This window comes from Thermobia domestica, chromosome 8 (genome assembly GCF_964235325.1).
Source record: "Thermobia domestica chromosome 8, izTheDome1.hap1.1, whole genome shotgun sequence".
In the NCBI taxonomy this organism is placed as follows: domain Eukaryota; kingdom Metazoa; phylum Arthropoda; class Insecta; order Zygentoma; family Lepismatidae; genus Thermobia; species Thermobia domestica.
In genome coordinates this window covers 230,071,199-230,143,287 of record NC_137461.1, presented here as the reverse complement: position 1 = coordinate 230,143,287, position 72,089 = coordinate 230,071,199, and the positions used below count along the sequence as shown (strand labels likewise).

The following is a 72,089-nucleotide window of genomic DNA, read 5'->3' as shown; positions in this document are numbered from 1 at the left end:
GAATCCATAGTTTTCAGGATTGCTAAGCTGATTGGTCGCAACCCGATAACATTTAAGCATAAGTTTAAGCAAGAAGGAACATATCATTTCTCTCGGGAATTGACAAGAGAAACGCTTATTTATTTCATTTACGTTGAGAAGGTATTCCCCAAAGCGTTGCTCTTCATTATTTATTTACTTCAGTCATATTGACAGTTAGTGCTGAAGCTGTTATTGTTATTTATTTATTTATTTATTTATTCCACTCATATTTATAATTTTAGAGCAGAAGATATCATTTTCGTTATTAATTTATTTTACTGACAGTTATTTATATATTTCACTCCTATCGATAGGGGCAACGAGAAAGGTGTTGCTGTATCATATTTATTAACTTCACTCGTATCTTTACTTTTAAATATAATATATTCCATAAATCTTATTCGAACTGTGGGAACAGTGGTCATTTCAGCTAGTTTCGGATTAGAAAGAAAAGAAAAAATCTTTATACCATGTGTTGCGGTATAGCGAATTTTACCACATTTTTTTATTTATTTTTACAGCTGTTTCAATTTGAATTCTTTGAGTTTATTTCATGCGAAAAAATGCATCATACAGCTCCCACGTTTTACATAAATAACATTCTTATTTGATATTTAAAGTGGTACTCACAGAATGGATTCAGGCAGGGGTAAAAGAGGAGGAACGTGGGAGGACGCCGTCCCCCGCTTCAAGAAAATATCAGGGGCGTCCCCCCACTTTCTAGAAAAATTACAATGGGCAAGGATAGGCACGGGGGACGGCGTGTCGTCATGCATCCCCCTACCTTTTCACATTCACTTTTACCCCTGGATTCAGGAAGAGTCACCATAATCTTTGCAAGAAAGAATTCCGATATCCAGACATCGTCTCTAAACTTCCTTGCACGAAACTTAAACATATTAGTGCACTCAGCTTGATGCATACCAGGGTATAGCATTTGCTATAAATTTTGACTCATTTTTGTTTTGGATTTCTCGAACAGTTTTAACTAAGTTTTACATCTTTGCTCTAAGGTATTTCTGTTTTATTTAATTATTTTCAGTCAGTCGTAGATTTGTGACCAGCTCTGAAAGTTAGATTGTAAAGAAATTACAAAGGAAAATTTAAAATAATAGAATAAAAAGTTAATAGAACTAAATATTAAAAGTATTTAGTGAAAATTGTGCATATATGGTAGAAGTTATGGTCTACACTGGAATTTTACGATATCTGATTGTGCAAATTCTAATTTTTATGAATGGAACCAGTTATATTGCTGTTAATAGATTGTCATTCATTTAAATACAACGAAAATAACGTAACAGTATCTATGAATATTAATTAATTTCTTTAATGTGTGGAAATTCGTACAGCCAATACTTTGTATACTTTCTGATCAAGTGTAACTGCAATAAAAAATCATTGACCAATGATTCATGAAATTAATATTTTATATTGCATTGTGTAGTAAGTTATCACCTGGCCTACTTAGAACCGAGCAGTCGTAACCGAAGTTGATGACTAATTGTATGTATTTATTTATTTTACTTTTGTCATCTCATTTTTTCTAGAAAGATGAATTTTCCACCAATACTTAATACAAAAGTTTCCTTCATTCTATAAATTCGGTTATGTTATTTTTCCTCATTCGATATACAATAGGATTCCTCTATTCTAGCAAAGAGAAAGAGTAACTGCATTATCTTGAACTCCTCAATAGCTTCGCTTTACCGATCTTATTAATTTATTTTCCCCATTTTTACGGTATTTCTATAGATCAAAATTCGTTATGATACTCTTTCGACGGTTACATCTATTAGCACGCAAATCTACTGTTCGATACGAATACTAATTTCATATCTAACTTTATATACATTGTGTCTCTTGGTAATGATGCAATGTAATCGTCATAAGAGTATTATACAATTCTTTAATAAAGAAAACATAATAGTTTAGATTGTTACCTACAAACATCATGTTAATTGAGTATCTAACGTGATCGTAGCAAATGAAGTTAACAAGACCAGCAATGTGAACATTTGGGCTTCCCAAAATGTTATGTAAAATATTAGAGTTCGAATGTAATTTATATACATCACAATGTAACTCAACACTGTATACATACGTAAATTTTTACATACTGTAAATAAGGAATGCAATATATAACCTTGTCAGTATGGTGATCTTTCAATTTGCATAAACATGAATGCAGAGAAAAGACTCGTGTAAAATTAGTAGAAGGAAGTACACACTTAATTGAATATTTGCTGGGAGACATTAACGTGAATGAGATGAACATCTTAATCATATTTATGCTTTCGTGGTCGCCAAAAGTATCCTTTCTTAGCAGGTATGTAGTTTTTAATGTGAACATACTGTTTTGCTCAGCAAATATTTTTTTGTGTTTAATTATATAGAAAGCAAAGCTTCTACTTATGAAAGAAGTTCAAATTTTAGTAGGCTATTTTTACTGTCCCATAAAATATATACCTAGTTATATAGCAGAACACATGTAAAATCAAAAGTAATGTAACGTGAATATTTGAAATTCACAAAGTGCAGTATTGTGTACAATTAGCGCTGAAACTTTATGTCTGAAATATATAAATTGGCTGTACAATGCAACGCATATGTTCAGTATACAATATGCAACTGAAATCGTATATCGCAGCGAAGTATAAACAAAAATAGACGTTGTGGACTAAAGTCCAATTTCACAGTCGAGGTCCAATTTCGCAGTGTCAATCTGTCTGGTAGAATTTCAAAATTCACTTGTTTGTCATACAAAATATTCCTCTAGTACCGATCTTACCTAATCTATAGAATTCATGTTTTGTCCATCCAAAGACTTTGAAGACTGCAGGATAAATAGTAAATGGATGGGAGCAATATTCGGTGAATATAAGAGTGAGGCATCATTTCCCATCGAAGTTCATGCAGCCTTTGTGATGTCATTTTTGCCGTATATGGCCCAGAGTTGCCCCGATAGAACAACACCTTTCATCTTGAAAGCAAATATGGTCAGTTTTTCTTCTAACGCTGATTTAAGAGGCCCCATCACGGCGAAATTAAAATACCCATAATTTTATAGTAAACTTGTAATATCTTCAAATAGATGAAAGATAATCGAAATGTCGAACAAGAGCGCCCTAGACAATATTACTTTACATGAGATACCGTTGTTACGACTCAATTATCTGCTTTCGATTTCCATCTATTTAGAAAATCGGCATTTATTTTCGCGTTTCTAAATGGTTGCAAACAAAAAGCTACGAAAAGACTCATGATAATGATACCTCATGCAAAATAATATTGCCGCTTGTTCCACATTTTGATTATCTTTTATCTATTTCAAGATATTACATATTTACTGTAAAATAAGTGGTATTTTAATTTCGCAATGATAAGGTCTCTTAAGGTTCTCAAATTGCTCGCAGTAGATCTCCTTAGTTATCATTTGGTTTGGATTTATTAGTTCAAGGTGAACCAAACCGTTCATATTCCACCAAACTGATAACATCTTGCGGGAAGATATTTTTTTAGCATGAGGTGTCAGTGATTCTCCTTCCCCTACCCGCTGTCTTCGGTACTTAACATTTTTGTAGAGAACTCATTCCTTCTAACCGGTCACTATTTCGTCCAAATAGGATCATTCCTGACACTTGGTCTCAGAAAAAATATATATATATACATCAGTTTCAGCGCGAGATTAAACTTGGAAAGTTTGTGAGAAATCCAATGGCCCAATATGCTGACCTTCCCAAAAAGAAGAAGAAAAAGATCAATGCTATTATACCAGGTTGGTGCAACTAAAATATTCCTTCCCACTTCGACTTTTTTTATACACTTAAAAAAGTATTATTTGTGGGATGGCTCAAACATTAATCAACATCCTGATAGAAATGTCTTTCTCCTGAATTTCCTTAACTTGAAAATACCTCCTAACTTCTTTAATATGATTTCAAAGTGTGAGCTTACATATTTCATTTTCTAAGGATATTTACAATGGCTTATAACAACTCATTCATCTTCTTCTTTTACAAAAGGATATGAAAATGTTATTGTTCAAACTCTTTTTTGACATTAATTCAACATTGCATCTAGTCGTCTGCAACCAACCACAAGTCTGTGAGGCTATTAGGTTCTAGAAACACGCAGGAGAAAAATAATTAGTTCAAAAAATTAATTATACAAAAAAACAATAAGCTAAAACGGTAAAATTACGTTAAATATTGTATTGGGAAAGGCTTACGTTTCTGTAAAAGTAAAAAGTTCAGAGCTCTTCTTGGTAAGCAAATGCGTTAAATATGAGTTGCAAGCAGTGGCGCAACCAGCTATGAGCTCTGGGTCCCAGACTCCTCTTCAAAACTAACCTGGTCTATCTTTACAGTAGCGCTGTGGAAAATTTCTTAGAAGTTTCCAAACGATCATTATTGCTTGTCATTTGTACAGTATCTTTAAAAAATATGCAAACTTACACACATACACGCACAGTGCGTGAAGAGTGCTTTTAATCTGTAGTAAGAGATTGAGGCATGAAACATCACATGCGAAATACCGTCTTCATAATTCTGAATTTGAATTTTTATTTTAAGGCATTTTAGCATGTTCATAATAGGGATTTCTTGTAATGGGCAGATTTCAAACTATCAATTTTGACCATACTCGATGGTGCAGCACGTCGTTTGCAGACTACTGTACTAGGTAGTCTTGGCCCCTACAGAAATAAAACCCTGGTTGCGCCACCGGTTGCAAAATTTGACTGTAAAAAACCAAATAGAAAAATAATTTGATAAAAGTATTATAATAGTCTGTATAACGTCCTCGGTTTTTTCTCTCTCAGAAATATTTAAATTTTTTCTTCACTGCTTCTCTTTTAGCTTCAGTATTTTGTACAGCAAGTGGTCGATCGGAAGGTAGAATTAACAGCGTGTGGCATGTTCAGATTGGATTTAAACCTTCTGCATTCTGTAAGTACTGTTAAGACTTTCAAATAAAATGTCGCTATTAAAGAACTTTGGAACCATATTCTATGTTTGAAAGTACGGGAACTATTCGTTATCACCAACTACCCTAACTACTCCAGTAGCAACGGTCGTATTAGTTGTTGGTTAAAACTAGTGATGATTTCAAGGTAATGGTCGGATGGAAATTTTCCCCCAGAATTATGCAATTTCCCAAGGGGCTATATCTTCGGTCAGGGCCGTCGGGTGGGCGGGACGACCGGTGCGATCGCCCCGGGCGCCGGGCAATTCAAGAAATTCAGATTATACTGTATTTTTTTTTAAATGTTGATTCAGATATTTTAATAATGATCAGGCCACGGCTAAGTAAAACTTTTTTTTATTTATTTCATAAGGGCAACACATCAGGCTTAATGCCCAGTTATAATAGTGTTGTGTACATACTTATCTAACATACACTATTATTAGTACAGACACAAATATACATCGTTCAATTATGGAGAAGTTATTGCCTGACAATTGTTTTGAACTTGTTTTCGGACATTACTAAATACATTTACTACACGAAATCTATCATTCGTTATATGAAGCACACATTCTTCACAGAGGAGACTTACGTAATATGTTAGTTCTAGGTTTTCTACAATAGAATATCCCAATGTTCGCTGTTCTAGTCTTACCCCTTGGGACATGTAATAACACTTCTGAAACTTATTCTGGACAGCCAAATTTACCGTTTAATAATTTATATAAGAACAGCATATCAAATACCCATCTTCTTTCTTCTAATCTTTGAAAACTAAAATGCGTTACTAAGTCTTCATAGGAAACATACTTTGGGTAGAAACCGGTTTTCTTGTATGCAAGCATTTTTTAAAAATTTAAACTGTATATTTTCTATTGCATCAGAGTATTTGGCGACATTTGGTGTCCAAACAGTACAACAGTATTGTGATTTTAATCTCAAGTAAGAAAAATATAATCTTATAAATGTTGATTCTTTGTAGAAATCCTGTCCTATCTTATAAATTAAACCTAGGTTTCTATATGCACTACCCGTTATTGCGTCAACATGTTGAGCAAAGGTTAATTTGCTAAGAAATATAATTTCTAGATGTTTTATAGTATTTTGGGTAGACAAAGAATTGCCACTTATTTTATAGGTAAATTGATTGGAATTTCTTTGCTCGTGAAAGATACAGATTTTTCATTAGGACACATTTAAGACTAATTTATTCTTATCACACTATATTTGAACTCTTTGTAGATCCTGTTGAAGTTTCACGCAGTCATCAATTGAACTTACTTTGGAGTTTAATTTGAGATCTTCGGCACAAAGATGAACTTGAGAAATTTTAATACACAGAAGGATATCATTAATAACAAGAAGAAACAACAGGGGACCTAGATTAGATTCTTGAGGGACTCCCGATAGAGAATTGAACTTGAAAATTACCAATAAAGTAAAAATCGTCTGGAATTATTCAACTGGGATTCTCTTGGAATTTAATAGTTATGTCGTTATTTGTATATTCTATGATATTACTATGTTGATGTGTATTAAGTTCGAAATAAGCAAGAATAGCACTCGATTTCAATAATTCAAAAACCATGTTCTTATAAACTTTTATGTTTTAACTACAAAATCCATTCACTTTAGAAAATAAAACTCAGAAATTACCAACTACTTTTGTCTTACATTATGATCTTACATTTCATATTTAAATCTAGGAGTACAGAATAAACTCTTTTTCTTTTTCATAACACACTGGATCATACTTTTCCAATTCTCGCTCCGGGTGCTTACAACCCACGCGACGGCCCTGTTTTCAGTCGTACTAAATATAAACTACAGTACTTTCGTAATGTTATTTATCACTTTCCTTTCGTTGAAAATCCTTCGGGGAAGATTTTCTGAAATCACCACTGGGCACAACAACATTTTGAGTTACAAGTCAATTGAAAACGATAAAATATGTGAGATAATAAGCCTAATCATAAATTTAATTTTAAAGCCTTAAGATTTCTGCCGGACCCTACATGTTCGGCATTTTGCAATACACCAAACTTTGGAAAAGTGGGTTATATTAAATGACCAAAATTAAGCTGTATGTTCGACCATCTGTAGGCATATTTTATTTCACGCCCCATCCTAGCCATATGAGCTAAATACACGTTTCTGATTGGTTGCAGTTTGCAATTGTAAAAACCTTCTGGCGCATGTATTGTGTATTATACTAACAAGAAAATTGTCACTTTGTTGAAATTAGGGGAGAAGAAGGAAAGCTGAAATTCAAGAAGCAGCTGAGATTAAATTTATATCATGGGGTCAAGGTGGAATAAAACGAGCCCTGCGGGGCTTCTATCCTGTGCCTGCTACTACTACTATTACTTATACTTTTGCTATGGATTCGTATAGCAAATTGCAAACGTTAACATAAATAAATCACTTTTTGAGTATATTATTTTCATCCTGTTTTAATGAAAAAAGTGTTATGATTTTTTTTAATTCTTGGATCGGGTTTGAACCCACGCCAAAAGTGTTATTACTAGCCCGTTGCACTAGGCTGCTCGGCCACGAGGACCGAAACCAGCAGGTGTTTGATTTCTGCTATATGTATGCTATGTGGCGAGAAACGGATAACTTCAACAACTCAGAATCTCGTATTTAGTTCCTATAGCTGGGGTCAAGCATGATTAAAAAATATGGCATCTGTTCTATGACCAAAACGAATTCAGAGTTTACAATGTATAACATTTACGTTTAGTGTCATTAGAGCGCCCTGAAAAGTGTCTCGTTCCCTCTAGACACACGAAGAGTAGTTCATTCCGTTAGAATATAGTGAGTGCAAAATACATTCACTCTAATCAATATACAAATAAACAAAAAATAACAACATTCGTCAAGATTGACGTTTAAATGATCACTTAACATTATAATGTCCTGAACATTTCTATCCCTCAAATGTTCGAAAGGATCAATTTACTCTACGTTGTTACCACATCTTAAAACTAACTACTAACTACTTGTATTGAATTTTGAATATTGTGAATAAGCTCATGCATTTTGCATATTTAAACAGCTCTATAGTGTTTCTTCCAAACAGTATCGGAGCCACAACAATGACCACATTAATTCAGGCTATGTATTTTTGGCATATTTCGACATCTATATCTAACTTCGTTACGCACTATTTTCTTGCAGATTTCACATAATTTCAAATTGAAGTGTAAGAACCAGGTAGGTTCATTATTTAGCGAATTTGAGATTTCCACATGTTTCATTAAGAAAAGATCACTCTACATTGTGTGCAAGAATAATGTGGATGAGATTATTATATTCAGTTTTATAATGCAAAGGAGGTACCTACATAAGAGTTTATCGTGAAGTTAGAACAAGAAACAGGCAGCTTCGGAAAAATTTCTAGAAGTGGGCATACCTGGTTCTTGCATCCAACCCTTCAATTGTTTTTCTTTACTATCTTTCCTAAATTTAAAAATTGTGAATTTGATGATACATTGAGTCAGTTAAAGAATCTGAACTTTCATTATCATGTTGTTATATTTTCTCCATGTATTCCAATCGGAGATCTGCTACTTTAAGAATAAATTACCTGCAAGAGAATGCAATGTGCCATTACAGTTTAGGTATTATAAAAAAATTTTCCGGGACTAATACTTTCCGAACATACCGTGTATTGTAAATGTTTAACACATAATTTTCGGTTTATGTATTAAATCCGTTTGTTCTTTATTGAAACCAAAATTAACACAGGAGCTTCAGAATAACTTAGGAAAAAATATAATTTAAGGAACTCTGATTTGTGAAAATTATGTATACCACTTTGATTTTTTTTCTTACTCAGCTGTGTGTTCGATCTCTATTGTGGAAATTCAGCTGTTGGATAAAGGTTATTCAATAGTCGGAAATAACAGACAAACGATTATATTAAAACTTCCTATCGCCTGGGCTGGGAACATGTGTCTCTTCAGGATCAATTCAGAATTGATTCTCAAATAATAAAATTACTCTCATTGAATCGCCTTTTTAATAACTATTCAAACTTCTTTACCATGTTTCCATCATTATCCAGTAATTCTTCATCTCTAGTTCCTTCTTCCTTTCTTCTTTTCTTCTCCTTTTCCTTCTTTTCTCCTACCTTCTTCTTCTTCCTCACTTTTCTATTTCCTATTTCTAATAAAACTGAAGAAGGGTCGTGACTAGAAGTTGTCGCTAGAAACACGTCATTAAAGTAATTCGATGTTTCACTTCGGAACTCCGATACTAAGTAACCAATAACAAAACATACGTATAAAGCAAAATACCGAAATTCACATTAATTTATTGACTAACTTATCAAATTAGAAGTTCAAGTCAGTTAGCGACAACGAAGAGAAGGGTCACAACTCTTCTCCATTCCCAACCACGACTATTACATCTTCAAGAAGCTGACACTGGTAACTGTTCTAAAATTATGATGCATTCAGTGCCATTAACCATAGTTCATTATGAAACATATGAACAGAATATTCTTTAAAAAAATGTTTTTTATTGAATATTCCCTAGTTATTTCGGTATAGTGCTCTTGTCTTTTACACTGTCACCGTGTGAAGTTTTGGAGAAGAAACGCATAGTAATTACTAAGCTAGAGCCAATGCTGTGTTATTATACGATTACTACAGGGTGCGGTACGTAAAACCGGCCCGTAAAGTGAACACAAAATGAAATGTAATGTATTGAATATGATTAACTACAACACATAAATGAAATGTAATGTATTGAATGTGACTACTCACCTTCACAGCAGCCTTCACAGCAGGTGCTGAAAGTGTTCTCCGCCCACTTCAACACACATGTGAGCACGATTGAGGAGATTTATATATACCCTTGTCACTTCTTGTGTTGTAATGCTATTGGTGACATCCTGGATCCTGGTCTTGAGTTCTTCAATTGTGTGTGGATTTGTTTCGTATACTCTTCCCTTTAACAGTCCCCACAAGTAAAAGTCACACGTGGACAAGTCTGGTGACCGGGGAGGCCACAAGCCTTTGCTGATTGTCCTCTCTGGTGTAAACATCTCATGCACAAGGGACAATGATGCAGCTGATGTGTGGCATGTTGCACCGTCCTGCTGAAAGTAACATAACTGACGCTCCTCTTGGGTCAAGTGTGTATAAAACTCCTCCAGGATTCCCATATACACGTCACTGTTCACTGTCGTCTCAAAGAATATGGGCCCAATAACGCGTGTGGCGGAAATGGCACACAAACACCAATCTTCAATCAATTCCTGAATGGTGCTTTTTGCTGGCACAGAACGTCCTAGAAATTTCTCCCGAAAGAAATTCTTTGTTTTCACAAAAGATCCATTGAGAATGAACCCTTCAACAATGGCAACACGTTCGGCTATCGAATACGGCATTATCACACACTGACACTCACCCGGCTTAACACAACGAGGCCTTTTTCTCAACTGGTTTCGACAAGTTTCACTGGCTGCGGCTGCACGTGACTGCTGCAGGTCACGTAAGTCGACCCGACCTCGACACGCCATCTCTTGGTAGGAAGGTAGATTATTTAAGTGTTGCCAAAAACACAATATACCAGAATATTACGACGGGCCGGTTTTACGTGCCGCACCCTGTAGAACTTAATACAGCACAAGAGAAGAGGCATTAAAGAAACCTTCTGTACGGATATGCCGCAAAATTCAGTACAGTCTAAACATAATCGAATAAATTGTTTGTTTTAAATTTTATTCCTGTAAGTACATCGCGATCGGAAGCGATTGCGTATATCGCGGGTGATTTCAATACAGTGCAAATCCTAACAGACAGTTTATAACCCAGTGGAATACACCACAAGTGATTCACACGGATTAAATGTTAACGTGTGTTCCCTTCTATTGTTAGTTCCGGTTTTAAATGTTTGAACTTGCATTAGTATATCAGAATTTAATGCATGGAATCGACATAATTATACGTAAGTTTACGCAATCATGGTATTCTTTCTCTTACTTTCAATGTTAAAATGCGGAAATTTCTTATTACTTCTTGACATACGATATATATGCAGGATATAGACTTGTTTCCTGTACATTTATAACCCCAAAACGCTTGCTATCGTTTTGCAGTTTTGTCTAGTTTTTATTCCTGCATGAAAGTTATTTTCCAAATAGTGTTAACACTAGAAGGACCAAGCCGTCATTTTGACGGCATCACCTAAAGCAATTTTCTATATCTTATATATTTCTTTGACTGACAGAATCATACGTCAGGACTTTTATTATTTTAAAGAGAGGTTTTATATAGAGTATAAACATTGTGTGTCTCTTTTAAATAAATACGTATTTTTGTTGTATACCCCTAGAAGGACCAAACCGTCAATTTGACTGCCTCATTTAAAAAACTATATTTTGTTGTTGATGTGGACTGTTTTATAGGTTGTACGCTATATAGTAATAATAAATGTAATATTTCTGTTAGAAACAATAAATTTTGAAATATTTTACATTATTTTTCCAACGAGTTTGCTATTTGATATATGTTTTATTTCTGGTTTTCATTGCTGTAAAGGTAAAATATTTGGTATTTCTTTGATTGGTTTCTTCTTGAATTATGTTCGTATCTTGTTGGTAACATTGTTCTCTGTAGAAATAAATGTTTTCTTGAAGGTACATATAAATAATTACAAAAGCAATATGAGACCTGATAAAATGTTACGTGCTTTCTAAGATTTGAGTGAAAATGAATTTCGCTTGGAAGAACAACACGGAGATTGCCAGCAGTAGTAGCTAGAATGCAGTGCCTGAAGAAGCACGATAAGAGGAAGAAAACAGATATAGAAGTTTCCAGAAGTAATCAATCAAATGTCTTTATAGCAAGTCATGGGACACGTTGGAGTAAAATGGACAGACAGAACAATGCTGGGTGTACTGCCTCACACGACATCCTTCGCGAAAAACCTGTTCGTTATATTATGCGTTACATAATATTGAAGATGGTGATTTTGGTAGTACTTTCCGCTTGTTCATAGTCGAGTCAATGTTGAGAAACATTCTGAAATGCACCGTTATTGAAGCTCAGACATCATCAAGATTGTCTTTGGCCACTGTCAATTGCAGAACACTTTCATTTTTAGCAATATTGATATTTCGTGTAGCTTCAGATATACCTGTAAAGGAACTATAGAACGTAAGCTGTGGACCAGTGTTTTACAGAAAGATTATGGAAAGAAAGATATTTCTTGAAATAATGAAGTATCTTCGATTTGATAAAAAGTGCCCTAGCTCTTGAAGGCTGAAACCAAACAAGCTTCCTTTGGTATCATCTGTGTAGAACTTATTCATTGAGAATTGCATCAAGCACTATAAAACCCACGACAATGTTTGTGTGGATGAACAGTTATTCTCTAGTAAGATGACATGCAAATACATATAATATATGACAAACAAGCCTGACAAATTTGGATTCAAATGTGGCTGCTTGCAGTTGTAAAGTCAAAGTATCAACTAAAAGGCATTCCCTACCTGGGAAACGACTTAGAACGACGTCGGGACTTAGAGTTAGGCGAATATATTGTTCTGAAGACGATGGATTCTTTTCTCAACAGAGGACTGAATGTTACATGCGATAACTTTTCTTACAAGTTAAAAGTTAGCCGAATCTTTGAAAAACAAACAGTTGTCCTTGATTGGTAGTATGCGTCCAAATAGAAGACAACTTCCCAACATGTGCTTGAATCAGAAAGAAAAGAATATGTTCACTACAAACGTTTATGGACATCAATCAGAAAACCCACTCACAGTACACAAGTGTAAACGCGAGAGAAGTGTTTCTCTTTTGAGTTCAGTGCACACAAGGTGAAATAAAAATGTATTGAAAACGTAAATTCACCTTCATATAATAAAAAAGTTTGAAATAAATAGAATAATTTTTTACATATGATACACTGGATCTGTACTAAAGAAAAATAGCCCAGCCAATGTCTACAGGGCAGGTAGTGTGATCACGTGATTAGTAAAAAAAGGATGTCATAGTAGGAAGGTACGTATTATTCTTTTATTTTAATTTTTCACGTCACTGTCCTGTGAACAAACTTCCGATATTAATATTGTATTTAATATATTGACGGGATTTAGTGGATCACCTTGTATTATATCACGAGAAAAACTTACATAAAACATAAGCTAGTTGATTAAACATATTAATTAAAGCTAAAATAAGAGAAATATAAAGAAAAATTATATATATCTCTTGCAATTAAATAGCCGTCAAAATGACGGCTCGGTGCTTCTAGGGAGGTAAAAATTTTGGTCCTTCTAGTGTTAAAAATTCCATGAATCATCTATATAAATATCTAAAAATTAAGTGTAAGGAGTAGAAGTCTAAATATATAATTGAATATTTTATGAATTTCTTTTCAGATCGCAAGTACCACTGCAACATACTTGATAATTTTGATCCAGTTCCAGGCACCGGATAATTTTTCAGACCGTTCAATGAACAATGCTAAAAATGGCAACACCACTAATTGCACAACGGTATAAATCAGAAATGAATCTGTATTAGTTGCAAATCTAGTGACGAAAAATGCATTTTTCATATGACGCAGCACACTTGTGTGTCAACAGGTCATTTTCTGTTCAATTGAATTCAAAGTCGTCACATAGGTTGTGACTATGCCACAGTGTATAACAGGCAATTAATTTTTATAAAAAAGTAAAAAAAAACTTAAAGGTAATAACTGGTTTGTAATAATTATCTGGAAGTTTATTGAATAAATAGATAAAAAAAATTACAGAAAATTTATTTTTACTGAATCCAAAGTTATTAAATCAACATTGTTAATAAGATAATAAGACATTATATCCTCACTGCGGCAACGTGGAATGTTCCATAAAGCGAAGCAAGTACAGTCCTGTTTTGGTGGCAGTGTGCACAGTCGTCCTGAAAAATGCCGTCTTCATGTGTGTAGAAGTGTTGCATTGTAAGGTGTACGTGATCCTATAACACCTGCAGGTACACAACGTATCTCTCACTATGGTCCATGACACCAGCGGTCCCAGTCATGCCAACAGAAGCATTCCCAAACTATACAGCCATCCCTACCTGCCTGTACAATACGCATCATGCACGAGGGGTCCATAGCAGCGTACTGTTGGCGCCACACATGCGCACCCCCGTAAGATAGGTGTAGCACAAACAATGACCAACACACTCTTTTCCAGTCATCCACGGTCCAATTAACGTGTTCCTGTGCTCAAGTGCGACGAAGTCGCAGGTGGGGTGTCGTAAGAAGTGCGTGGTCTGCGATGGAACTTCATGCGTACCAGTGTACAGTGTATAGTTGCGTGGGATATGGGTGTTATGCATCCACCACTGTACTGGTCACGTAATTCCCGGACCCGGACTGGTGATTGTTTGCCTGTCACGAGCTCGTCCCACGTTTTGAACTTCCATACGCTCTTGCTATTTAGTTCCTTGGAGACCGTTATCCATTTTTTCCCCACTCCTTGCACACCTTCACTACAGAGGAACGGGCGCATCCAACAAGTATTGCTGTCTGGGTTATTGGCGCACCTATTTCTTTTGTACCCACAAGCATGCCTTATTAGAATGCTTATAAATTCTGCCCACCTCCCATTATAACAGCGTGCTGTCTGCCAACATGCAGGCTCCAGTGTGTTCTTTCTCTGCAAAACTACCAATCGAGGTGGTCGTGGTGACGAAAGCTAGACTGATTTGTCTTATTTGAAAAATTATTTGCAATTGCAAAGCGAAAAATAGGAAAATTATTAACAATGAAATGAATATATTTAAAAATGAACTATGTAACACCCTTTCACTCAGTCTTGGGAAGTAACGTAACTCAAGTAACGCGTTACTTTTTAAGTAACGATTCATAGTAAATGTAACGGTGACGTGTAACAAATTTTTACGAAACGTATCTAGTTTGCGTTACATTTCGGATGAGTAACTATAATATATCTATTTTTTGGGAAACAGATGCTTTTTCCCTGTAGCAAATTTCTCAGAATGGAGCATGAACTGTCAGTGACCAACAGTCACCGACACACAGAGAAACAGATTAGATCTTAGTGCCACTTGCTGTTTTCACAAGATGAGTATAACCTCAGGGAAATCACACGTACTGATTGCAAGCACCTGGAAGATTTTGCCTGGATTTTGACAGCTCCAAATCAATGCATTCAGTGAGTGAAGTACAAGTACAATACTAGTCTATTTATCAACAGTCAGGAGTTCGTCCGCAAATTTGAGGAAACGTCTAAAGTTTCCAACTTTTAGTAAATTTCTGAAGTAGATCGAAATAGCACCCACACAAACATTTGGGATCAAGCTATTGTCCAAATATTAAGAATTTGTTTACACGTGTATTATATTAATGCATTCTTCAATACTTCATTTTTGAGAACTAGCTCAGGAGAGTAATGCTTCCGGAAGTGGGAACGGAAAACACAGTTCTGATTGGTTGGCGTTATCTATGTCTTGCCACGTTGCCTTCAAATAGCAGAATTCAGACTATAGTTGATGTCGGTCCTCGTGGGTGAGTGGGCTAGTGTTATATGCTAGTAATGGAAATCTCTTTTGGCGTGCGTTCAAACCCGGCCCGAGGAAAGTTTTATTAACATTTTTTTTACATTTTTATAACATTTTTAAAATTAAAATAATACGAAAATAATACTCAAAAATGTGATTTACTTACTTTTGTGCAGATAAGTAGTAGTAGTAGTAGGAACGGGTTAGAAGCCCCGCAGGACTCGTTTTGTTGCCCTTGTACTCCATGATATAAGACTAGTTTTGTTCCCCTTGTACTGAATGATATATATTTTGTGAACAACTTAAAACAACTGACTAGGATAGCGCGTAAAACAGCTGGCTAGAGTAGCGCACGAAAAAACGTACTTCCGGGAGTATTACTCTCCCGAGCGGGTCGTCATTTTTGTATAGTGCTATTCTGTTAATATTTATGGAGACTTTAGACGTTGGAATTTCTTCGGAAAATGTTTCTATTGCAATAAAGTAAGAAAAAAAGATTTCATTTTCTCAAGAGATTAAATAAAGAAATGTATATTGAGTGTAGGTGAAGAGGGAGGTGTAATATGTTGGTTTGTTACCGTGACAATGATATAGTGATTTTCTACGATAAACTCTTTCAAATTCAATTAGTAGGTCTTAAAATAGTCAGCGAAACGTAAAAACCTCGATGTAGAAAAATATTGTAAACTGTTTTATAGGATATGATTATCTTCATAAATCAATAACACTAGTTAACAAAGGTTTTGTTACATAAAAGGAAATACCTGTTCTTAAAGGAACTTTTTGCGCTGAATTCGAATATGCACTCGGTTTTTCTCCATCACGTACGATTTTCCCGTAACAGAGGGATTTTCGGGAAAATCCCTCAAAAATTTCCCTTTTCGTTTATTTTACACCCCAAGATCTTGTCCCCTTGCATATACTAACATAGAAATTATACCTAAGTATACTTTGATTCATATTTAACAAACCCTCCAAGTTTCGTAATAATCGCTTTATTCTTTCTAGAGAAATAAATATGTTTGTATGTATACTGTGTGTACTGTTTATTGCACCTTATAGTAATGCTTTCAGATCTCTTAAGTTGAGGTAAAACGTTTTGCTTTATTACCACAAACACATATATAAAATATAATACAATATAATTAACAAGTGTGACAATTTACAATAAACAATAATACAAATGTACCAAAAGGTCATGAAAAGACAATCAAAACTATCACAATATATGAAACTTCCATTGGGTTACAAAAACGTACACTACTTCCTTCTTTTGTAAGAAATGTTGCATTCTCTAACAAGACCCCAACAATAGTCCCCCATCATTGAAGGATCCCATCGTCCCTGGTACCTTTTCTCCATTGCCATTATATCTTGGTGGAATCTTTCCCCCTGTTCGTCGCTGAGAGCACCTAGGCTAGCAGGAAAGAAGCTGAGGTGGGAGTGCAAAAAGTGGATTTTTAAAGACATCCTACAACCCAACTCTTTGTATTTCTGTATCATGTCCTGTACGATTTCTGTGTAACTCTCAGCTTTGTTATTGCCCAGAAAGTTGCGCACAACACACTTAAATGCTGTCCAGGCAGCAAGCTCAGCACTGTTTAACTTGCTGTCAAAGCTATCATCAAGCATTAATTTCCTAATTTGGGGACCAATAAACACTCCCGCTGAAATCTTATCATCACTCAGGTTAGGGAACTTATCTCGCAAATACTTGAAACCTTCACCAGATGTGTCCATGGCTTTGACAAAGTTTTTCATAAGTCCTAACTTGATATGAAGTGGCGGTAGTAATATCTTATTAGGATCTACCAAAGGAGCGTATTTGACGTTGCATTCTCCAGGTACGTAATTCACTCTAGGTTCCCATTCCTTCACTTCATAATGTTTGTCATCAGCTCGGCTATCCCATAAACATAAAAAACATTGGTACTTCGTGCAACCGCACTGCAGTCCTAATAAAATACCAACTACCTTGAGATCACAACATATTTGCCAACAATGGTCCTTGTAATTTATAAGATTTAGCAAAGTTGACATGGTGTCATAGGATTCCTTAATCTTCACTGAGTGCGCAAGTGGTATAGAAGGTTTTTTATTTCCATTATGTAAAAGGACAGCTTTAAGGCTGACCTTTCACGCGTCGATAAATAACCTCCATTCTTCTGGAACGTAAGGAATTCCTAGCTCCGCCATCAACCCATTTATATCCGTACATACGCACACATTATCTTGCATTGAGAAATAGCTTGAAAATTGAACATGCCTTTTCCTGTACACTGATATGTTCGTTTCTGCATCCAATAAGTTCCACTGCTGGAGCCTTGATCCCAGAAGTTCCGCCTCTTGTTTTGTCAGGTGCAAATCACGGACTAGGTCATTAAGTTCACATTGCCGGATGAAATGTGGCTCGCGAACACAGTCAGGGATGAACGTTGGATCCTTGGATGTACATGTTGATGTCGATGGTTCATCAAGGTCATGATCATCATCAGAGTCTTTTGGCCATATCTCTTCCCAGTAGGTAGGGGGCTCGGGAAGTGGAAGTTCTTTTGCATTCTGTTACATTTGATAACAAATATTGATAACCATTTCATGAACAAAACGAAAAAACTTGGAGAATTGTATATATATGTATTAAGATATACATACACTGTACGTTTAAAAAAAATATACGTTGGAAGTACATTCTATTTTTATACACGTTTCTAATTTACAGAGAGCAATACAAGTGTGTTGTTGACTATTGTAAATATTCATTTTTATGTCTGTGTTTGTAGTAATAAAGCAAATCGTTTCTACCCCAACTCAGGAGATCTGAAAGCATTACTATCAGGTGCAATAAACAGTGCACAAAGTATACATACAAATATATTTATTTCTCTAGAAAGAACAAAGCGATTTTTACGAAACTTTTAGGGTTTATTAATTATAAATCAAGGTATACTTAGGTATAATTTCTATGTTACTATATGTAAGGGGACAGGAGCTAGGGGAATAAAATATCTGAAAAAGGGAAATTTTTGAGGGAATTTCCCGAAAATCCCTCTGTTACGGGAAAACTGTACGTGATGGAGAGAAACCGAGTGCATATTCGAATTCAGCGCAAAAAGTTCCTTTAAGATCAGGTGATTTTTCTCATGTAACAAACAAAAAGTTTAAATTTGTTAACTAGTGTAATTAAGAATCACGAGTAATATATATATATATATATATATATATATATATATATATATATATATATATATATATATGGTAGCCCATTTTAATCTTTCCACTGAAATATCTCGAAAACGGTTGAACATAAATGAACTGAACAAAAACTCAATATCAAATACCATGGGGCAAATTGAATGGTGATGTCGCGGTGCCCCCCAGGGCTGCTCTTCAAGGGGGCTCCTGGCCAAACTTTAAAATTTTAAATTGAAACATGGGGCGAATGACACCTCGTTCGATAGATCTTTAAAAACTAAAAAGCGACATGACAAAAAAAATCATATCGGTCACCGTATTCAAAATGGCCGCCAAGATATATTACCTATATCGCAGCTAATACTGCACGTAGAGCCTTCGAACAAAAAATTGCATTGCCAAATCGTATCTGTAGAATGATACAAAACTACAAACAGTGCAACACACAAACTGTGAAAAATGCTACACTTTTTGTATGTGTAAACTACAACGAGTTTTGATCACTTCTTTTACATGTATATATACGTGCAACAGTAGTGCAGTTGTGTACAAAATGTGTGAGAAATGTGCAGAAAACTTCCAGGTTGTACATTTCTCACATGTTTTGTACACACTTTGCACTCCTCCTGTTGCACACATATATACATGCAAAAGAACTGATCAAAAGTCGTTGCACTTTACGCGACAAAAAGTGAACAATTTTTTACAGTGCAGTATTGCATTTCAACAGTAGCGCACTGTTTATAGTTGCTGTTACTGTGGATATGTTTGATGGGTTCCATAATTAACGATATAGCCTACATTAAGAAGTCAATATGAATAAAATATGACTGATGAGTAGGTCTACTTTATTACTAGAAAATAACTGTCCGCATGAAAAGATGTAGCAGCGCTGCTATTATTAACCTACAGATCTAAACATTTACAATGATTGGAAAAAATCAGAATGTGTAATAATAATAATAATAATAATAATAATAATAATAATAATAATAATAATAATAATAATAATAATAATAATAATAATAATAATAATAATAGTGATAGTAGAAGTAGTAGTAGGGAAAATTGAAATGCTTTGGTTTATATATATATATATATATTCAAAGTTTCGGACTTAAAAGTAACGCGTTACATCTTTTACAAGTGGCTTACGAAACACTGATTTCATTCCGCAATTTTTTCTTCTATCACAAGGGAGAAGAAACACATTGTAAAGCAGGGGAGGATCCAGGGATGGGATCGCCCTCCCCCAGAAAAGGAAACTTTCTTATTAGATATATATATATATATATATATTAATAAAGCCCATCCCAATGTTTGGAGGCCTTAAAAGTAGCAGTATGACAACCCACCGCCCCCCCCCAGAAGTCAGTCCTGGATCCGCCCCTGTTGTATAGAAGAAAGACATAAAAATTTCGTTGTGACACCAGTCAGTCAGATAATTTCTCTTAAATTTTTGACATTAATTATTCCGTATCTCAGCCATAAAATCCCGAGGTGTATTCTTTCTACTGCCAAGCACACACATTTTTTCTTTACTAGGCATTATAGTTGGTCTATTTATATACTGATCATTAAAGAAAAAAATCTGTATCAGAACTGAAACAGTACACCGCACCACTACAATATTTTCCAGATTACCAAAGATTAACTCCCTCTCTGAAACGGCTTTTCTCTAGATTCAACAGCACTTAAAAACAAACGAGTACCGAAAAAAAAAAAAAGCTATTTGTGTCGTCGATAATAGAGCCAAAAGCTTCATCCGTACGGAATTCCATAAAAGTATGGGTATGAGTACTCTTTTGAAAGAAAATTTGCAGGATTTTTTAATTTCATATTGAACAATTTATCTGTTTAATTTAGTGGTGCCAGATCCATATATTTTCGCCTACAACTTACGATTAATAAAATTAAGGAGTCGGAGCTGATTAACTGTTTGTGAATACATATAAAGTGTAATAAATTGCCGTTTTCCCACAAAAAGGTAAATGAAATGGTTTTATGAAAGATGTTTACATAGATAATTAAAAGAATACTAGAATGCAGTAATACAGAGCTGAAGCGAGCAATGACTCATAACACCATGCTTTCAATAGGATCTGAATTTCCTGAGTCGTCGAAGTATTCTAGTTTTGTAATACGACGCAACCTTATGCCGCACGAGACTACTTCTTGGTGCATGCTGAGACATGTTCATACTTACACATTTACCGCTGCGCCAAGTCGATGGGCTGAGTTATTCATTAGGAGTGATATAAAGTGCTTGCTAGGGCATTTTGGACACGAAATGAGATACGAGTACATTTACGGTATAACTTCGCTCGTGGTTTAAACATATCAGTGCTTAGAAGAAATGACTCTTGGACTGGGTGATTCTGTCCACATCGTACTACTACATACAGGTGGTACAGTCACGAAAGAAAGTATTCTTCAGTTGACAAAATTTCTCTCCTGATAACAATAAATTAACCTATTACCTAGGTAGAGTATCGATTTTGGCAAGTTATCAAATTATAACTATTCTAAAGATGACAACAAAAAGATCACAATTAATTCATTTGTTCTCGAGTTATTGGCAAAAGAAAATTTGTCAACTGCCAAATACTTTCTTTTCCGTGTATACAGCGAATTCCAAAGGGGAAATTTCACTCTGGAGGACGCTAATAGGGCGGGATGACCACGAACATCAGTTACGGAGGAAAACGTGACTGTTTAAAATTCCTTGACGAAGACAAACAAGTGACCTACCAGCAGATTGAGGATACCTTAGGTCCAAATGCACCAGCAATTCGCTCTATTCTGCATGATCATTTGCATGTGAAGAAATTTTGTTGTCTCTGGGTGCCGCATTTTCTGATAAGAGCAGATGACACGACGTGTGACATGATGTCGAAAGATGCTGGAAATGTTTGATAAAACACAATCTTGATATGTGAACAATATCGTGACAGGTGACGAGACTTGGTTGTTCTATTATGATGTGCGGATCAAGATTCACAACAAAGTTGGATCTTTGATGATGATACATCTGTAGTTGACAGAAAATTGCGATCAGTAAAGGAAAAAAATGACAGCTGTATTTTTCAAATCGAGTGGAATTGTGAAGCGTGTTGTTTTGGACACACAAGAAACAATCACGGCTAAGTGGTACACTGTACAATGCCTGCCTAAAGTCATGGAAGCTATGAAAAACCTACGACCAAATTCAAGAATAGACGCCAGGCTCCTCCATCATGACAATGCTCCAGCTCACCGCGCGAAACTCTAGACCGAATATTTGAGCAGTCCATGACTGAAACTTCTATAGCACTCTTCTTACAGTCCAGACCTTGCCTTGCTCTCTGCTACTTTGCACTGTCACCGTATACGAAAATTAAGCTCAAAGGGGTGCGGCTTTCCAATGATGAGCATCTTCTGAGGGTTTGGGAAAACGAGGGTGCCTTACTTTCTAGTAAACCTTGACAGATTTGGTTTAACAATTGGTTTCGAAGAATGGAGAGATGTATTGAATGTAGTGGAAATTATTTTGAAAAAATGAAATAAATAAAACTGAACTGCAAAACTTTCCTAATATATTTTGTATGATTACCTTGTGCCATACTCCTACATATGCACTAGCAATAAGGTTAATAGTAAGGCTAAGAGTACGATGAACGTGACTTTCGAACACAATTGTTTGGTGTTGAAACAGCACTCGTAACATACCCGATGTCAATGACTGTATATAGGGATACCAAGCTATAACATCGGAAATCACATATGGCAAACACTCGTCATGGGATAAACTCAATGCATTCATGACTCTTTCCATCAACATTTTTTATACATTTCTTCCATTATTCTTAAAGTTTCTTTATGATGATTGTATTCTCAATAAAGAGAAAATGATGACGTATTGAAATGTGAAGACATGATCTTCGGTCTGCTCGAAGTAAAACCTGAAAATTATTGTATGTTAGTTACAACTGTAATTTGACATTCTTTTAATGCAAAAGTTGAAAACGCTTCTCCGAAGTTCATCTTATCAACTGCAACTAATCCCTATATTTCAACATGCCACAAAATGAGATCATGCTCGGTTCAACACTGGATCCACTTTCTCTACTCCATTGTCTGTGTTCACAAGTGTAAGGTTTTCACACAAGGTATGTCTTTCTTCTTCTTTGCGTGGGCGAATGTGAAGTTTGACAACACTCTTAGGTCCGTTACAAGTCAAGCGGAGCTCTGCGCACCGCCGTCCGCCCTCCGCGTTACGTGTGTGTGCTTACACACGTCATCAGCAGCTACGCGCTACGCGTCACGTGGTTATATACAGGATTGTTCTCAGTCAGTGTTGCGAGTCAACATGAACAAGATCGAAACGACAATAGTGGCATCTTAATATTTCTGTAAAAAGAGAAAGCGAAGAACATAGAAAAATAAATGTCTCAAGATTCATCCCTTAGTTTCTCAAAGAAGTCTGAAGGAAGTTTTTGTGTCTGTGTATATAGATTTGCGAGAAGACGGGAAGAAGTACTTCAGTTATTTCGGTACGTCAATTCAGTCGTTCGATGACCTAATTGGAAAAATTCCATCGAAATTATAAAAATGTATTTTAAACAGGATCCATATGCACGCTCTTAAAATACAGCACTTTCCTTTAAAAATGTCATGATACTGTTTTTTTTAACAAATGAAAATAACGAATATTTGTAGGCCTACATTTGGTTAAAACTTCACATCCAATCACTTTTCACCCAATCAACTTTTTAATAATAGAAATAAATTATTTGCCTCAATTTATCTTTTTCATTGTCCATACCTTCATTTTTACAAAAAAAGAAAAATCTTTTACATATCTCGTTCAATGCCTGTTCACGAATGTCACGCCTTTTGTATTCCTCACCAGAGGGATCCCATTAACATAGTAATAATTTAACCTCCGTGATAATTGAAACTGAAACTTGAAACTTATTGAAAGAAAGGCGAAAAATTACAAGTCACGTACTGTTAAGAATGGTACATTAGAGGCACCACATGTACAGTTCCAAATAAGCAAAGACACTAATTGGAAATTCCAATAAAATAACACTATAAAAATATGAAAATAGTATTATAAAACAGTATAAAATATTATTTAGCAACTCACTATCAAAAATAAGAAAAGAAATTTGGATCAATTTTCATATTGCTGTTGCTATCATGCACGTTTCTTTTTAGATTTTAAAGAGAAATGGCTACTCCGCGCGCGGAGTTCCGCTTGACTGCGTAAACACCCATTTGCTTAATGGCCCTATCCGCCTCGCGTAGCGCAGATAGGGCCACGAGGAGGCTCCTCAGCGTGACTATGTATGCACCCATAAGAACCAATGTAACAATCTTGCCACGCGGGACTCCACGCGCGAAGCTCCGCTTGACTGTGTAACGGACCTTAGAGAGACAAGGAACCTAGAAGGAAGGAAACAATGACAAACATTAGCGATTCTGAGACTTCGCAGGCTGCTGTGAGCTATATTTGACACAATTTACCTATGGGCTTTTGCCTCCAATAAATGTTTATCCATAGAAAAAATACGTTTTCTATTTTATGCGTACTATCTATGCAATTTCGTTAAATCCTCCATGTACTTTAGGTACTACTAAACTGTCTTCGTTCCATTTTTGACATTTCATAGTCGTACGTCTGGAGAGACTTTTGCCCCAACCATGTAGTTGAGTTTGTTTAACGTCACGTTCAGCAGCGAGGCTATAATAGACGTGGACTTACTGATTAACGTGGAATCCGAACCACATGAGCTCTCGCCGGGAATAGAACCCGGGTCCTCTACCCCAAAGCCGCACATGCTAGCCGCTGAGTCACGAAGGAGACAACCAACCGAAGGATTTACGTTTACTATTCTGAGCGTAATTTCATTTTACTTTGGTCTACTACTTCCTGCGCTCTTGCGTAAACTTCTTTTTTGACCTTTTACCCCAAGAATCATTTTGCATAGAAAATTTATATATATATATATATATATATATATATATATATATATATATATATATATATATATATATATATATATATATATATATATATATAATCTTATTTCATTTCCAGTATCTACCTGCCAAATTTGATCGCAGCCCGCTTGGATCATTAAGATATTTCTCCTTGACCAATAATTTGCATGTTAGATTTCGAAACCTATTAGCAGCTAATAGTAGGTATAGTAGTAAAACGGAATAGAACGGAAACACATACACCGGACTACTTGCGTATTCTATCGAAAGTAGTGCCATCTTGTAGTCATGCTTGATCTTTCGTCCCACCTATTGCCTCTTTACATTTGGCAATAAGTTTGCAGATTCGAGATTACAAGATGATGTGAAGTGTATGCAGTTTTTGTCAATCTATTTAAATGATTTTTTAAATACTTTTTTTTATCTAAACATAATCTCATTAAAAATGAATATTGTCACAATTAGTTAAAACATCATCAACAAATATCTAATGCAACCAAAAAGCGAGAAATCTTATTATCAGGAAAGAAGAAATTTGTGGAAAACTAAGGAACAGATTTCGAAATGCCAAAAGAATGTTTCTGAAGACCTTATCAACATTGTAACATTATTAATTTAGAAAAAATAAGCATGAAAAATATTAGAAGCATTTGAGATATGATTATTAATACTTTAATAATTCTGAATATTGAATATAAAAAAATTAGAAAATTGTTTCAGTGGTAGCAGGGACACTAATTTGTGTAATGTATTTTGTGAAAATATGAATTGGACTTATCCATCTACAAACATTAAATTAATTTATAAAGAATGGTTTATCAAGGATCGTATATTTTGCCATACAGCGAATTTATAATTTAATGCAATAAATACTTAAGCCGAAGAATTCAAATTATTTCCGCGTCTTTAAAAAAATACTGGAGTATACTTTAAAAAGAATACTGTTTGTTTCATTGCGTGGAATGTAAGGATTCTGGAAAATATTGCGTTCTAGTCTGGTATGTTTTAATTCTGTAGTTGATAAATATTTTCAGCTCAAATGTGTGTTGATTTTCCTTTTACCTTAATTTCATCGGGAGAAATAAAATACGGAAAACTAATTTATAAAAATAAGCCAAACAAATTAATTCTATCAACTTTCAGAGAGATTATCTGTGTTACATCCCTTGGGGATATTACGGGCAATATAAATGAAAATTAAAGGTTAACATGACTTAGATTAATGAAATTTTTGTATGCTTTCCAATAAAAGAGACTCTCTACAAAAGGGACTTGTATTATAGTGGTAGTTATCTCAATTTATGAATATAAAGTGGTAGAGTTCATTGCAAATAAACTAATATGTAATTGAACAATAGAATAAAGCATTTGTGCAATATGTAGAAAAGAAGTCAATAAAATGTACAAGTAAATATAGGAAATTTTACCATATGTAAATCCCTTAAACCACTATGAGAAATTTATTCAGTTATCTGATATAGTTATTCAAATCATATTACATCACATCTGATATAGTTATTACATCATTAGAATAACTAAGACCTATCTGAGTGGAGACCTCCTGATTCTCAACCAAGGCAGACATTGAGACTGTAAAAAAGGATTGGAAAATAATAACTTAATATGCTGCTCGAATCTCCATCATCATTAAACTGACTAATTGTCTTATCCCTCTAAATAAATCGAAACACAAAGAAGAGTATTCTAATCAGAGTTCTAAGATATGAGGAATCTTGTTTCCGCATGAATTTTACTAACATGTAATTAACGACGATAATTGGTGCAGTTTGTAGATACATTGACGTCAACTACAAGAGAGCAATTTCCGAAAACTGAATGCCGAACGTTTCTACTGTTACAATCGGCTGTCTTTAATATTGTAGCAAATCCTTAGCTGTTTGTCCCGATTTTCTGCACATAGGCAGATATCTTTAGGATTTAACCTGTGTGAATTACTGCTTGTTTCAAAAATGACTGCCTTTACAAATGAAGTGAAAGGTATGTTTTCCTTCCAACAGGTTAAAACAATATATGAATTTAAGTTCTAACTTTCTACACATGTTTAAGAATAGAAAAGAAGAACTTCTGTTTAAATCACGTAACCATCCAGTTTAAGTCGCTAGGTGGTAACACCAAATTTTTCATATCGTGCACAGTATACTAAGTTTCCCTACTATACAATATTTACTTCGGTAGTATTATCTAAACGAAGGTGCTATATTCGTAAGCATTAATAGTACGATATTAATTTCAAGTTAATTAGTTTCGTCGAACCATCTACCTCTATAGGTATGTAGGTTATTTCAGTGAATACTGTTTGAAGGCTCCGCAAGATAACAGGAATCTTTTTCTCAACCATAGGACAGAAATGAAAAAATAAAAATTATTAAAATGTTTTTTATTATACTGGTATCATATACTGGTTCTCCGCAGTGTCTTCCTACAAAGCTAACAACAATTACTGGTAAACATGTATTTTGTATCTGTTTATAAATATACATTATAATGAGAACAAGTAGGTGTGATGAGACTTGAAGACACTTATAAACAATATTTTTCAAACATATTACTCCTTCCCCTGTAATTTGAGGAAAGTTGTTTTGTTTTGGCTTCATTTATTAGATTCTCTTCCTTTTTCACTAGTTTGCAATGTTGAGGACTTCATTATTAGTTTCTCTTCGTTACCAACGTTGACGACGACTTCATTAGATTCTCTTTTGTTTTCAGTAGTAGCAATGAGTGAAGGACTTCTTCTCCACCGGCGTCCAGCCGAAGCCGGACACCGTTGCGCCACACAAGATGGAAACCTGAAACGAAACACAAAAGGCGTTGAGGAAAAGCACAATAACATTTCTAACGAACAATCTTATAAATACAATTTTTAACCAATATTTCAACTTATATACCCATGTATTGGATAATCTTAAGATTGCACAACTCTGAGAAGTAAAATAATTAATAAATTATCTCAACAAATAGCTAATATTATAAACAATACTGCGTTGTTTAAAATATACACTGCACGGACAGAATATAGTGAGAAGTACTGTAATATCTGAATACTATGTGAAATCTGCTACTGCCTCCACGCATATTTGCGGATCCCAAACGTTTCAGATATCCTCTGATCTGATTGGTCGATACAAATACGATATCACAAGGCATGATCTACATGTAGCACAAAGTAAACGGCAAATGGTGTCGGCTCTGGTAGCCGAGTGAACTAGCGCAACATGCTACTAAAGAAAGTGTTTTTGGCGTGGGTTCAAATCCTGCCCACGAACAGTTTTTTTACTACTTTTAAAAATTTTTATAACACTTCTTTCGTTAAAATAAGATTAAAAATAATATTCAAAAAGTGATTTAACGATCATTCTTTAAAAAATTTCATTAAACTTCTTTCATTAAAATAAGTTTGCCCTTGTACTATATAGATCCACAGCAAATGTAGTAGTAGTACGTTGCCCTTGTACTATATAGATCCACAGCTAATGTAGTAGTAGTTGTAGTAGTAGTAGGAACGGGTTAGAAGTCCCGCAGGGGTTCTTTGGGTTCTGTTCTCGACATCAAATTGGCAAAAATGCTGAAACATTTGGGATCGGCAAAAATGCTGCCTGCACGACAGAACGCTCCAACTATCAATCTTCTTGCGTCGTTTTATGCAGCCCATCTTCTGGAGAACAGTCTACAATTAGTAATCAAGAGGACTGAAGTTTGCACTAGCAGAAGGCCAATCGGATGTCGACAAGAAGTCTGGCACCAGGGGTGTAGCCACGGGGGGCCCAACGGGGCCAGCCTCTACAAAATGATTTCCTGGACCCTCAAATGACCAGCTTTCAAAATATCATTGTAAGACTACCTCGCCTGTCATTTAAAAATAACAAAGTTTACATGTAACTAATAATTTATGGTAAATCATTTACCGATCCTTGCCGGAAATCATTTACCATGGTATCTTTTCCGTGTAAGGAATGACCAAATGCACAACTTCTAAACTGATTTGGGATATCTGAAGCTTCTACTTCAAAATGACATAGTGTCGTTAATTATTTCCCTGTGCTTTATTTAAATTCATACTTCAGATATCAGATATCCCAGAAAGTACATTACATTTTTATATGCATTTTTTATCAGATGGAAAATTTTGTGAAAAACGTTTTCATTCAGTTTATCAGTTTTTATTTCATTAGCTTTTTTTTCTTACTTGGTGTAAAACAGGAAGTGAGATATAGCTGTTAATAAAACAATTACGGTGTTTTTTACTCGTGAATGATAAATGAATATTTCTGTCGGGAAATCTTAAAGAAATCAAGCGAAATTTTAAAGAAAATCAGTCTTATGTAGATAAGTTTTGTGCACAAGGGCTTAAATTGAAATTGTTATACACAAAGTCATAACGTTTGGTCCGGAGCAGTAGGTCTTGGTTAAGCATAATAATGTAATCGTGATTTGAAGCCCCGTTTCCAAATCAGAATAGTGGTGTGTGTATTATATACATGTGCCGTTAGGCTCAATTTTTAAATCTATGTAGTTTAGAAAAAGAACAGTATATTTACGCAACAGGAGAGGCATCGCGCAAACTATAAGTTACGAGAGACATAACAATAAGAATCATATTAATTAAAATATGGAGTAGCTATAACTAAACACACATGAGCAATGAACACTATCAGTAATATTTAGTATGAATTTAAATAAACCACAGGGAAATAATTAACGACACTATGTCATTTTGAAGTAGAAGCTTCAGATATTATGTGGTCATTATTTGAAACCTTTGCGAGCTGGGGAAGCATTTATTTCCTTAACTAGCGACGGAAGAAATTTAAGTTAGTTCATATTTCCATAGTTCATAAAGATGGGTGATGTTTGTTTACATTAGCAAGGAAGCAATCCGGTACTAATTTCAAGAGTAAATTTGTTGGAGATTTTATTAAACAAATTAGAATTATCAAGAAAAGAGTGAAAAAGTTTAAAATAAATAAACAAATTTTAACATATATACTACAGGGTGTCCAATATATAATGCAACCCGGAGTTTGGGATAGTAGAACTATTGAAATTAAAGTAGTACACAAATAATGGTTATACCTTGTTCATGCATATATTTTTAAACTAGGAAGCAACGATTGAAGTACACTAGAAATCACACAGCATTAAAAGATGTAACCGAAGGTGTAAATCAATTTTTTTGCAAAACATGTAAATTGACTCATAACTCATACTTATAGATGTTCTGTCATTAATTTTCAGTTTGCTTAGTTGTTGTAGCTTGGAAACTATGGAGCAGAAAAAGAATGTTTCATTTCCACCGATAACTAATCGGATAAGGCCACTGTTGGGTAAGTTACTTGTCAAAATGTAACGCGTTACAAGTTACTTTACTTTCTCTTAAAATGTAACGCGTTAGTAACGCGTTACTTGCCTCCAAAAAGTAACTGTTACTTTACTTCGAAAGTAACGCGTTACTTTTAGGTCCAAAACTTTAAAAATGTATAAAAAATTATGACTTCAATTTTCTTCTTCTTCTTCTTCTTCTTCTTCTTCTTATAATAATAATAATAATAATAATAATAATTATTATTATTATTATTATTATTATTATTATTATTATTATTATTATTATTATTATTATTATTATTATTATTATTATTGCACGTTCTGAATCGCTTTATGTAAATGCAAGAACGAATTTTTACTTGATATATGAACATTTTCATATAATGTAACATTGATAAAATGCCATACTGCGTTACTCGTAGGGATGGACTTGAGTGAGTTTTCTTTGACACTCGATTCGACTAGAAACAGACATATTTGAGCTCGACCCGAGAACTCGACTCGAATTGGGGTCAAATTCCGAGTAGACTCGAGCCAAATCCGGTGTGTAGTTTCGAGTACATTCTTCAAGTATATTACATAGACAATATAATTATTATCAATGAAACTACTACTACTACAACTTATATTATTATTATTATTATTATTAATTATAACAACATAGGCCGTTTGTATTTGAATACTAAAAACCAATTGATTGCCAACCTCGGTAGTCGTGAAGTCCAGGAGTCAAGGACATTGTTCACGAGCTTCTGAATTTGGATTGAGGGTCTAGGTTGAGTATTCGGGCTCGAGCCAAACACTGTTAAAAGTTATAGGGCACTGGCCAAATATCTTCAAAACTGCTCGGCCCGGGTTTAGAATTGTCAACTACTCAAGAATTTCGGCTCACAGCTCATTCACTACCGACCAGAACCGAGACGTGAGCCGAGCCAAGAGCTCACCCAACCGACTCGACTAGAGCCCTCGGCTCTGTTGAGCCGAACGGAACAAATGGCTCATCCCTACCAAGCCAGCTCGAGCCGATGGTTCACCCCAAGTGAGCCGGCTTGAGCCATCTTCTCAGTTGAGCCGAGCCAAGCCGAGCTTGTTATAAAAATCTATTGTGGTCTCATTATCGAGACGAGACGAGATGCAAGCAGTGTCCCCTCTCGTGAGCAACACTAAAAGTATTCCATGGCTTTCGTTTTCCAGTGTAATCAGGCCATGATTTCAAGACGATTTAAAACGAACGAGCCATTTATCAAACTCGACTGGACTCGAAATTCGACGCGAAAAACTCAATCGGCTCGGAACTCGACTCGAGGATATTACCCTTGACTTGACTCAAAACTCGACTTGAATTCGAGTCGAGTCGAGTTTTAGCTTGACTCGTATTCATCCCTATGCGTTAGAAAAAATGGTTGCTTATTATTCTGCTAAACTAATTATATAATAATAACAATGTTGTTATGTAAAATTTAAAATAAAGAATATAGAGAAACATTACATTACTCTATAATCAACGGGACTCTAGGATAAGCAAACTGATCTGAAAGAACTCCAATATTACATACCATCAGCAAACTATTTTCTAGTAATAAAGTAGGCCTGCTCATCAAAACACAGTTTATTCATATTAACCCCTTACTGTAAATCGTTAACTATGGCACCCTAGTTGTTGATAAATATTTTCCGCCGGAGCACTTCAGACACTTTACTTTTAAATTCTGTTCACCATCATCCTCAGCTCTTAAGAAAAAAAAAGCATTCTTTCAAATGTTCGAACGGTAACATATTTTCGTTCTCCATCTTTATAAAAACAACACCAATCAAAGTAAAATAGACTACCGGTATCATTGCACTCCTAGTTCACTCACTGAATGTATTGATTTGATGCTGTCAAAATCTACGACAAAATCTTCCAGGTGCTTGCAATCAATACACGTGATTTCCCTAAGGCTGTCCTCATCTTCAAAAAACAGCAAGTGGCACTACGAACTTATCTGTTTCTCTGTGTGTCTGTGACTGTCGGTCACTGGCATACATAGTTAATGCTCGATTGTTTCATTCTGAGAAATTCACTTAAAGGAAAGAAACATTTGTTTCCGAAAAAAAAATACATATATTGTAGTTACTCATCCGAAATGTAACGCGAAAAAAGTAACGCAAACTAGGTACGTTACTTAAAAATTTGTAACGCGTTACCGTTAGTTACTTTGTAAAAAATGTAACGCGTTACTAGGAAACGTTACTTAAAAAGTAACGCGTTACTTGCGTTACGTTACTTCCCAACACTGGATAAGGCCTCTGTAAGGGGGAACTAGGGAAATCGTAGTTTTCATAAATTAACACTCTGAATTGGCAACCCTGCTGATGTTTCAGTGCATCAAAAGGAGTGTTAAGGATCCGTCTACATTATGCAATTCCTGAAAATAATGAAAAACAAACTTTGAAATTATCATGATAAAATTTTTACTTACATGCACTCGGCAACACTGCTATTCATTTCTATGGGAGTATTTAAAGCAAAAGGTATACAAGAACAATTCTCGAACTATTCAAGACCTGAAAACGAACATTCGCAGTGCAATTGAGAACATTAACACTTCTAATCTTCGTAAAGTTGCTGCCAACGTGGTGAAACGTGTGAACCAATGTCTGAACCAAAACAGGGGACACTTCCAGCATCCACGGTAGAGCTGGTAACTCATTTCTGATAGCAGCCCTGTTTTTTCAGGCCTCAAAATCACTAGCTGTAACACATTTTTTTGCTTTATACTTGTAGCTGCTCCCTCACAAACGACGGATCCCTCCTAGATAAACCTACTAGCTACACCCCTGTCTGGCACATTTCTCTTCAACCACTCTTGAGTGCTCTTAGCCTTTTGAGTGGGTGCCGAACCTTGCTGGAAGCTCCAGACCTGGCCATTAAAGAGATGTATGTGTTTTGAAACCTTCCACCACTCTTTCCAAGACAGTCTCTTGGTACACTCTGGCCGATGTTTTAAAGATCGATTCACAAAAAAAAAAAAAAAAGAGTTCGTTAGTTCTCTGAGCTCCCACCACCACGACTGAAGCAGGATGGTGATCTCTCTGGACTAGTGGAGACTTTTCTTTAGTTTCTTGTAAACTTCTGGTATAAGCCATGTTGATTTTGACATTGAACATCTCATCAACAGTGGAAATGTGTTCACCCATGACGATGATTCGTTTCTGGCCACTTGCTGCCTAACACTTCAGCTTTTATGGCCCTATGACGATTTAACGTATTCAGTATTTGGAAGAGATAGAATCGTCCGAGTGGCGTTCCGCGCGTGCGAGTTGCAATAAATAAAATAGCTGCCGTAATTTAAAAAATCCCGCCAAATGTGTAGAGAGATCTGTCATGATTTCTCAACGCCAAAGGATAGAATACAGCTCACATCCATCGAGAATTGTGTGCCATTTAAGCACCGACAGTAAGGAGTGAAGGGAAGGTCAGGCAATGTTGCCTAGAGTTTCGCGAAGGGCATTCAAATGTTTATGACTATAAACGTAGCGGAAGACCTAGTTTTCAGACGAACGATATGGTGGAACGCGTTAAAGAGAAAGTGCGATCCACTCGCTGGTTCACAATAATTGAACTCGCCAAAGAGTTTTCGAAAGTTTGCGAGGATAATGTATCGAATTGTGACTGTTAAGCTGGGCTATCGCAAACTGTGTGCGAGGTGGGTGCCAAAAATGTTGACAGATGCTCACAAACAGCAAGGAATGACAGCTGTGCATCAGTTTTCGGGCCGTTGGGGGAAGATAGGCATGACCCCACATCGAGATGGGGGATGAAAGCTGGATATTGTATGCCACTGGGAAGTCGAAGCAGCAGTGACTGCAATGGTGCCACTCTGGTTTTCCTAAACACCACCAATTCACAAAATCATGGCAACCGTGTTTTAGGACGAAAAAGGTGTGGTTCTTCTGGAATTCTTGGGACAAAGCAAAACAGTTACAGCAGATGTGTATTGTCAAATACTGAATAATCTGCAATGTGCCATACAAAGTCGGCGGAGATGAATGCTACTCTACAATTCTGATACATGACAACGTCTGCCCACACACAACTGCTCATACTGTTGAAAGAATTCAAAAATTTCGATGGAAATTATTCAATCATCGTACTTACACCCCTGACCTTGCCCACAGTGATTTCTTTCCTTTTCTTCACCTAAAAATAAAAGCTTGCATCGAAGTATTTCAACGACAGTGAAACGCTCAAGACATCAGTTCTGGACTGGCTGCATCCTCAGGCAGCATCTTTCTACAAACAGGATTTACGGAAGCTTGTTCCACGCTACCAGAAATGTCTGGGGTTCATGGGACTACGAAGAAAAATAGCCAAGGTATGTACCTGTACATCACAATAAATATCACTTTCTATCAGTGCTTTTCATGAAACCCTTTTTTGACGCACTCCTCGTACTATTGTTGTTAAACTTGATTCGAATGATCTCCATTCGTTATTCGAATGTTAGTTGTTAAAGTTAATTCCTTATTCGAAAATTTGAACAATTATTGAAAATAGAATATTGTTCTAATAGTTTGAAAATATTTTAATGGACACGTAGTTAATAATGATGATTCGAGTAATGAAGAATTATTTGAAGGGTTGATAATTAAAATAAACTGATAATTGTTTGAATGTCGAATATGAGTATAATTAAAACAAATTTAGTTGAAAAATCACACGAATAATTTTAACAGTATTATATAAGTACTCGTACGTACGATCATACACTGCCAGATATTTAGACCGATTCTTTATTCATCAAATTTTTACTATGAAGAGCAGCAGGACGAAATATACATTAATGAATAGTAGTAGTAAGTTTCACATACAAAAATTTATAAGATAAAAGTGTACTTTACGAGAGGATACACCATTCGTTTCCGTTATTACTTGAGTATATACCGTATACTTAAAGTTGCGCAGAAACATTGAGCGATAAAGAAAATGTTTTGACATTGCTTTCATTTTCTCGGTACTTTTCGCCTTACATTAATAATTACGAGTGGGTTTAATTTTGGCGAAATTAACCTAAATCCTTCTCTTGAACCGAAATTCAAAAGAGAAATAAATCGATCTTCATAAATGTATTTTATTTTGTCATTTAATCATTAGACTCCCCTCAATAGGCATTGAGTTCCTTACATTTCTTTTCTTTTGCCTACTGTACACTAGACGATAGATCCAAGGAAATATCTTGCGATTTTTCTTCGAGTCGAAATGTCAACGTATATGGTATCGGATCCGTCATTTCCTATGTTCTGAACGACCCTATGAGATTTTCCGTGTTTACAGCACGGTCTATTTCGTAACGAAAATTCGTAAGATTTCAATTTAAGTGACACGAGGTGAGACAAAGTGAAATCAAATTTGATTCCACCCCGCCAGCCGTATGTGGAAGAAAGAGCAAAAATACTTGACAAAATGAAGAGTAGTACATTTGGGACAACTGAAAGGGCAAGACTGAATATTTGAGGTAACTTTACGAAATCTGTATTTTTCTAAAAATTGACCGAGTATCAATAGCTTTACCTTTCGTATTATGCATGATAACCAGAAGGTTGAAGAAAATACCATCAGAATTAAAAGTCAAGTGTTGACCCAGATATAGAATGATGACATGTCACACTTAATGTTACACATAAAGTTAGAAAGGGAAGAAAGTAGCTTTTCATTTCTATTCACAAGTCGGATGGAATACTCTCGCAGACTGCAGGCGTCCGCTATATTTGGCCATCACTAATCTAGAGAACATTTCACTTTCATAAATAGTCAGTTTTCTAGTGCTCACTTTTTTCATCCCATGTGCAATTTAATGGTAGCGTATTATGGATTGTATCATTTGGTTTCCTATAAAGTAGGGAATAAGAAAAGTGATGGTGGGCATATCAGACCCGCGACTGGGAAGAGGAGAAAAATGATCAGTCATCGCTAAGTTAATCCCTTATAACTTCGCTTCTAATCATTCGATTTTATTTTTTTTTAAAGAAAGATCTAAGTAATTTCTACACATTATACTATTAGCACCCTTTACGTAAATGTAGCCGTTTAAATTAAAATTTTTAAAAAAATCTTAAGAAAAAATATTTCATTTGACAAAGTAATCAGTTTTATATTATTTATTTATGCCAAATAGCTAAATTTATAAAACGAGCATGAAATACGAATACATTTTCATTTTCAAAATCGCTGTTATGTAAAACGTAAGGAAAAGAACAATACAGAAAATTTAATATTTCATTGAAGAGAAGCAATTAATATATTTTAATTATCATTACCCCTATTCCTACAATTTATTATATTATGTGATCTAGGAGTAAAAGTAGATCTGAAAAGGTAGGGGGATACATGACGTCACTCCGTCCCTCGTGCCTATCCTTGCCCATTGTATTCTTTTAGGAAGTGGGGGAACGTTATAGTTATTTTTGGAAGTGGGGTAACGGCGTTCTCCGCGCGTTTCACCTCACTTTTACCCCTGATATGATCCATATGAATATTAATTCTGCAGATGTTCATAAGTATTTTAGAAACATGTTTTAATTATCATGGAATAAATACTCCAGTCATGTGTTTTGTTATTATATTAATTTACTGAAAATTAAGGATACTCTTCTTTTGGTGTGAATCCACACATTAGTCATCGGGACACTTCCAGGATCTGAAGTTGTCTTTCTTACTTTAATCTTTATAACAATAATTCTTCTTAATACATTTAAGATAAACCACACTGCATTATGACACCATATTCAGAACACACTAAGGAAAAGCAAGAAATGGTTAAAAGGGGGACAAAGGAAACACACAAACACTTAGTGATTTCCGTTCCTTCACGTCACAGATATTTTATGCTCTTCAACCTATCGTCAGCAGGTCGAAATACGGACGGACTGGTTCACGAAAGAATAGAGTAAGAAGTCACATAACAAAGGCTTTCACTTAATCGAGTTATGACAGTGCTCAGTTCCTTCTTGTTCCGCGAAAGTTTATTTCCTTCGCATTATACTAGTAACAGAATCCCGATCTGCGTAGTCCGCTTTGAGGTACCCATCTCATAACCATAATTCATGTTCATCGCTGACACAAGCTCTTTAGGTTCACAAGGAATATCACACCTTATTGACTCGTATTACCCTTTCCCATTAACAGTTCAACCCCAGTCAGTCACTGTAGGTAGTTCAGGATTAGTAGTATGTGCTTTACGCCATATTACGGCTTGAACATGTGCTCTTTCTATGGCCGAACGCAGAGTATCTTGTGTTGGAGGCATGCATGATCCATCGACTTGCTTTTCAGTGAAAAAAACACCACCGCAATTCTTTCACGGATGTTATTTTCGGGATTCTTAGGTATACAGAGCATATAAAAGCTTCCAGAACTCGGAATGTTTCTTCATTAAAAGTCTCTTTTCCCAGTGATGAAAAAGTGTAAAGAACTGCCTCATCAGCGTCCATAAATGAATTAAAGAAACTAGTTTTCGTTTTACCATAATATGATCCGATGTTATCAGTCCATGAGAGAGAATGCAACCCAATTAAAGCATGAGCTCGGTTGTGACTTAGCGCTTGATATGCTATACAAACAGAAGTCTCACGTGTTTTAGGTCCTGAGTCAAAAAACCAGGTATCCTGTGGAAGTTAAGGGTAGAAATTCATCGCCAGCGCTAGGACATCAGTATCAGGAGAAAATATCTTTAGATTTTGCTTCATTTATATTTGCGAAGAGTGCATGTAATATGATTTTTGTATCAGCCTCTTCTTGTGTTATTACTAGAGATTCAACACATCGGTTAGTTCCAGGAGCCTGATTCCGATAGGATACTACAATATTTTTGCCTTTATCCAAGCTGGTTTTCACTGAGGAGTACTGAAAACCTGCATTAATCTGTCCTTGCTTTTATCATGAGAAAAGTTTTTTTTAAGAATATTTTTTGTTTATGTTGAATTCTATCTTGTACATGACAGGGACATACCTTCTTGTTTTTCGATCTCTTATTGCATATTTAAGAGAATTGTCTACGTATGTGTCAAAGAAAATATGAATCTAAGAAAAAACACCATATTTTGAAAAAAATTGCAGAACTGATTTGTCAAATCAGAAATTATTCTCGTCTTCTTTCCTGCTTTTAGTTTGTGGACCTCTGCCATTCCATCAACAACTGCGACTGAATATCTTTTTTCCTTCATCTTGAGTTGAACTAGCCAGATTTATCTTGAAACTCTAACAACAACACAAGAAGAGACTGCGTATTACATGCACTCTTAGCAAGTTTAAATGGAGCACATCTCTAAAGATATTTTCCCCTGATACTAATGTCCTGTCGCTGGCGACGAATTTCTACCTTTAACTTCCACAGGATACGTGGTTTGTTGCCTCAGGACCTAAAACACGTGAGACTTCTGTTCGTATGGCATATCAAGCGCTAAGTCACAACCGAGCTCATGCTTTAATTGGATTGCATTCTCTCTCATGGACTGATAACATCGGATCATTTTATGGTAAAACGAAAACTAGTTTCTTTAATACATTTATGGATGCTGATAAGACAATTCTTGACTCTTTGTCATCACTGGGAAAAGAGACTTTTAATGAAGAAACATTCCGAATTCTGGAAGCTTTTATATGCTCTGTATACCTAAGAATCCCGAAAATAACATCCATGAAAGAATTGCGGTGGTAATTTTTCACTAAAAAGCAAGTTGATGGATCATGCATGCCTCCAACACAAGATACTCTGCGTTCGGCCATAAAAAGAGTACATGTTCAAGCCGTAATATGGCGTAAAGCACATACTACTAATCCTGAACTACCTACAGTGACTGACTGGGGTTGAACTGTTAATGGGAAAGGGTAATACGAGCCAATAATGTGTGATATTCCTTGTGAACCTAAAGAGCTTGTCTCAGCGATGAACTTGAATCACGGTTATGAGATGGGTACCTCGAAGCGAACTACGCAGATAGAGAATCTGTTACTAGGATAATGCGAAGGAAATAAATTCTCGTGGAACAAGAAGGAACTGAGCACTGTCATAACTCGATTAAGTGAAAGCCTTTGTTATGTGATTTCTTATTCTATTTTTTCATGAACCAGTCCATTCGTCTTCCCATTTGCGGCCGATCGGTTGAGCAGCGTAAAATTCCTCTGACATGAAGGAACAGAAATTAAGAAGTGTTTGTGTGTTTCCTTTGTCCCCATTTTAACAATTTCTCGTTTTTCTCTTAGTGCGTTCTGAATGTGGTGTCATAGCGTAGTGTAGTGCATATTAAAATATTAAGAAGAATTAATGTTATAAAGACTGAAGTAAGAAGGACAACTTCGGATTCTGAAAGTGTCCCGATGACCAACGTGTGTATTCATACCAAAAGAAGAGTATCCTTAATTTTCAGTAAATTAATATAATAACAAAACACATGACTGGAGTATTTATTCCATGATAATTAAAACATGTTTCTAAAATACTTATGAACATCTGCAGAATTAATATTCATATGGATCATATCAGGGGTAAAAGTGAGGTGCAACGTGCGGAGGACGCCGTTACCCCACTTCCAAAAATAACTATAACGTTCCCCCACTTCCTAAAAGAATACAATGGGCAAGGATAGGCACGAGGGACGGAGTGACGTCATGCGTCCCCCTACCTTTTCAGATCTACTTTTACCCCTAGATTACATAATATAATAAATTGTAGGAATAGGTGTAATGATAATTAAAATATATTAATTGCTTCTCTTGAATGAAATATTAAATTTTCTGTATTGTTCTTTTCCTTACGTTTTATATAACAACGATTTTGAAAATGAAAATGTATTCGTATTTCATGCTCGTTTTATAAATTTAGCTACTTGGCATAAATAAATAATACAAAACTGATGATTTTGTCAAATGAAATATTTTTTCTTAGGAAAAATCCTTTACTTGAAATTTTAACTAAAACGGCTACACATACGTAAAAGGTGCTAATAATATAATGTGTAGAACGCACTTACACTTTTCTTTTAAAAAAAAAACTTAAAATCAAATGATTAGGAGCGAAGTTATAAGGAGTTAAGAGAGCGATGACTCATCATTTCCCCTTCCCAGTTGCGGGTCTGAAATGTCCTCCATCAGTTTTCTTATTCCCTACCTTATAAGGAACAAAATGATACCATCCACAATACTGTATCATTAAATTGCACACCGGATACCACTAGAAAACCCACTAAAAGTACTATATTACGTATTAGTATATTACGTAATACCGATAGGATAGCTGTCCCTGAACCATCGATGTAAACTAGATCAGGATTCGTCATTTTCATATAGAAAGTGTTTTATATTGTTACTAGTATTATATACAGCCGTCTTTACTATTATATTATAATTAGACTGCCAAATTATGCTATGCATAAATACAAGTGCTATAGAACGGCTTCCCCCGTCGACCAGTATCAGAGCAAACACAGTAAAATACCGAGATACGTTTTTATTTTTTTCAACTGATTCAGCGTCCCAAGAATCAGATTCTTCTTTTCCGTCAACTCTTCATTGAAACTAGAAGTGGCTTGAATAGTAATTTTTGGTTTCAACGTTTATCACCATAGAACGAAAACGGTAACAGATAGAGTGAAGCGGGGTTTTACAAACGATTCGGTATCTAAAACGACAACATAATAAGGTAATGCACAACACCGCAATAAAAGCGAAAGTGGTTCAAATTTACTACAATTTCCGATTTCAAATAATGATTCCCAGAGAAAAAAACGGTAAGAGATATCAAGATGCAGTGCTCTGCAATCGAGTCACTGTCCTAGGAATTGGTTCCAACTTCTTACTCATTAATTAGGAATGCGCACGAGACAAGATTTGAGGCTGTCTCGTCTCGAAAATGTGCTGTAAAAGCGATGTCTCGACTCGAAAAATGTATTCTTTTCTATTGGAAGAGCTGTGTCTCGACTCGAAATTTGTCAGGAAAATTCTGTCTCGACTCGTCTCGTGCGCATCCCTATCATTAATCCTCTATTCAATCCGGAAATGGTTTACATTAGCCATTTCCGGTTTACACTTATCACCATAGAACAAAAACAGTAAGGCATACAGAGTAACGCCTTTTTGACATAGATTGAGTGTCCGAGGAATATGTTCTTTCTTTGGTCTTATTATTCTATTCTAACCAGTAGTTAAAGATGTACTACTTCAAGTTTGGGTATTGAATTTCCATAGTTTGGAAGTCTACTGTAGAATTAGGCTGTGAAACGAGACTCACTTAGTTAGATTATCGTTATTAATGTAGGTTAATAATAACCACCTATCCTAATTTCTACAACCAGTACAACTGGACTAACAATTTGCAAAAGAATTTGTGCAACGAAAAACTTTATTCAAGAATAACAGAACTCTGTTCTTACTTTTTTCGCTCACTTACTAGAGCCCCTATGTCCCACAAAGTTCAGTAGCTCGAGTCAACCCCTATTTAGGCATGGAATGCACCACTAGTGTTTTTTCCACCTACTTATAAGTGAAGCATTTCATTTGGCGCAAATACGAGGATCGTTCAACTCAATCCGGGACTTTTTCTTTCCAGGTTTAAATAGACGCCTAGGCTGGAGGTTTTGTATGCAGTATAAACTGGCACCTGTGTCCTGTTACTGGTAGACGGCGCTCATTTCCCGCGCTTCTGGATAGACCGTTATTTAAGATGGCGGCCAACTGTGTGAACTCGACGTGGAACAGCGTGTTGTGATGAAGTTTTTTAGTGAACGAGGGCGTAAAACCTGTTAAAATTTACAGAAGACTTCAGGCTCAGTACGGTGATGAGACACTCAGTCGCAGTAAGACATTTGAATGGTGTAAGCGCTTCAGAGATGGCAACACTTCTATTACTGACGATCTCGGTAGTGGTGGATCGCAGCCGAAGGTAGTGGTGGTAGTCATTCCTGAGAACATTCAGCGTGTGGAGCAGCTGATCCTAGACAATCGTCGCATAACCTGCCGTGAAATTGCAAGGGCATATAATCTGTCGTTAGGAACAGTACACACATTGAAATTTGTTCTTCTATTTGTTTTTAAAGAAGTCCCGGATTGAATTGAACCATCCTTGTAGTTTTAAAATGATAGGATTTATTTTAATTGGTGTTGTTTATTTTGCTTTCGCAACAGAAAAGAGTTATACCACGAACACGTTTGTTTGAGGACTTCCGTTTCAGGTGGTACCAGAGTTCGAATCCCAGCGTATTATGCCAGGGTACCAAATCTTAAGTAAGACAGAGATGTCCAGAAAGAATGAACTTTGCTACTAATATTTCATACTGTAATGCCTATATTAACTATAAAGTGCCTATTTGAATCCTGGAGCAGTTTTCAGCTCCTGGTAGAAGGGGGACAATAGGTCTCGAACCCGGTACTTGTAGCATAAATTGGCTCCCGAATAGGAAACGAACCCAGGACTGTTATATAAAATGACTATTTCCCGAACAAGGACACAACGGATCAAACCCAGAACACTAACATGTTACATTACACAAAATGAACAGAGGACGAACCCGATACCGTCACATTAGTCGTATTTGCAGGTGGTCCTAAGTTAATGACTAGCTGAATTAATGTTTGATCAAGCTGAATACCGACTAATGATACAATCGTGTATCATTAACTCAGGGATGCAAATAACTACTCGTCCACTCGCCCGGGACGAGTGGTTCATCGCTGCGGGCGAGTATTTAATATCATACCGAAAGTAAATAAAATATTTCTATTCTGGGATGTGGACTAGTAGCTTTTTTCTTGGGCTAGTAAAATTGTGTTGCTTATTTGCATCCCTGCATTAACTAGTAGGAAAAATGGCTTTTGCATTCGGCCCAGATCACAGTGTACAAAATTGTTACTCTATTATGTACCTACCTCTAAATAGTATGAAACGATTTTCCGATTATTATTATTATTATTATTATTATTATTATTATTATTATTATTATTATTATTATTATTATTATTATTATTATTATTACATAATTAGCAAACAAGGTTATGTAAGTTGAAAGTAATGTTACATTATCATAACACAATTAACATTTAAATTAGAAAATTAGCAAGTTTAATAAAAAAATAGCAACTATATAAAAAAAAGTATTGTCCTTAACTATTAGACCTATGTATATCTAACGTTTAACAAACGTCGTTTTCGCTTACCAGCTCTAACATTCCGATGGTATGCCTGAAGCCTCTTTTCTCATGGTGACAAGGACACAGTGAAGTGCCCAAATACCCTACAACAAACAAAATAAAGTGCTTTAGCAACATACTTCTAAATATTTTTCAATTTAAATCTAATGAGAAAATTCTGAATACTTGAACTGACTACAAGTAAATAATATCTGACACACCCACCGACTGAAGCGTAAGACATTTCGCAGGCAACTCGTTCTATAATAACCCAGGAAGATAGTATGTAGAATATATTATTAATTATGCCTATTTACATGTCAGGGAAGTATGTACAGTCTTGTTTCAAAAAAAAATAGCCGTTCACCTGAATTTAGGTCATATTCTTGCAACTAGACGTGAGAAATTCTAATATTTTGGATCTAAGTAACGATCACAAGTGGACAAAGAAAATTCATATTCGTTAGATTTAACTCAAACTATAGGTAAGAATGTAGAGGTTTTCAAAGAAAGATGGGTGGCCAGGTTTCTTTCAAAGATTGTACACATTATTATCAAAATGTGAATCTGAAACCGCTAACAAAAATGCAACCTACACGATTAACATGGTGTGGAACCACCGTTAGCTTATAGAACAACTCAGACCTTTCTTGAAGCTGGCAAGTAAAGGTTTCCTCCCAAGAATCGGGGATCCGGAAACTGCGCATATATTTAGATAGAGGAGGGACACGAAGGATTACTGGTGAAATATGCCGGGCCGACAGCAAAGGATAAAGCCAATATGGCCACCCGAATGTCATGCCAATGGGCTTTTGCAAGCAACCTCTCATCCACTTCATGGGCAGATTGGCTTAATGTTTTGCAGATTGATATATGTATGAACACTACACATCTATTGGTTTGAAATTTCGCGGATGTTGACGTATAGAACCCAACATGGCCGATCAAAATGTCAATGTGTCAACGACTCGTGTCTGGAAAACGAATTGTACTATGGAAGTATAGTATCACTAGACGTGTACGAAAAGCATTAAACGGTTCAAAATATCGCCATCTGGAAACCAATATGGCCGAACAAAATCCTGAACCAAACAGCTCGTACTACAAGAACGAAATTTGGTGTAAAGGCCCAAAAGCATAAGAAGCATAATGGCATTTTACACATATGGTTAGTACCTTGAACGTGATTGTGGTTGTCTAAGGGTCCAGAAGAAACTAATTTTAAAAGCACAATAATGCATAATCTTAGAAAATAAAGCATAAAGCATAATTTAAAATATATAGCACAATTCTTGGGAAATTCTGTTTAATTGCAAGTTTAACATATTCTATTAATATTTTTTAAAAGTAATATTTACAATGTAAAATCATTGAGAACATAAGAATAATGCAACAATTAAAAGCTTACTTTTATTTATGTAAACTTTTCGGTGTAATCCTTTGAAATGGAGAAAAGAAAAAACTGAAAAGAAGAAAACTTCCTTCCAATAATGAATAAACAATAGTTTTCTTCTAAGTATGCGCAGTTATGAATGATGATTCGAAATGTACAAAAAGTGCAGAACTTCACATTATATTGTTATGTGTACCTCTTGAACTTGAGCACTTTCTGTATTTTTATGGTAGCAACTTTTACTTTCCCTTGTGTATATATGCACCTCTAAGTCGCACATAGGTGATAAAAATATGACTCGAGTAAAGCATATCTCTTTACAGTGCATTAAGTAGAAAGTGCATTAAACATGAAAGAAACTGGTTGCATAAAATATTAATAAATAGATCAAGATATTTAGAATATTTAATATATATTGAATATTATACATTATACACAATTAATGTAAAACAATGATTGAAATTAAAAATAAAGCATAATTTGGAAAAATATAAAGCATAATTAAACAAAAAATAAACCATAATGTGGGTTGCTCTACTGATTAGCATGTAAGAAATTATTATTAACATTATTATTGTAAATATGTTTGTATATTCCATGTATTTTTTTTCTTTTCTTAGAGATTCTTAAAAATTATTGACAAAAATCTTTTTTTCCCCTCTTGCTAGTTTTAGAAACCAGCTTATTTCTGGATTTAGCCAGCCATCTTTGATGAGGGGGAAGACCTTTTTCTCTTGGTGTATCAATGGATTGTTTGTAAGGGAGGTCAAAGTGTCCCTTTGGGTAGTTTCCTATAAATACGAGGAGGAGCTGTCCTCCTCATCTTCATTTTTGGCTAGACTTTATGCTCGACGCCTCGAAGACAGTGGCGGATCTCGAAAATAAAAACTGGGAAGCAGCCAGAACCGAGACTATGATAGGTATATCATGAGTTTACTATAAACCTTAAAAAGTATATAAATAATAGCTTAAATTATTTTTGTGGCTCAAAAAACTGGGTCCTCGCCTCCCCGGCCCTGACTTAGATCCGCCACTGCTATGCTTTTTTTTTTTTTTTTTTTTTTGCCTTAGTGATGGCATTATAGGTTATGTTATGTTCCTTAGAAGTTTAGCACTTTTTCGAGACTCAGATGAGTGATACTGAGAAGGAAGTTTCTCAGCCTTTTTAAATGAGAGGCTGTATTCCTGTGTAAGATAGGTGTGGTAGGGTAGTCCCTGGTTAGTTTTTTTTTTTTTTCTTTTCCAAATTATAAGGATTTTAGTTAGAAGTTATTATATGTGGTTTTAATCCTACTCCTATTTTGGAAGTTGGATTTTCCTTACTGTTTCTCTGGGGCTTTGTAAGCTCTCAGTTAAGTCTGGTTTCTACTTGAGGGCCAGCAGCAGGGCAATTGGTATTTACGGATCCTATAGTTTTTGGGTTCGATTCCCCTTTTGAATGCAGGTGTCGTGATCGGCCTGCCGGATAGAGTTTATAAGTCTTACTCTTGAGCGATAGAGATTATGGGCCTATATCGTTTTGTTAAACATCCTACAATTTTAGTGATGGGACCGAGACGGACTTTTACATACAGAAACGAAACCGAGACAGACCTCTATAAATCGAGACGAGACCTTGGTTAGTCTCGAAGGCTCATTTTATTCAGTGTATACCTGAGTGTTAAACCGTGTGCGTAGGTTTCCTCGGAGTTCTCCCGTTTCCTCCCACCTTCTTCATCCCATCATTTCATTCATTACTCATCATCACCGTCTCCTTTAGCCTAACCGGCATAAAACTAAAAGATTTCATTTTAATTTTTACTTGAGCGTTAAGGGAGGATATAGCCCCTTGTTGTGTGAAATTTTGTACCATGTTGTGTGAAATATTGAAGGGAAAATTCTTCTAGATACCCTACAATACCACTAGGTAAATAAGCAGTGTTGCTAACGCAATATAAAATTGTATTTTCTCAAATTGTACTGTGTAAGGTATTACCTATTTCTAATTTAGATATTAAATAAAACCACAATACCACATACATTATTCAGTGTAACGAAGGACAATACAGTATCACTAGCATCAATATTTTGGATATCTCTAATAACTCAAATGGCGTGGTGCAATGTGCATCATTTGTATCTTAGCGTCAAATTCCATGATCATGGTATAACGTATTTCGAATGAATGAAGGAACAAAATTACAAGAAATGAAAATTTTATTTTTTTCTAAAGACTCTACTTCGAACACGTGCTGACATATCACGCCTCATAATATAGATGCTTCCAAAAGACTTAAGTGATGATAATGTCATTTACATCAATTGTGATTTCAAACCGTTTCAGAGATACCAAACACAAGAATAGTGATTGTTATACTGCTTAAAATAACGTATTTGTGTTAACTTTTTTATAATGATTGATGCTTTAGTTTGCTTCTATAAGATTACAACAATAGTTTTTGGTGGTTTTAATTACAAGTCGAAGTTTCATTATTTTAAGCAGAGTTGCCATCCTAAATAAATTGCTAAATATTATTCTAAATATAGTGGAAATAACTGCAAAATATTTTAAAATTACTCGTAATTTGTTTCATGGTGCAAGAATGTTTTCGAAAAAACGATGTTTTTCATAGTCTTTATAATGTTAATGTTAATCTCAAAGTTTTGGTTCCAGCAATACATGTAAATGCAAATTGTAACTGAAATAAAATGTAACTGATAACTTTTCGGTAGCACTAGTTGTTTCCCCAAGCCTTAGGCCTGATGTACATAAAACCATGCTTATTTAAAAGTTCTACTTACACCCTAGTTACATTTCACTTGTTTTAATTTGAACACCGACCACCTCAAACTCGATCCATACCATATAGATACATGCCAATTATTCAAGGACTTACAGTTAGTAATACACATTGTGTTGATTCTTGGTTTGGTTTGTTTTAGTTTAACGTCCCACGATTATGCTAGGAAGTCTAAAGGAGACTTAAAGCTAATGATTATAATGGAATCCGAACCACTTCGGTCGTTCAACTGTACCCCCAACGGAAATCGAATTCGGGACCACGCGAACCGAAGTCAAGCGTGCTAGCCGCTAGATCAAATGGAGGTTCTCACATTGCGTTGATTTAAATCATTGAGTCAGTGTTATCAGATTCGAAGATCAAAAATTAGTGTCTCTGTGCTCCAAAAGTTCTAAACACAAATGAAGAACAGAGGAAAACCGATATAAAGAAGTTCTGGACACAGCTAAGGAGAAATTGATACAACGAAGAGGATAAGATCACAAGACATAGCAAGAGAGGGAAAGAAAGAGGGAGAAGAACAAAAAATGGTTTGGAATAGAAAGCCTAGGCAAAGAAACAGAGAAGATAAAGAAAATGCTTCACAAAGCAGGAATTATGACGTACAGGAAAGGAGGAAGCAGAATAATTGAATTAGTAAGAAGAACCAAGAGAAAAGCAGTAGCGGACAAAGATCAAAGGGGAGTAATATATAGAGTAGGATGCGCGGAGTATAACAAAATTTACATAGGAGAAACAAAAAAGAAAATGCAAGAAAGGATTAAACAGCACCAGGATGATGTAAGATTGAAAAGGGACAACAATGCATACAAGCATCACAAAGAGACAAACCACAGGATAGGGTGGAAAGGAGCAGAGGTCATAGAAGTAGAGAACATAACTTTGCTGAGAAAATGGAAGGAAGCTAGGGAGATTATGAGGGCAAGGTGATGAATTGGAATGCAGGATTCTCGATAAATAAAGACTGGGAGAAGATTCTGCTTAAAGAAGAAGAAATGAAAAGGAAGAAAGAAAGAGGAAGAATTAATAAGGAAAATAAGGATAATTAGAGGACAGAATGTATCCAAAGAAAAAAAGTAAACTTTTAATTGGACACGTGTGCAGCTAAAACGTGAAAGTGAAAGCCACACAAGTGTTACTTTTTAATGAAGGGGCGGAGCCTAATTAAAAGTTGATCTCCGGAGACTATATAAGTGATGACCAACTCCCAAGCAGCCAGAGGAAGTCTGATGAAGACACAGTTATTGTGTTGAAACTGTTACGTGATAATTTTTTTTTTTTTTACGTATTATCACATAGCCTTGCTCAGTGTGTTATTGTGTATTAATATATATATATATATTGTATTGTATTGAATCCATCAATAGATCTATACGAAATCGTAGTACAGTTATACCTCTAAATAGCGATTACTGATGGGACAAGATTATTTGTGTTTGACTGAGAGGTATGCGTTACAAAGAGGATAAACAAATTCAGGATATTCATAGCTCATGCGTTAATTATATTCATTATATAGTAAATACATTAGCTGCAAATGTAAATACCTAACAGGCTATGTCAAAATACAGCACTGAGTGTTCGAATTTCGAAGGAAATTAGGGGGGAAATCATCCATGTAAGGAAACAAAGGTTATGCTGGGGGACATGTGTATATGGGCAAAACATATTGCTTATTTGATAACCTTCTTCTCAAATCACAACTCTAATTATAAAAGCTCCCTAATTCGATTACTGATTACATTAAAATGTAACGAAACAAGAACATGCAACAATATTATTAAGTACTGAAAAATGTTTCCAGAACTAACAATCATGGTGGTTTGTGAATTTGTCGAGAGCTGTTTGCCATGTAATCCTGTGGATGCTAAGTTTTAAATTATATCAGTTGGAGGGGCCAATTGCTGATTTCTTTTTAAATTTTAGAAATACTGTTTGTGCTAAATACGTACATGCTGAGAATAATTGCTGTCCGTTCTGAAGAAGTTACTAAAATGTTAGGATAAAAGAATACTATCCATGTCTGTAAAGGCGAGGGTTCTCTCCACGGGCGGATGCAGGACGGACTTCTGGGGGGGGCGGTGGATTGTAATACTGCTACTTAGAGCTACTTTTAAGAGCTCCAAACTCTGGGATGGATTTTATTTATATATATAAAATAAAGAAGTTTTTTCTTCTTGGGAAGGGGGCGATCAACCCGATCGCCCCCCTGAATCCGCCCCTGGTTTTCTCCCATAATAATATATTTTTGAGACAAAAAAAAAATGTTGTGTGTATTAAGCGAGGTTTCATTGCACTAATACGAGGTAGTTTAAAAAGTAGTGAGCCTTTTTTAGACACGATATGGCATTAATGACCTAAGTCTCAGGGCATATGAGCGCAGCAATTCAGACCTAACATCATAAAATCGTGTAATTCTTATATTCAAACGTAAGGTGTTTCGCCGTGAAGATGAGTGAACTTAACGCAGAACTGTGGTACTGTACATTTTACAATTTTATTTCTATAAAGGCGCAAATGCTGACCAGATCCGTTAAGAAATTTGTCTTTTTTTTATGGCCAATATACATTATCAAAAGCAACAGGCAAAAGATGATTCAGTCGCTTTCGTTCCAGAGATTTTGATGCTCAAACTGATTTTCGCAGTGGGTGATCAACCACAACAAAAATGAATGATATTCTGACAACAGTCGAGTGACAATGGCATGTAAGCAGTCATAACATGGCCAATTAGGCCTACCTAAATATCCGTTATCAAACAGTGTTAAATGATTTGGAGAAAGCTGACCATAAAAGAAGTTCGACGTTTGGGTGCCATATAATCTGATTCAAAAACACTTACTTGATCGAATTTCTAACTGCGAATCTCTACTGAAACGCTACGAACTCGAGCCATTTCTGAAGCAATTGCCTACGAGTGATGAAAAGTGGATAACATAGGCTACGCGAACGATGTGCGAAAAAGATCGAGATCGAAACGACGCCAGGAAGGTTATGAGTGCATTTGGCGTGATTGAAAGGCCATCGTGCATCACGAGCTGCTCCTATCGGGCAGAACGATAGACTCGGATATGTTCTGTTGATAATTAGCACGAGTGCTCCTAGCAATTAAAAAAAAAAAAAGAAAAGAAAAGAAAAAAAGAAAAAAGAAAGAAAAGGTCGAAACTGGTCAACAGAAAGAGCGCTGCATTATTACATTGACAATTACATTAATCTTTGACCACCTGCCAGAAATTGTGAAAACTTTGCTGGGATGTATCCACCGTGTAACCTGAATCTGGTACCGACAGACAATCATCTGCAGAACTTCATAATTGGTGTTAAATTAGTTTGAAAAAAGACCTGTGAAAATCATGTGTCATAATGTTTTGCCCAGAAACCACAGACATATAGCGACGGGATTATCTTGTTACAGGAAGAATGACGGAAGGTCATCGAACAAAATGGTGCATACATGATTTCATAATGCTACTTTCAAATCACGATCTATCTATTCACAATTTTGAAATCCAAAGATTCAGTGCCGTGCCATAGAAAATCAGGACCAGGGGCGAGAGTATACGACGGCGCCTCCCTACATATGAGTAAGGTCTACAGACCAGCCGCGAAGCCCATCATGGTTTGAGCAAAGTGTTAGAAAATTTCAGAAAAAAATCCTACTTTTCCTTCATTTTGAGCACTTTTTGCTACTTTTTCCTTCCATTTTATATACTGTATGGGCACATGCAAATTTAATATTAGATTGAAAAATACTGCTGTTGCTCTAAAATATTCCAAGTAATTTTTCCTCTCTCTTTTTTCTTACCTTGTTTCTTTCTTTTTTCTCTCCCGAATTTTGCGCCCCCTTACTTCGGCGCCCGCTCGCCCCTTCTCCACGGCACGGCACTAAAAGGCTAAAGATTTCTTAGACAACCTGATATACAATGTCAATAGTGATACATTCCCATTATTGCTACAAATCGTAAACTTACCTTTATTCAAGGAAGAAGTTCAATCCAACCTTGCAACACTAGTTACGAAGGCGGCACTATGCTGTCAAGGACCCCCCAAAAAAACCTTAGTTGCACAGTGCCTGAGAAAAAAGGAGAATATCCTGCAACAGCACGAGAACTCGAAACCATATTCAACTGAGAAGGAAGGCAGCTATTCAATGTAATACGATGTTAAACATTTGTAACTGGAAACCAGGGGAAATAATACATGTCTTCCGACAACAGAATTCCATGGCCTCCTAGTTTACGTGCCGGCGGATACATCTTCCTTTGGTAGTCGATAATAATTTTTTGAGGGGTTTGAGGGATTAGTTTTTTGAGTAATAATGAGGGAAAAAGTAAAGTGCCTGAGTAATAATGGAAAGTGTCTGGAATTTAAATCATGTTTAATGTGTTCACCTAATTCATAGTGTTACGTGGTCTTTAAAATTTAGTGATGGAATTTACATTTTGTTGTTGCTTAAGATGGAATAGAATACGGTTGGTTGGCTTCAGACACTGCTGAACCATAATCTGAAAAGAAAAGAAAAATGAATCACATACAGTATTAAGACGCTAAGAAAGGGAAAGTGGTACAAGTGACTAAAATTCAGGAGTATTTAGAAAGGAAAGGGAATTTGAATGCACAGTAGCAAGCCGTGCCCTTTCGTTTCTTATTGGAACCAGTTACTGTCTTTCTTCAACAGGTTCAAATATATTGATTATTTTGATTTATTCTTGCAATTAGACCAGAAATATGAGGCCTCTTTTTGTTAAAAATAATTACAGCAATAGTTGTAAGCGTCAAGTGCTACACAAGCAGGCTCGTAAGTAGAGGCATCCGAAGAAAATTTTCTAGGAGGCCCCATCTCTATGGTTGGTATATTATGTCTGGTGTTTCTGGTATTTAATATACGTGGTTTCCTATAATACGTATACATTTGCGTAAGCCAAGGGGGTCCCGGCCCCCCATTGGGCGTCCATGCTCGCAAGATTAAATGCACCAGTGGTTATCAACCCAATTCCCATAACGACTCCCATTTTATCACATCTTCTTGACATCGACCCCCTTATAATTTCTAGTTTGTAATAAGCTTGTGTGGGGTTTTTAATATACCCATTGCGGAGATCTCACGATATCCATCTGTTTCTATAATAGTAAAATCCATTTCTAGGATATAGTGGATACAGTAACATCTCCAAAGGTGAATGGATTAAAACCAAATTCATTCATCTTCCGCTTATCTTCGCGACGCACATGAAAGTCTCTTGCGAGCCCCCTATGAGGGTTGCGACCCCCAGGTTGATAAACCTTGGCTTATACTGTAATGTGTGCAATCATTTTACAAACGAGGACGAGTAGAAAATTGTCCATCTCCAGCATGGTGAACGCTGTGTTGCCACACCTCAAGAGAGAACCGAAAGTGCAAGCAGACTGCGCCATCCGAACTACACCCAACTCTAATTTTAGTTAGATTACCTAGTGTTCACCTATTAAAAATTGTTTGTGCCATGAGAATGTCAATGCAGTCAATGAAATTTTCACAGCCAATATATATGGTCGTTTATAAAACACTGACAAAGGTCTTTTGTAGGATGTAACTGCCCTATCTTTTAGAATTACAGTAGAAACTCGATTAACCGTCACTCTCTGTTATCCGTCAGTGCTCCGGACAGTACTGTACTTTAAATGTGCCGTAATTGACGGAGTGCGCCGTGCAGAGCACGGAATAAAGTGTAAGCGAAATGGACTGAAATAGTCATGCGTCACTTCCGGTCATGCTAGATTCCACACAAAACTTGGTACAGTACTGAAACCCTTATGGAGAAAAGCATGGACATGCATTATTCACTTGTATAAGGTTATTTATTTCTTCCAGAACCTTTTAAATCTACTTACTGTAGAGGTTTATAACGATATTTCTGTTATCCGTCTATTCGCTTAACCGTCATGGTCCCGGTCCTGAGGGTGACGGTTAATCGAGTTTCTACTGTACTGTAATTCCTCAACTATTCTTCAAAATAATTAACCAGAACACATTGAACAATTCACAAGATGCGACCCAAAAGTCTTGATACAACTGTAATAAAACACAGATAAAGTTTGGTATGGACATAATTTATTTTTATTCTTTAAAGTACACTACTCCTTGATCCAGAAACTGAAATCGGAAATGCACATTGCACACGCCAGTGCTTTGTGTAACACGACCTAGGTTTTAAGTATTTCATTTTAGAATGTAAACAAGACGTGGTTTGTTTACGTCTTGTCATTACCGTCATGGGTGAACAACGAGTGCCAATTAATTAAAATCTCCATCAGATCTTATTCCTGTCGATTAATTCCTCTTTCCGAAGATTAAAATTTTCCTTAAAATGACGCAATTTTCAATCAGTGGAAGTGATTCAGAGCTTCGCAACATCCCAGAAACTACAAGATATGAAAAAAGTTCAAGAAATATGCAAACGAGTGCATTGCTCAAGGAGGAATATATTTTGAATAATAAAAATAAATTAGAACCATACCAGACTTTATCCGTGTTTTTATTACAGTTGTCTCAAGAGTTTTTGGTTGCATCTTGTGCTTGATTTCTTTAATCCAGTATATAAAGGCCTACCTAGTTATGCATTACATTAAATCATCCATGGATCATTATGTCACTATCCGACTACTCTATGGTGAAAGAAGTCCCTAGTTCGTTCCTTGGCCACGCAAGTTTTTGGTGGACAATACTATATACAGCTTTTTTTCTTTTACACACAGATTCAATGTCCCAAGAATGGATTTTGTATCGATTTTTACCTCTATTATAACCAGAAATGGTGAAAATTTGAATTTTTCGGTTACAACATTGATCGCATAATGGATTAAAAAGAAACAGATAGAGACAAGCATTTCTTTTTATATATAGATTCAGTATCGCAAGAACCTGTTTCACCTCTGATTTTATTGCTTTATTCCATAGGGAAGTAATATGTATCAGTTACCACTTCCGGTTTCAACGAATCGTTGCTCTTCCTTCCTTATTAATTTCACTCTTCGACATTGCCCTTTCGTTATTATTTCGCTCATACTGACAAGGGCAACGGCGAAGTCGTTGTTTTTCCTTATTTAAGCTATTTATTATACTCATTTCTTTACTATCAAATGTTTTGCATAAACCTTATTCTCCCGTGTGAAGAACGGGCATTTCAGCTATGAGCACCTAAATTAATAAACACTCGAATAAGTGAGATTCATTCAAATTAATCTAAACTTTCCCTATATGACAAAACGTTTTAAAAGGTGGTCGGAGTAAAAAAAAAATGTTATTTTAAACTTATTCTGTCTCCCCTATTCTGTCCCCACAAAGCAACATTTTGGGGCATTATAAAACTGAAACAAGAGGGGTTTTACTATATTTGATTCACCCTTCACTAACACAAAATATTCATACTCAGTATCTAAAAGAAAAGAAATGAAAGGTCCTTACCTACATGAGGGCGACAGCGATCTCCTCCTCCCTACTCCTCATGCGTGAGCAAGGACTTCCTTTGGAAATTTAAGAACTGAAACATATTAGAAAAAAAAAAGTATTAACGGATAGTTCAATCTATGTGAAAACTAATTAGATTACCTATTTTCATTACTCCAAAACGTACGCAATATACTCGGTTATTCTATCAGGGTCGGCTTTATCGTATGTTCAACACATGCATTTGAAAGGGAGGGCAAAAAGAAAGAAAAAAAAAGACACAAAGTGTACAAAAGTGAAATATTAATATATGAAAAACGTGTTATTTAGAATACATACTTATACGGTAGTTTAAACTTAATTCCTGGGAAACACACCATATTGTTCGTTCTCACCAACACTACAAGTGTTTTATTAATAGATCATTGAAAATCAAACCTTGAAGTTTTACGTTCAACGATTATGCCGGCTAGGCTAAAGGAGACAGTGATGATGAGAAATGAATGGAATTAATAAAGTGGGAGGAAATGGAGGACCCCGAGAAAACCCACATCCACGGTATTTGTCCACCACAAAGTTCACTTAGCGCGAGCAGGCACCCCACGCATCAGAGTTGAACGCTCTACCACTAAGCCATCGCGGACCCTGGATGATGATGATGATGATGATGATGATGATGATCATGATTATTATTATTATTATTATTATTATTATTATTATTATTATTATTATTATTATTATTATTATTATTATTATTATTATCACTATTCGGTGAATTCTACAATTTCAATAACGATACCAAGTTTATGGGGTAACGTATTTAAAATCTTGATTTTTAAGATGTATTCCTTCTAGAGAAGAAGAGATAGCAAATGATACTATTGGATGGGGCTGCAAATTGACTAGGGCTGATCCTACCTACTAAACACTATTAGTACAAGATCTTGTTCAGTTTTCTTTTAAGGTTGGGTCATTTCCTATAATCAAACAGAAAGGCGTTCTCTACATGAAGATAAGAAATCAAGTGTCCTATAGGAGCTTACGTCTGAGATGTAATGCATACTAGGATATTTTCAGCTATAAAAGTAGATATTGTTATTGAATACTTTTTCTTTTTATATTTGGTATTCTATGTTATGATATGTTTTGTTATGACACAAATTTTACGTCCCACCGTTATGCCGACTAGGCTAAAGGAGGCGGTGCTGATGAGAAATGAATAAAACGGTGGAATAAAGAAAGTGAGAGGAAACGGAGCAACCCCGAGAAAATCCACGCACATGGTGTTTCTCTACCACAAGCGCACTTGGTGCGAGCTGGGATCGAACCAAGGACCCCATGCACCAGAGGTGAACGCTCCAATACTGAGCCACCGCGGCCTCGACAATACAAGTTGTGTTGTGACAAGATTAAAAAATATTAAACCCAATCAGTGGCGTACGCAATGAGGTGGTGTTCTGGAATTTACTTCCTATTTGAACAATCCAGGGTGATTCAAAACAACACCGACAACGTTTGGGAGGTAATTCCTGACACCAAGATAAGACGAAAAGTATAGACCAACCTGGGTGCATAAATGCTTCCGTTCGGAGTTACATGCTGCCGAAAACATGAAAAAATGAACTTTAAAGGTCTATAATCCCAAAACTATGGGACCTATTGTAGTCGGATCAAGACTTCACTTAGGAACTAGCACATGCCCTATCCAAATATCCATGTTTCAGAATCGTAAGGCACTCACGCAACAACATTTATAGAGGAAGTTTGACTACAGGCATATAATTTGAAGTTCTCACCAACTACCTCTCTAAAAATTGTTGCGGAAGTACCGCAGGATTCTGAAACATGGATATTTGGATAAGGCACATACTAGTTCCAAAGTGAAGTCTCGACCCGATTACGGTAGGTCGCATAGTAATTTATCTATGGCCCTTTAAAGTTCATTTGTTCATGTTTTCTGCAGTCTATAACTCCGAAAGGAAGCATTTGTGCACCCAAGTTGGTCTATACTTTTCGTCTTATCTTGGTGTCAGGAATCACCTCCCAAATGTTGTAGGTTGTTTTGAAACACCCTGTATATTCTGAATAGATAAAAATTTGTAATGATACAAATAGCAGCTTGCACTGGAATAATATCAGATTAAGGACCTGAACGCCACTTGATGAAATTCTGCCTACGCCACTGTACTAAATTGTGTACATTATAGGTTGAGAGTTAGTCACTGTGTTGTCATTCTGATGCCAGTCGTGAGTAAACAGATTTATGGACGTCGACTGCGCAGAAATGTTTCGAATCACCAGCAAATCGACTTGGGTCATCAATTCAGGCCGTTTTCTTCTTTTCCCAATTCCTTCTTCCTTCCCTTTCATCGGATAGTGTGCTCGCTGAGGGACATCATCCCTCATGTACGTGACGGGCTAAGTGGCCTTAGATGTCGACAGCCCAGAAATTTAATTCCTAATCATAATCCCGGATTCAAGACGAAAGAACGTGTTAACCGAGAAAAACCTGAGGATGGACGACGATTCTAACTTTCTTTTGTTAGATGAAGGACACAGAGAATTCTTGTTTTCTCGGGTAGGAAAGGTCAGGAAATATTGCAGCATGAAAAAAAAAGAAGAAAAAAAGAAAGAAAGAAAAGAAAACTTTTTGGATGGAACTTTCAAATTGTGCAGCAAGTAGTTCGCCCAACTGTATACGTTTTACGCAGATGTTGGCAGTATGGAGAATGAAATAAATATTATCTCGGTAGCTTTTGCCTTCCTGCTGAACAATAAGGGCCGTTACACAGTCACGCGGAGCTCCGCGCGCGGAGTCCCGCGTGGCAAGATTGTTCTATTGATTCTTATGGGTGCATACATAGTCACGCGGAGGCCTCCGCGCGCGGAGCAGCCTCCGCGTGGCCCTCTCCGCGCTCCGCGAGGCAGATAAGGCCATTGAGCAAATGGGTGCTTACATAGTCAAGCGGGACTCCGCGCGCGGAGCAGCCACTTCTCTTTAAAATTTAAAAAGAAACGTGCATGGTAGCAAAAGCAAAATGCAAATTGATCCAGATTTCTTTTCTTATTTTTTATAGTGGGTTGCTAAATAATATTTTATACTGTTCTATAATACTATTTTCATATTGTTTAGTTTTATTTTTAATTTAGCTATATTGTCTTCGTTTAATTGGAACTTTCAATTAATGTCTTTGCTTAATTGGAACTGTACATGTGGTGCCTCTAATATACCACTGTTAACAGTACGTGACTATTGTAATTTTTGGACTTTCTTTCAACAAATTTCAGTTTCAGTTTCAATTATCACGGCGGTTAAATTAACACCATGTTAATGGGATCCCTCTTGTGAGGAACACAAAAAGCGTGATATTCGTGAACAGGCATGTAACAAGATATGTAAAAGTTTTTTTTTTTTTTTTTTTTTGTAAAAATGAAGGTATGGACAATGAAAAAAGATAAATTGAGGCAAATAATTTATCTCTACTATTAAATAGTTGATTGGATGTGAAGTTCTAACCAAATGTACAAACATAGGTTATTTTCATTTGTTAAAAAACAGTATCTGTTAAGTGCTGTATTTTAAGAGCGTGCATATGAATTTGATTTAAATTGCATTTTTATAATTTCGATGGATTTTTTTTTTCAATTAGGTCATCGAATGACTGAATTGACGTACGGAAATTATTGAAGTACTTCTCGTCTTCTCGCAAATCTATATACACAGACGTAAAGCTCCCTTAAAACTTTTTTGAGAAACTAAGGGATAAATCTTGAGACATTTATTTTTCTGTGTTCTTCGTTTTCTCTTCTTACAGAAATATTAAGATGTCACTATTGTCGTTTCGAACTTTTTATGTTGACTCGCAACACTGACTGAGAAGAATCCTGTATATAATCACGTGACGCGTAGCGCGTAGCTACGGATGACTGTGTAAGCACACACGCGTAGTGCGGAGGGCGGAAGACGGGACGCGGAGCGCGGAGCTCCGCTTGACTGTGTAACGGGCCTAAAAGAGAACTTACGACTTCCTTTCCAATAAATTAAAGGAGTGTTTACCGGGTTGGATTCCACAAAAGATCATGCTTGACTTTGAAGAGGTGTGTATTTTTGCGCTTGTTTCCAACCTTCCGGATTGTACGATTTAGGGTTGCAATTTTCATTTGAGCCAATGCTTGTGGCGTAAAGAGCAAGAACTAGGTTTGGCATCTGTGTACAAAGAAAATAAAAATGGAGAGATATCCGCATGTGAAGTACTTTGGTTATTATTTCCCGAGAATACGTTGTAGATGACTGGCTAATAATACCGAGTACTATGCCAATAGAAGATTAAAAAATGAAATGAAATCTTAAAGTTTTACGTCCCACTATTATGCCGGTTAGGCTAAAGGATACGGTGATGATGAGGAAAATGGTGGATGAAGAAAGTGGGAGAACCCGAGAAAACCCACGAGCACGGTGTTTTTCCACCACAAAGTCCACACGGCAAGAGCTGGGATCGAACCAGGGACCCCAAGCACCGGAGGTGAACGCTCTATCACTGAGCCACCGCGCCACCAATAGAAGATTAAGTTACAGTATTTATAGATTACTTTGCGAACGAATGGATATAAAATGTGAATGTGGTGATCGATGTCTGGAACTGCGAAGGTGAACGGCATCGAGCAAATAATGCCATTGAAGGGTGGAACAACAAGCTCAAGAGCAGGATTAACTTGCATCCGAATTTCTATGTGCTTTTAAAATCACTGAAACAGGAAGCTGAACACAGTGCTTTGCATTATGATAGGATTTTCCTCGGTTTGTAATGGGGGAAGAGGAAAAAGGTATATGTACGACTAGACAACAGAGTTGAAAAAAACTGCACAGATATAAAACAAGTTCACTCAAAGATATTGTTCAATGTCTGAGAAGTCTAGCCTACATCCAAAGAATTGGAGTGAAAATGAGGAAAAACATAAACACACAGCAGTGTTGGGCAAAATCAATTGAAATCAATTGCAATTGATCAATCAATTGAAAGTAATTGCTCTGAAAATCAATTGCAATTGATTTCAATTGCAATTGATTTCAATTTGTAATTGACAATTAATTTCAATTGCAATTGAATTCAATCATAAAATTTGCAATTAAATTTTCGTCAATTGTTAATTGTTAATTGGTCACCAGGCAATTGAAACTTTTAATTGTTAATTGTCAATTGCAAAGAGTGCAATTGAAACATTCAATTGTTAATTGCAATTGACAATTGAAACTTGTAATTGTTAATTGTAATTGTTAATTGCAATTGAAATCAGCAATTAAAACTGAAGATAAGAAGATGTGTGTATATTGTATTGTCCACTTGTTACTGTTTTACATATTTCAAATAAGGTACTTATAAGAAATGCTGGATACCTACCATCCCTTTCCCCCCTGGGAAGAAAGCCGTGAAACTAAGTACTTTTTAAATATATTATGTTTATGGTTCTATCCGCCTCGAAAGAACTCTATAGGAATGAGCACGAGCGAGTTGGAGCGAGTTTTCTTTAAAACTCGACTCGACTCGAAGCAGACATCTTTGAGTTCGACTCGAGATCTCGGCTCGAAAAATTTCCCCCAACTCGACTCGAATTCGGATCGAGTTTCCAGGCGAGTCGAGCCAATTCGAGCTAAAACCTTTGTGTAGTTCGAAGTACTACTATCTTCAAGTATCCTACATAGACAATAGAATTATCAATGATACTACTACTACTACTATAACTAATTATTATTATAACACCGTGTACCTATATAAACATGGAATATAGGCGATTTGTATCGGAATACTAAAACTTAGTTAACTGTCGATCTCGGTAGTCAAGAAATCTTCAGGAGGCAAGGACATCGGTCACGAGGTTCTTGGTTTGAGTTCAGGAGGAGCAAGTATTCGGGCTAGAGCCAAAAATTGTTAGAAGTTATGGGACTCCAGCCAAACATGTTTAAAACTGCTCGACCCGGGTTTAGGGTTGTCAACGACTCAAGCGGCTCGCTCACAGCTCATTCACTTATCGAGCCGAACCGGGAAGTGAGTCGAGCCAACAGCTAATCCAACCGAGCCAGCTCGAGCCGATGGCTCACACGAGCCGAACCGAACCAAGCTGATTGCTTACCCCAACCGAGCCGGTTCGAGCCATTGCCTCAGTTAAGCTAACTCGAACCCAGCCTATGGACTCGTTTCAACGGAGCTGGTTCGAGCCATTGGCTCCAATCGAACCGAGTCGATAACTCGTCTTTACCGAGCCGGTTCAAGCCATTGGCTCAATTGAGCCCAGTCGATGGGTAATCCCAACCAAGCCAGCTCAAGCTGTACGCTCAGTTGAACCGAGCCGGGCCGGTTGACATCACTATTCCGGTTGGGCTTCTACTTTGGCTAAAAAATTGGACCGTGCAGTTCTCAGCCTTGATGGTAAGAACTACAAAAAATGATATGAAATCTTTAGTTTTACGTCCCACGCTTATGCCGGTTAGGCTAAAGGAGACGGTGATGATGGGAAATGAATGAAATGAAGAAAGTGGGAGGAAACGGGAGAACCCCGAGAAAATCCACGAGCACGGTGTTTGTCCACCACAAAGTTCAAACTGCGCGAGCTGGGATCGAACCAGGGACCTCAAGCACCGGAGGTGATTCGCTCTACCACTGACCCACCGCGCCCCCTGGTAAGAACTACAGTATATACTTATATTGGTGCTCACGGCGTTATTAACTTGTTCCACCACCAACGTATTTCGAGGTACTTTGTTTTGCATCTTTTGTGCGTGTTTTGTGTCTCTTTGTGCGCCTATTCCCACATTTTGTGCATCACCGGAAGTGGGTCAAAATGGGCCTACAAATATGGCGGAACAAATTATTGCTCTTCCGCCATCAATGAATTTCGAGGTCGTTTCCTTCACATCGTTTTGTGCCGTTTTGTGCGTCTACTTCCGTTTTGTGCATCATGGAAAGTGGGTTAAAATAAGTCCTCAAGGTGGGACGAAAATGACCGAGAGTTCCGTCACTATTAAATCTCGAGGTCGTTAATTTCACATCGCGTACCCTTTTGTGAGTCTATTTCGACGTTTTGTGCGTCACTGGAAGACGGTCAAAATGGGCCTCAAAGGTGGGACGAAAATGACCCACTGCTCCGCCACTACCGAATTTTGAGGTTCTTCCTTTCGCATCGACTAGTGAATGTTTCGTGCCGTTTCGTGCCCTTATTTCCACGTTTTGTGCGTCACCGGAAGTGGGTCAAAATGGGCTTCCAAGATGGGACGAAAATGACCAAGAGTTCCGCTACTATCGAATTTCAAGGTCGTTAATTTCACACCGCGTACCCTTTTGTGCGCCTATTTCGACGTTTTGTGCGTCACTGGAAGACGGTCAAAATGGGCCTCGAATGTGGGACGAAAATGACCCACTGCTCCGCCACTACCAAATTTCGTGGTCCTTCCTTTCGCATCGACTAGTGAATGTTTCGTGCCGTTTCGTGCCCTTATTTCCACGTTTTGTGCGTCACCAGAAGTGTGTCAAAATGGGCCTCCAAAGTGTGACGAAAATGACACTCCTCCGCCTCTACCGAATTTCGAGGTCCTTCCTTTCGCATTGACTAGTGCCTGTTTTGTTACGTTTTGTGCCCCTATTTCCACGTTTTGCGCGTCACCAGAAGTGTGTCAAGATGAGCCTTCAAAGTGTGACGAAAATGACCCACTGTTTCGACACTATCGAATTTCTAGATCATTACTTTCGCATCGTTTAGTGCCCTTTTTTTTCAAGTTTTCTGCGCCTATTTCTCGTCTTGTGCATCACCCGAGGTGAGTTAAACGGGGCTTTAACGTGGGAGTTAAATGGCTCACTGTTCCGCCACTATCGAATTTCGGGGTTGGTTTTTTCGCATCGTTTAGTGTGTATTCTGTACCGTTCTGTTCGCCCACTTCCACGTTTTGGGCATCACCAGAAATGCGTCAAAATGGTCCATCAATGCGTGAGGAAATAGAGCCATTGTTCCGCCACTATCGAATTTGGAGGTCGTTTCTTTCGCATCGTATAGTGCCTGCTTTGTACTGTTTTGTGCTTCTATTTCCACTTTAGTGCGACAACGAAAATGGGTCAAAATGGCCTACAAGTATAGCGGAATAACTTAATGCTGTTCCGTCACCATCGAATGTCGAGGTCGTTTTCTTCACATTTTTTTATGCATGATTTGTGTCGCTTTGTGTATCAGTAGGAGAGGGTCAAAATGGACCTTGAAAGTGGAATGGATATGTCTTTTTCTGACATATTTGTAGGTCGTCTTTGACCCACTTTCGTTGGCCTACAAAACGTGAAAATATGCGCAGAAACGGCAAAAACATGCACTAAACAATGCGAAAAAGCGACTTTGAAATTCGGTACTGGTGGGAGAGTGGGTCATTTTTCTTCCCACATTGAATGCCCATTTTGACCCACTACCATTGATTCACAAAACGTGGAAATAGGCTTACAAAACGGTAGACAACACGCACAAGATGATGTGAAGGAAACGACCTCGAAATCGTTCCTGACGGAACAGCATTAACTTGTTCCGCCATATTTGTAGGATAACATTGACCAATTTCCGGTGGCGCAGAAAACGAGGAAATATGCGCACAAAACGACACAAAAAATTTCCATGTAATTAAGCTAAATTTCTATTTAAGTTTGTAAGCTTAATTATATGGAAAATTTTATACATTTTTCCTTTACGTTGGTCTACTTTACGTTGATTTGGGACTTTTAAATTTTATTCAGTTTTCCACTGAAAAGTATCTATAATTCAACAAGGAAATAATTATTAATTATAATTATTATCTATATAATTGAATTCATTGTAATTTGTTCCATAACAAATACTTTACCATTTCGTACTAGCTGTTATGCCCGTTCTTCGCATGGATCAGATAAAATATCAATGTAAACGAACTGAACAACGGGAGAACAATTAAGAAACATTTCTAAAATTGAATATATTTTGTTTGAATATATATCCAACAACGTACATGTGTTTTCATTGGGAAGGCCGATGGGGGCTGAATTTGAACGTATACATTATCGGGGGTGTCACTATACGTCTGAGCAGCTCCAATAAATATGGATTCGACACAAATTCTACTACTTTTACATGTCCCGGTGAACCACCCCTTAGACCCCCTTGGTTCGTATTGTGAAAAAATCTCCTCTGGCCCCCACCAACCCCCAACCAATACCGCGAAAACTATGAATGTGACACTAACATCTGCCATTTTCTACTACTTTTTACATATGCCAGTAAAAGTCAGTTCCTATAATCCTCTGGTTCCAATTTTGAAAAAAATACAATGCCTATGGCCCACAGCCGATGGGGGCTGTATTTGGAAGTCAACGCCTGTGGAAGTATCACCATTCATCTCAGCGACAGCGAAAATTATGGATTTGACACTAATATCGGTCACTTTCCATTATTTTTACATGTCTCGCAATTCCCCATCCCCGGTGATTCCCGGCCCGCATACAATGGTGGCTAAATTTGAAAATCATCGCTAATGAAAGTATCACCATTGATCTCAGTCACCGCGAAAACTACGGATTTGACATCGGTCATTGTGGATTATTTTTACATGTCTCGTGATCCCCTTTATAATGCCTCCCTTTCTTAGCTGATGGGGGCTAAATATGAAAGTAAACGCGGTCTTGAGTTTCACCATTGAGCTCAGCTATCCCGAAAACTATGGATTTGACATTAATATCTTTCATTTTCGATTATTTTTACATGTCTCGGAATTCCCCCTCTGGTGACCCAAGGCCCGCATACAACGGTGGATGAATTTGAAAGTCATCGCTAATGGTAATGTCGCCATTGATATCAGCAACCGCGAAAACTATGGATTTGACACTAATATCGGTCATTTTTGATTACTTTTACGTTTCGGTCCCCCCCCCCCCCCCGTTGACCCACGGCCCGCAGCCGAATACGGTGGATTTGGAAGTTAATGCGATCGGAGTTTCACCATTGATCTCAGCGACCGCGAAAACTATGAAATCGACACTGATATCGTTCTACTTTTACATGTCCTGGTAAACGCCCCCCTGAGACCCCCTGGTTCGAATTTTGTTGAAAACGCTTTGCCTTGGTGTGGGGCCTGGACCAAGGTATCTTTGACCAAAATTTGGTAACTCTCGGTCGACTTTTCTGGTCCCCAGGCTGGTCCCAGTAAACGTCCCCTGGAGACCCCCTAGTAAGGAATTTAAAAAAAAAAACTCTTCGTCTTGGTCTGGAGCCTAGACCAAGCTACCCGTGACCAAATTTTGAAAAGTTTCGGTCCACTCGTCTCGTCCACAGGCCGCACAAAGATAGACAGACAGACACACGAACAAACTTTATTTTATTTATATTAGAAAGGTCAGATCCCCCGTTATTGTATTAGTGCGGTGCTTGAGCGATTGATCGTAGAAATTCAAACTCCGATGAGTGATAATTTCATAGGCTTGTTTTATTACAAGTTTAAACTCTTTAGTCAGTAGAGAAGAGGGCGTGAATCGTGGGTCAGAGTTGATGACAATGGGTTTTGGTGGGTCTGTGGGTCACAGTGGGTAAGAGTGGTTTATGGTGGGTGGTGGGTCAGAGTGGGTCACGGTGGGTCGTGGGTCACGACGGGTGGTGAGTCAATTGGCCGTGGCTAAAGTTTTCATTGCCCCACGCCCTCTCTGAACTACAGTGTTGAAAATTAATCAGTGAAAATCAATTGCAATTGATCAATCAATTGAAAGTAATTGCTGTGGAAATCAATTGCAATTGAATCAATTGCCAATTAATTTCAATTGCAATTGAATTACAGAATTCAATTGCAATTACTTTCCACTGCAATTACTTTCAATCAATTGATCAATTGCAATTGATTCTCCTTTTTCAATGGCCAACTGCAATTAACAATTAACCATTACTTATTTCAATTGTTAATTGCAATTAACAATTAAATTTACAGATTAATTGTTAATTGTTAATTCAATTGAAATTTGCCCAACACTGACACACAGTAACAAGGATGAAAAGTGAAATAATTGAATAAAGAATAACAAACAATGATAAAGGACAGAGTTTCCTACATAATTTTGTCAAGGAATAATAATAATAATAATAATAATAATAATAATAATAATAATAATAATAATAATAACAATATATAATATAATATAATATAATATAATATAATATAATATAATATAATATAATATAATAATACAGGTAAAACTATTATGTTCGGTATACAAAAAATAGCTCCCCTCCCCTTTCTAGTTGCCCGCCCAAGAAATTAATGATGGCATTGACCAGTGGCGTATTTAGGGGGGTTTCCAGGCTTAATCCCCCTCCCGAAATTTTATTTACTATGTTTTAAAGTAAATGGCATATCTTACAGAATTTTCACATTTCCAGGACTAAAGTTAGCAACCCTCCCCCCGAAACAAAATCGTAAATACGCCACTGGCATTGACACTGAATAGAAGTATCACTTACTTTAGAAATGGATACGAACAGCGTTGCCAATACAGGGATCCAAAATGTATCATTATCGAACATTAAAAAATTGTGTTATATTTCAGTACACATCTTTAAAATTAATAAAACATCGACCCGACCAATCGACAGGCATATTAATGCAATTTCTGAGCCTGCAAGATATTGTTTCAATTCCACTCATTCACTTACTAGACTTCCAAACTATGCTATGCATAAGTGTCGGAAGTCTTACAAAACGGCTTTGAGTTGATTTTGAAAATGAAATGAAACGAAATCTTTGAGTTTTACGTCCCACGATTATGCCGGTTAGGCTAAGGGAGACGGTGATTATGAGAAATGAATGAAATGGTGGAATGAAGAAAATGGGTGGGAACGGGAGAACCCCGAGAAAACCTACGCACACGGTGTTTGTCCACCATAAAGTTCACTTGGAGGGGCCCGGGATCGAACCTGGGACCCCAAGCACCAGAGGTGAACGCTCTACCACTGAGCCACCGCGGCGCCGAGTTGATTTTGAGTTTAACGTCCCGTTCAGCAGCAAGGTTATATGAGACGTGGACCTACTGATTAACGTGGAATCCGAACCACATGAGCTTCCGCCGGGAATCGAACGCGGGTCTCCCACGCCAAAGGCGCGTACGCTAACCGCTTAGCCACGGAGGAGCTCCAAAACGGCTTTGTCCGTCCGTCTGTTGACAGATATCAGAGCAAAAACGCTCAGATATACCGAGATGTGGTTTTTAACAATCTATTAACCCCTCCAAGAATAGATCTCACTTCTTCCATTAACTCTCTATTCAAACCGGAAATGGTTCAAATTAGTCATCTCCGGTTTCAACTTTCATCGCCATAAAACGAAAAAGTCAGAAGATAGCGAGAAACTTTTTTTTGTAAATGATTCAGCGTCTCAAGTAATTATTCGAATACTCAACCTAAACCGGAAGTGGTTGACACTTACACCTACTTCCGGCTTCAATACTAATTTCCATAGAGCAAAAACGGTAAGAGATATCGAGATATAGTTTTTAATTCATTCATCTTTCCAAGAAAAGGTTTCGCCTTCCACATCAAACCTCTATTCAAACCAGAATTAGTTAGAATTAATGTTTTTCGGTTTCAATATTTATCACCAAAGAACAAAAATAGTAATAGATAACGACAAAGTTTTCTGCAATCGATTCAGTCTCAAGAGTACATCTACCAAATCACTGAATAGCTTTAATTTATTTTCGATTTCAACACTAATTTTCGTAGAGTAAAAATGATGAGAGATATCGAGATTGCAGCAACCGATTTTTTGAAATCGATTCAGCTTTCCTACAGTAGATTCTTATCTCCTCTCGTAACCATCTATTCAATTCGTAAGTGATTTAAATTAACGATTCCGGTTTCAACCTTCATCTCCATAGAAGTAAGACAGTAAGGCAGAGCGAGTAATGGCTTTTTAATATGGATTCAGCGCCCGAGGGAAATGAAATCTTTAGTTTTACGTCCCACGCATATGCCGGCAAGGCTAAAGGAGACGGTGATTATGAGAAGTGAATGAAATGGTGGAATGAAGAAAGTGGGAGGAAACGGGAGAACCCCGAGGAAAACCACGCACACGGTGTTTGTCCACCACAAAGTTCACTTGGCGGCAGCAGGATTTGAACCCGGGACCCCATGCACCAGAGGTCAGCGCTCGAGGGACAGATTCTACTTTTTATCTTATAAATTTCTTCGAACCAGTACTTATATAGATACTACTTCAAATTTAAAGATTTGAATTCCCATAAATCGGAAGTTTACTGTAGTTTCACACTGAAACGAATCTCAGTTGCATTTTATTATAAATTAAAAACAATATATTCTTATTTGTCAGTGAATATGTTCAAACATCTTGTTTTAAAATTAGTATAGGTCTCTTTTGTGTTGGGAGATTTCTTGATTCTAAAAGAGATTTTCGCATGTAAATACATTTATTCTAAAGGTAAAAAGACACTAGGATTTCGACACAGCACCCTTTCGACGCCTGCACTGCAAATGCTCAATCGTTATGAAGCAATCAACAAATGGTTCACCGAGAAGCAGCAATATTTGTGCGTAACGTGAAACATGGATCTTCACTTTTAATGTGCCTGTTTAAATGAGTGAACATAGGTAATACAAGCTCAAGAAATTATATGTAATGTTTGCTGTAAGTCTCTACAGAGTCGTTTCTGAAGCCAAAATTCTATCTTCTACGGCTGGTAGCGTACATATAAGGAGATTTATTATTTTTAGAAAATCCATCAGTAAGTACGATGAACATTCAGGAGATCTATTGACAAATCAGTATGGATGGAAGCAGTAAATACGAATGGTTATTGAAATTATTCTTCTTTTTGCTAGACGCGATTCTAACCTCCAGATTTTAACGAGAAACTGCTGACATTGGCAACACTGTAAAAGCTACGTCAGTAGGCAAGAGCTTGTCGTCAAGCAGAACTCAGACAAAACAAAAATAAAATATTGGCCTATAATATGTAAAATTTCCATACAGATACAGTATTTTCACTATGGTAGTAGACCTGTGTATTGTCTACATGTTAAGTAATATTAACAGTAGGGAATCATTCGTGAAAAATCAGACAACAGAGCAGATAGCATTTCTTCGATATTTCTCTACCTCTTTCCTCAGCGTACTATTTGGGTTCGTATTTGTTATCGTTTCCGAGCACGAACTTGGGGGAGAAAAAAAAATGAAAATAAAAAAAATGTTGCCTGGCAGCAACTTTACACTAGCGACTCTCAGGTTTCGCTGGTGGGGGAAATCTGGCTCAGCTATGGCTAAGCAGAAAAAGAAAGGAATATTTGTATAGAAATTTACGTCGAAACTTTTACCACAATTAAGCTTTTTTTCCGCTAAAACAAATAAAGGTACAGAGTAGAAATGTGTGACTCATCCGCGCAGGCAATACAATAGGTAGAAATGTAACATTTGGACAGGGTAATCCTTTTTGTCACGAAAGTAAAAGAAGAATATTTGTTAATATCCATTTTAAGGGAATACACAAAGGTTCAAAATTTCCTCCAATGATAGTGTATCTCACGAATCCCTCGCGTTATAGAGATGAAACTCAATGTATGAACCTTCATCAAAAATAAAGAGAATGCATTTCAGTATTTTCGAAACTTTCTCTCCAAACGAAGACGAGGGGGGGGGGGCGGATTATTAAATACTCAAATTTCTTCTTCTTTAACTAAAATGTGCCAAACGTGAGAATTCGATTCAGTTGGAGATCTTATATTCTGTATATAGACTTCTAATATTAAAAATAGGTAGGCCTAGCCGACGTATTTCAACATTTCTGAATTCTGCCTCAAAGGGGGAAAAAGAAGTCCATTTATATTGCAGGAAATTTCCATTTATTTATTTATTTATTTATTTATTCACAAGGTGCCGAATATGATGATTCACTTATGTTGAAAATGTAAAATTCGTTACATGAACCATCGCCGGCTACACATAAACTCTCAAAAATTAAAAAAAAAGAAAAAAAGAAAGGAAAGAAAAGAGAGAGAGAGAGAGTAGTGTCTCAATGCGTATTTTACATTTTCAAGTTTATTTTATATTTTACTGTTGTATTTTTCCATTAGATTAGAGTTTAGAGTCAATTGCAACAGCGAAACTATATGAAACATGAACCTACAGCTTAATGTAGGATCCCAACCTATGAGCTCCAATCGGAAATCAAACCCAAGTCTCCGGTGTCAGACTGCATAACCGGAAGTGCATTCATAGTGGAATATTATTATCGTTTATATGAAAAACCGAATTTGACGAAAAAATAGTTTATTCATGTTAAAGTTGTCGAATCTCACTTATATTATTGACACTGCAATTTACTTTCGCGTCAGGTCCCGCAGTGTTTCTTCGAGGCATATTTCCAAGGAAGGGAAAAAAAATCTTTCCGCTGGAGGCAGTAAATCGCAACCCTCAACCCGCAGCTAAAATAAATTTCATTTCCATCTCACTCAGTTTAGCGAAACTAACTCCTCACTTATTCAACCGCCGCCCCCAACCCATGGCTAGGATAAATTAAATTTCAAAAGGCATTGTAACTTAGTTGGCAAGTCCTAACATACAAAACTCGCACAAACGTTTTGGTGCTCATAACGTTAGAATTAAGATTTGTAGACTTTTTTCGACACCTAAGGCCATTTAGCCCTTTACGATTTGAGGGATGACGTCACACAATCCGGGGAAAGGGAAGGAAGAAAGGATTGGGGAAGCCTATAAGTTACGGGGCCTATAGGAAGCCTATAAGCCTATGTAGCCTGGGACCTATAAGTTAGGTACCAACCGGGCATTTGCCTGATGTGAATGAGAAAAACCCAGGAAAACATCATTCAGGGTGGCTGGCCTGAAAAAGCGCGTTACACTTTTTCGACCGAGTAACCCCACCGGGAATCGAACCCGGGACCGCTCGCACGAGAGGCGAGAGCGTTAGCGACTTCGCTACGCGGGGCCACGCTAATAACGTTGTGCAAGACATAAAATGAGTGAATACACTTCACAGAACAATGCATTGTCAAAGGCTAATTCGTCACAGGTTCACTAACTTCTTTATCAAACTTGAATCTACCTACAAATAAGCTCTACTACTAAGCCTACTAGAAGCTTTGAAAACTAAGATTATAACAGAATCAACATACCTTGACAGCTGCCGCCGCCCGAAAGGGACGAGAAGCGAACAGTAGTTCGTTTATATTGAATTCCTCAGAGATCATTGTTGCAAACTCAAATGAGTAAAAATGATCCATGTTTTTAGGATTTACACATGCATTCAAGTAGGAAGATTAGCGTTTCTAATCTAGCCTGAGAAGAGGCTTAGGAATCACTAGCTTTTAGAAAATAAAAATTACGGGCCACCACACTAAATTTTTTCGCTCTCACTTCTTAAAATAAGTCATATCGCACTGTAGATATTATGGAAATACTTATCTACGAAATATAAGCAAAATCACAATAAGCGCTTTCAGAAAACATTGTAACGAAGAAAACTCTCCCCACGAGAAAGCTAAAATTTCTGATATTTTAAAATGAAAACGTACTTTATACTATAATGTAGGTTTGTTAATGAAACGTTTATTCATGAAATATGAACAAAATCACCTGAATCATTCTTGACAAAATCGACCGAGAAAAACTCGCCCCAAAGAGTAAACTACCCCTTCTAGATTTTTTTTCAGAGAAAGGGTATAATAAAGTCGTTAGTGAAATACTGATTTACAAGAAATAAACGAAATCGTTAGAGCCGTTTTCGAGAATTTTTTTCTCCCTTCAGTAAACTACCCTTATTTCAGGGAGTGAAAGAAAATTTTGGAAAGAAACTCCTCTGCAAAATCTCATAAAAAGAAACTAAAGTTTAAAATTTGGTTTAGACACATCGAACGGTATTGCTTGTAGGCAGGAACAGGACAGACACAGGAAAATCAGTTTTTGGAAATGTAACGGGCGACCATGAAACGTTCCTGATTTATTTCTTATCATGCCATCTGGAGTAGTGACGGATCTACCCCGGGGCCGGGGGAGCCTACGCCCCCCAGTTTTTGAGTAACAAAAGTAATATGAACTATTATTTATGTATTCTTGAAAGTACATAGTAAATTCATGACATACTTACCATCTGTGTTCTGGCTGCCCCCACCCAGTTTTTACCTTCTAAATCCGCCACTGATCTGGAGTGTGGAGCGGCCTAACGCACTAATTAGGCTGGCAATCGCATGTCACGGATTCGATTCCTGTTTGGAGTAT

At 36.6% G+C, this 72,089-nt stretch overlaps 1 long non-coding RNA gene and 1 other non-coding gene across 2 annotated transcripts; both read right to left on the bottom strand.

Moving 5' to 3' along the window:
• Positions 1 to 27,087: 27,087 nt before the first annotated feature.
• Positions 27,088 to 71,065, bottom strand: LOC145693472 (uncharacterized). Its single transcript, XR_014132790.1, has 5 exons — positions 70,988 to 71,065; positions 54,824 to 54,899; positions 51,351 to 51,884; positions 43,234 to 43,310; positions 27,088 to 27,511 (listed from the first exon to the last, which is right to left on the bottom strand). It is a non-coding gene; the product is annotated as an uncharacterized LOC145693472 (long non-coding RNA).
• On the bottom strand, positions 70,728 to 70,802 carry TRNAE-CUC (transfer RNA glutamic acid (anticodon CUC)). Its single transcript has one exon. It is a non-coding gene; the product is annotated as a tRNA-Glu (tRNA).
• Positions 71,066 to 72,089: the final 1,024 nt, after the last annotated feature.